We start from the raw sequence: 72,089 nt of genomic DNA, 5'->3' as shown, positions 1-72,089 counted from the left end.
TCTGGAAACTGATTTGCGATACCGGAGATCGCGTTGCGAATTATCGATCGCATTGCGATTTAGTTGGTCATTTTGGCAAATCCAAAAAAAGTTGGTTAAAATCGTATATTATAAGGCATTTTTGGTCACTGAGGTTATTTTCTCTAATAATAAATGTTAACCTAATGTAATTATTTAAATATATTAACATAAAAATATCTAATCTTAATTAATATAAATCTTAATAATAAATATTAACCTAATGTAATTTAACAACAGTATATAAGTAGATTAATTAGATATAGAGATAAAAAAGTAACGGAATACACCTTTTAGCTTTTATCCTACATATTCAAAAAACATAACTTAAATACTCTAATATGCCTATATAAACTAAACATATTAAGCTCTTCGACTCATGGAACTAATATGTATTAAATTACGATGTTAATCCCTATAGTTTTATTTTTTATTTTTTTAAAGTATATTTTTTTAAAATGATTTGAAGGATGATGTGGACTCTGGAAGGAACCCCCTTGAAAAGTGTCTTCCCATGTGATGTCATATCAACACGTGCCTTGTCTAGAATACAATAGAAATGAAATGGTCTCACTCTAAATCTACCCACTGCCTTGTCCAGGGATGAATGCGATACTTTATGTTGGGGTGAATTTATAAAATTTTAAAGAAAAACAAATTTAGGATAGAGCAAAAACATATTTTTAATAAAAAATAAAAAATTTAAAATTTAAAATTTTTAGAAAAGACAACAACTTCCACCCGTCTTGCTTAAGTGCATCCCTGACCTTCTCCCTTAAGGTTTGGACTTAGTCTTCCATTTAAACAGCAATTTTAAAATAGAAAAGGAAAAAGAAGAAGAAGAAAAAGCTGCCTTCTCCCTTAAGGTTTAGACTAAGCCTTTTGTTTAATGATAATCTTTACTAATATCTGTCGTTTTCGATGCGTTAGTTAGTTGATTGCTTTCCAAATAAAACCAATAATTTCCTATTTTACCAAAAAAATAAAATAAAAGTAAAATCTGAATATCAAATCATGGTGTCAAAGGTAATCACTACATGAGAAAGTATTATTATTATTATTATTATTATTATTATTATTATTATTATTATTATTATTATTGGATAGTTCTATTTTATAACGAAAAAATATAATGTTAATTTATTATGGATTTTAATTTAAATATTATTTTATTATTTTAAAAATATATATAATTGATAACAATTTTGATTACAATTGAAAATGTTATATGACGATTAGTTTTAACTTAAAATATTATCATATTTACTGTAAAAAATTATATAATTGGTAATAATTTTAGTTACAACCGATAATGTTACATAAGTTTTTTGACATTAACTTTTAGTTATTAGGTTGCAACCAGAATATTTATGCAATTTACTTTATTTATTAAGAAAAACATAATATTTTCGGTTTCAACCTAAAAATGTTACTCAATTACTCTAAAGAGTTGCGTGCTAAATAAATTTGTTTTATTACAACTGATTACCTCTTTTTTAACCTTATATTAACTAGTTGTATTTTACAGTCCTCCATTATTATTAGCAGAGATGGGATGAGGGGAGCGGGTGGTGACAGTCGTCCCTTGAAAATTTAAAATTAACATATTTTTAAATTTTTCTTTGTAATTTCTATTGAAAATATAGTTTTGCCTCTTGCAATTTTATAAGTTTGTCTTTTCCTAAAATTTATAAGTTCGTTCCCTAACATAAAATTTTGCGTCCGTCCCTGATTATTAGCGCGATATATAATATAATTGGATTGAGATAAGACTTGCTATAATGAAAAAAGATAAACTACATGATTGTTCATTTCCGTTTAATTTTTGTATATTTTTCCTCATTGAATTCAAAAAACATAATATTCTATCACTTTAATTTTTATTTCATTAAGCTGTGATCATGTTCGTTTTAATTTAATTAAGATGTAGTCACTTGCCTTATTGACTTTTAAATAATTAGTCACTAAAATTTTGACTGTCGTTAGTGATGAAATTAAATAAAAGGGATAACGTCTTAATTAAATAAAAACGAAAGTGACTAAATATTAGATTTTTTAGATTTATTGAGAAAAATATATAAAATTAAAATGAAATGTAGTTTACCCAATGAAAAAAGGTGTAATGATTTAGTAATGATGTGGAGTTTTGCAAAAGGTCAAAAGGAAGCATGGGTTTTACTTGAAAACCATGTGAAACACAGAATCTGAATCAAATTATTATTTGTTTGTGAAACAGTGTATGGAATTGCAAAAAAGAAAGCGACTCTAAAAGTAAACAAGCAAGCAAGAATTCTCTAGAATTTTAAGTGCTTAGAGCACAAGAAGCTTTTAATGAAAAGCAGATCATAATATTCTTGTACATTAAGCCAACTCCAATTACTATCCTATCCTAATAATATGTCTCATTTAAGCACCCTTTCCATTCTTCAAAATTAATATTCAAGTTATAATATTAATTTTACTTTTAATATTTTTATATAAAACTTTTAATAAATTAGAATGTCAACGGGCGTTACAATCTATAAAATACACATTGGTTACATCTCTAATTCATCGTTGTTAACAATCAGTTGATTTAGTAGGATGAGACACTAGATCCTTTAAGAAAGATTAGAAGTTCAAATCCTGAAATTTACGAATGGATTAAACTAGGTTTGAAGGGTCGTCCTTACCTCTGCAATATCTGATCTGGATTAGTTCGTCAATAGATCATGTACCGGTGGTTATAAAAAATAAATACACATCGGTTCCTTAATGTTAGGGTGAGAAATATGAAAAAGATAGTGGGTTTTGCAATTTGCACAATTCTAGGCATGGAAGATTTTTCTTTTTACACGTAAAGAAGTTCCCTTTTTGTTGTTATTTTTATTATATTATTTGAATCTTTTAGCTTTATATCGTACTTGTTAAATAATTGTATAATACTACAATTATTGGAAGAGTTTCATCTTTTTTCAAACAATTTGACATAAGAATGGGGCCGGTTAATATTCCGGTTTCTATATTCTGGTTAAATACATATATGACATGATCATGTTATATAATCGAAAACTCTTTTAATTTATATAAATCATACAATATATCTACAAATGCAACCGCAATATCAATTTAAATTCTTGGTTGTAACACGAGCTACATTCATCTCTGCAGCTGCTGTCAATGCACGTTTAGCCTTAGCTGTCAACCTTATGCTCCTTAGTAACATTTACACATTTAGCCACATTCACCATTGCAGTCACATCTTATTATTCTTGTAACATTTTTATTAGAGAAAATAACCTCAGTGACCAAAAATGTTTTATAATATACGATTTTAACCAACTTTTTTTGGATTTGTCAAAATGACCAACTATAATTCGCAACGCGATCTCTAGTATCACTAATCAGTTTCCAGATTCGCAACGCGAACTTCGACTATCGCAATGCGAACTTAGACTATCGCAATGCAATTTACATATTCGCATTGCGATAGTCGAAGTTCGCGTTGCGATTTTCCAAATTCGTTGCGATAGTCCAAAATCGCAATGACTGGTGGTATTGCATTTGTTTCTTAAGAATTTTCTCTAAAAATATAGTATTCGCGCGGACGTGGTCATGGTCGTGGTCGTGGTAATACGTGTCTTCGACACGTCTGCGCGAATACTATCTTTTTAGAGAAAATTCTTAAGAAACAAATGCAATACCACCAGTCGTTGCGATTTTGGACTATCGCAACGAATTTGGAATAAATCGCAACGCGAACTTCGACTATCGCAACGAATTTGGAAAATCCTATCGCAACGCGAACTTTGACTATCGTAATGCGAATATGTAAATCGCATTGCGATAGTCCAAGTTCGCATTGCGATAGTCGAAGTTCGCGTTGTGAATTTGGAAACTGATTTGCGATACCGGAGATCGCGTTGCGAATTATCGATCGCATTGCGATTTAGTTGGTCATTTTGGCAAATCCAAAAAAAGTTGGTTAAAATCGTATATTATAAGGCGTTTTTTGTCACTAAGGTTATTTTCTCTTTTTATTATGAATGAAATTTCAAAATAGTTTAATAAATACAGCTGCATGCAGAGATGGACACAAGATTTTATGTTAGGGGGTGAACTTATAAAATTTTAGAGGAGTGTGAACTTATAAAATTTCAGAGAGATAAAAATAGATTATCACTGGAAAATACATAAAAAAAAGTCTAAAATATAAGAGAATTTAAATATTTTAGGGGCAATTGATCCCACCCGCTCTCTTTCGATCCATCCCTGGTTGCAAGTGTTGGTGAATCAACTGATGATAGTGATACTAGGAAAACAAAGCCAGAATCATTACCAGCTATTTTATTCGTATATACTTTTTATAAATAGTTACTATTTCAAAGACAACTAAAGACCCAAATGAAAATATAAACTACCACAACTGACAAAACCCGATCCACATTTTTCTGCTTCGTATGGACACCAAAACTAGAGAATTGTTAGTACTTCCAATTTTCATTTCATGCTATAAATAGTAACACATAAGAGAGAGTCTCAACTTGGTCTGCCATGTCAACTCAGTACGTAATACATTTGTACAAGAACACTTGAGCACAAAAAGAACCAATAGTTATTTGTGTCTTTGAGCTAATTTGGGGAAGACTTACCATGATTGTTTTGTGTACTTTCAATCCCTATTACACATCATTATCATTATGAGTGCTACAATTAAAGAGGGTAAAATAAGAGAAAATTTACTGCTTTTTGGCAAATCCGGGCGGCGAAAGAGTTGTATGATGGACTCTTAACTCCGAATCGCTTTCTTTCAAAGCTTTGTAAATCTCTGTAATGCTAGCTATCACCATCACCCAACTCACTCGTCTCTGTATGAATTTTGAAGATGATCACATGACATCGTTTTCCATATCATCGATCAACGTGTTGCAGTCACCGTATCTCAAGCATGGTCGATTATGATGAACCCCTTCACTGATCAAACTCGACAATTCCTCCAAAGTCTCCCTTGTTCTACCATAATCGTTCCCTTTCAAAACATATACGCAAAAATCTCACAGCATAGACATCAGGGCGTTATGTTCTTCCATGTACATTGTTGTGTAATTCGAATAACTTCCTGCCACATGAACTTTGCAGATAGACATAAAAGTGAGTACATGATTAGAGAACAGGTGAGCATTCCCATAACCGCCCTAACACGTAGGGAAAATTGCGTTCAAGCGATAAAAAATACACTTATGTCAAGTATCTTTCTTTGTACTTTGCATATCTTAAGAGACTGGTGTAGTTTGGATACATGAGAAGTAAAGGTTGAAAAATAAAATATTTGAAAATAAATTTGTTGATGGTAATGAATAAGTTAGCATCGGCCGTTGACTTTTCACCCCTTTTGATTTAGATAGAGAACCACAATTGGTGTAAAGATGGCCATTCACCGATAAGTCTGTATGAGGGAAAAGAAGAGAAAGGTAACATAGGAGATGGAGTTGAAAGAGATGAGCAACGTGTATGAGTGAGTTGAGAAAGAGAGTGAAAGCTGGAATTGAGAGAGAGAGAGAGAGTTCACAAAGAAAGGCTTCGCGAGTGTTTATTCTCTTGCTTTTTATTTATTTATTTGAAATTTACTTTCTGAATATGTATGAGAACTAGAAAGCATACAGTTAGGATTTGTTTTGTAAACAAAGTATGTGGGTAGAGATAATGTTTAGGTAGAATTAGTCAAATTATGTTTGTGTAGACAACATGTGAGGGTAGGATTTATTCATATCTCTTATTGTTTTTGATTATCTTATTCATCTCATGGAGTTGATCCATGTTCGATTGTCATATAGAAGGCTTGTAATATGAAGTGAATAATTCAAATTAAAGTGGAAGACAATGCATATATTATGAGATGGTCAGAGCAAACTCAACTTGATAAGAAAGACAACGTATCACTAGGTTATGTGTCAGAATTGTACTCTTATACACAAATCAATCCCAGCCAAAATGATTTGGACGAGTTGAAAGAGATATAGAATCATTGAGAGATGATAACAAGCAATTGTTCTATCAGCCATATGGTGACAGTTTATTTGCTTGATATCAAGGTCGATAAAAATCTTCTTCGAGCATTAGTACAATTCTGGAACCCTACTTACAGTTTCTTTACCTTCGGTCGAGTGGATATGATGCTAACAATCGAAGAAGATAGTGCTTTGATTCGTTGCCCAAGGTTCTAAACTGATGAAGTGTATACTAAGCAGTTTCATAACCTTCCGTTCAAAAGGAAGCTAATCTAGTTAACCGGTATGACCGAATAGTGGATCGGTAGGTATTTGAAGAAAAATGGACATAGTGAGTGCATCACGTGGAAGGGCATCTAAAGGACAATGCACCTTTACCCAGAGAGGAGAAAGTAGATGGATATACTGGCTCTCGCTATTTATGGTTTAGTTATTTTCCCTAAAGTCTTGGGTCATATTGAAATGGCAGTAATTGACCTATTTAAATACCCCAAAAGTTGTTAACTGATCAAAATTTAAAAAAAATTAAAAGTTTGTTCTAAAGGTATAAATTTAGGAAAGGTTGGGGATTTGTTTAGTAATTTATTCAAAGAAACTCTTTTTCGGATAAATGGATCGAATAGAAAATTTAAAAAGTTATTCCAGTCTTTTAAAATAGAGAAAATATATCATTTCCTAATTTTAGGATTTGTGTTAGCCATTAAATTAAGATGATTTCTCAGGTTAAATATGGATCATTGGATCAAAAAGAATAAGATTGACATTAAAATTTATTTTTAATGACAAAATGGTCTTTTGTCATTCCAAAGAATGAATATAAACTAATAATATTTATAAGTGACATGTGGCGTATTATGGATCATAAATGTTCAAGGGTAAAATAGTTCTTTCAATTTAAAATGGTTAAAATAATAGTAGTTATAATATAGCATTTGCTAAAAGAAAAAAAAAAATTAACTTACCTTCATATTCTCCAAACTGTCATGGTTTTAAAGGCAAGGGGGTTTTTATTTAAAAAATTTTCATTCCCGTTTACTTGGATTTAAGGTTAAGACATGAACTATAAAATTGGTCTCATATGAATTCCTCTTTCATTTGACACCAATAATCTACGATTTTCTTGTATTATATAATTGAGTAGAAAGATTACATGTTTTAAGGGTTTGGTGATTCATGAGATTTAAAGTTTTAATATTGTAGACACATCATTTCGTCCCGTTACATATATTATGTGTCACACATTTATAATATTTATATATATTATATATATTTATTATTTATTTAGTTTTATTACATGTTTCAGGCCCAAATACAAATATAAATTGTGGCCCAACAGAACGCCCCAGACCAAAGAGTGGTCTAACCCGATGACAGCCTGGGACCCGAGACCCAGTCCACTGGAGCGACCCGAACTAGCTTGGAAGATTAGGGTTTCCAGAACCCTAGCTTGCCCATCTCTTCACAGCGCCACAACAGCCACGCGTGCAAGGAAAGTCCCTCTCCGGCCACACCACTCGCATCTCCAAGTCATCTAGCGCAAGGAAAGCAAAGAAAAAAAAAACAACAAGCATTTTTAGTCCAAATCGAACTCTCAAACCGAAGAATTTGAGTTCAAGTAGGATTCTAAATCCGAACTAAAAATAGTTTTTTTCTAGTCTATAAATTGATGTAAACTCACACTAAAAAAACACACACGAAAACACAAGAAATATAATAGAGAAGTACACAAGAAGATCAAAGCATTTTTGTACCATTTCGAAGAGAAATAAAGGGTAAAGTTTTTACCTTTCTTGTTTTTCTTCATTTGCATGTGTGTTTTCCTTTTTTTTTACTCGAAAGAACGGTTGGCCGATGATCGGGGAGGGCGACCGAGATCTTTTTTCTTAGATCTGGCCCTCCCCAAGGTATTTTTTAAAAAACCAGAACCATATTTTAAAAATAGAGAAGAAGAGCTTTCGAAAACAAAAACTTTATGCCGTCGATGAACGGCGACTTGCGAGGCGGTGACAGGTCAGAATCTGGGTTCATATGAACCCAGCAGTCGTGTTCTTCAGAAATGAAGAACACTTGAGAGAATAAAGGGGGTTTTGATCGAGTGAAGAAGTGAATGAAAAATGAAATGGTGTTTTTAAAATTTGACATTTATAGTGACCCGCCGACCTAACCCGTTACCCGATCCACCCAGTTTAGATCCGCGTGTTTTCGTGAAACAAAGGGGGAATTACATTTTTGATCCCCCATTTTTTTAAAACTTTTATTTTTCCCCTTTAATTCAATTTTACACCGAATTCTTCTTAAAGTAGGCATCAATTTTGATTTTTCTTTCAATTTAGCCCTTTTATTATTATTATATACATTATTTTTTATTTTTTTATTCTTTTTACTATTTTATTTTCTTTTTGGTTTCTTTTTATTATTATTATTATTCTTTTACTTATTATTCTTTTTACTATTTTTCATTTTCGTTTTTTTGTTTATTTTTTCCATGCGTTTTATTTATATGTATATATTTTATATCATTATTTTATTTTTATTTTTATTTTTATTTATTTTTTTGAGGGTTTTGTTATTATTTTTTAACATTTTTTTATATTTATACGTGTAAGTTTTTGTTATTATTTTTTTTCCTTTTTTCTTTATTTTTTTATTTATTACTACATTTTATCATAGGTATATATATATATATATATATATATATATATATATATATATATATATATATGTATATATTCCTTTTTTTGTTATTATTTTTCCTTTATAATTTTATTTTCTATTTTTCATTTTTTAGTTTTATTTGATTCCATTTTTATTTTCATCCACATCTTATTCTATTTTACTTTATTTCTTTTAGTTATTTTATTATTTTATTTTTTTTAGCTACTTTTAGGTTTTTTATTTTACTTCTTTTCTTTATTGTAGTAATAGTCTATGTTTAATCATGCAATTAGTACCTCCATGTTTATGCCTTTTTTTCTTTCTTTTTTATTTCAATTTGATTGCCCTTTCTTTGCTTTGTTTTTATTTTATTTATTTTAATTCTTCAGTATGTATTTTGTTTTTATATTTTAATTCGATTATGCACTTTATTGCACCTAACACTTTTCTTGATTTTTTAAGGGTATGTTTTCAAATCTATTGAAGGTAAGTAATTTGAATCAAAATTTTACCTTTTAATTTAACTTGCAATTTTCTTAATTAAAGACAACTGGAAATTAATTAGTACCGAAAGAGCAGTTCAAGGGTACTAGCCATTCCTTGATTGTAACCAACTCCCAAATTCAACATATCTTTGGTAAGATGCAGATCAAATAAGAAATTAAGGTGTCCGATCAACCCATTTTTATTCTTAAAATAAATTATCGGTGGCGACTCTAACCATTCCATTCAAGTCGAAGTCCAATTATGGGCCCACCCGAAAGACGGCCGCGACAGCTTGTCTACTCCGATGGGGACTAAAGGTAAGTGAGTCAGGCTAAGGTTAATTTCCAGTTTTTTTTAATGAAAAGGATAAATTTAAATTTTAAGGTAACTTTTTCGATCCATATTACTTACTTTTGATTATCTTTTCAAATAAATAGTTGTACTGACGATTTATTTCAATGGTTTCAGCTTATCAAACTTTTTCATCTAAGGCTCTATACCCGAGCTCCAAACCCATTTTTAAGTAGGGTAAAAGTGACGCCTTCGTGAGAATTTATTCTCCACACCGGCCTAGCAAGTAGCCTTCGGGATTCATATACCTTATGTCTTCGTGTAATTTATTCACCACATAGGCATAAGAGAATGTATCCTCTCGAGTTTAACCTAGTCCACACAAGCTTGTAATGGGCTTAGGACTAAGGGTCTGGCAAACCCAAGGGGGCACCATCAAGAAGAACTCGGGTACCTTTTTTAGAACCTAAACCGGGAGATGACAGGGAATTAGAGTATACCCCGAAACCCAATTTCAAAACCTAGGATGTTTTTACCCTAATCATACAGTTTGTTTTCATTTATTTTTACTTTCATCTTTTATATTTTTTTTATCTTACTAACTTTGTGCTTTCGTGTTAGTCTTTCTAGCATTTGAATCATAAAAAGAGGCTATTGATCCATAAAATGTGTTATTTACACAAATAATCTATATTAATGGATAAAGGGGTTGTAATGTAAGAGATAAAAAACACCGAGGTACGACTATGGTCCGAAAAGACTCATAAAGAGAAGGAAGATAGTCTACAAGGAAGCTATGTATCAGAACTGGTTAGCTATGCTTCTGTCAGCTTAAAGCAGAATGATGTCCAAGAGTTATGAAACATTTGGGATAGCTGGAAGAGTGACCAGAAGAAGAAGTTCAGCCAGTGATATAGTGATATCATTCTCCTTCTCTATGTCAGGATGGATAAGCCCCTAATTAGAGCCTTGGTATAATTCTGGAACCTGGGGTATAGTTGTTTCACCTTTAACCAGGAAGACATGGGGCCCATAATCGAAGAGTATACTACACTGCTACACTACGAAAGCATCAGACTGGAGCGGGCCTACATAAAACACATCAAAAGTTAGCCTTTCAAGAATGGACTGGCCAAGGTTGCAAGGGTTGATGAAAAATGGGTAACTGACCGGGCTCAACATAAAGGCAGAGGGGAAGGAATTGCTTGGCTCCATATCAAGCAACTGATGAAGAACCATCCTGATGAGTGGAAGGCAATAGATTTTTTCGCACTAGGTCTGTATGGTTTGATTATATTCCCAAGGACTTTGGGATACATTGATGCAGCTGTGGTGGAACTATTTGAACAGCTCCCGAGGTGAGTAAATCCAGCACCGGTAATTTTAGCTGAGACCTTCCGCTCTCTCAACCACTGCAAAAAGTTTGGATTCATAGTCATTTCTGGAAGACTAATGGGATTGTTTACTGCTGATTCAGCACCACTTATTCACCTTTGGGAGAATTCATCACTCTGAAGTGGCATGAAGGTGCCTTAAAAGAAAAAATGGATGAAAGTCTTCACACATCTTCAGGACTGATATATTGCCTGGAAGCTCCTTGGTTAACCCACAGTGACATTTTTTTCCAATGTGGGGATTCAGACACTATGACCCTACTTGGACTATGGGGAAGAGTTGGGTACTCTTCGCTTTTGGTACTTCGACACTATGGGGCACGTCAGTTTTTCCCAGCAACATACGGACTATAAGGATTAGAATTTTGTGTACCATGGTGACAATTACAAGAAAACGATCAATGAAGTAGCTGAGTCATGGAAGAAGGTGTTGAATGGATATTGTGGCCGCCAAGGACATGCTTACTATGGACTATTTGGAGTGGCAAAAATTAAGGGAAAATGATAATATCTCAGTACCAGATCATGAGGACACTCGGAATATGGAGGAACATCTTACGCCTGTTCCCTCCGAATTGGAGATAACAAGGGAAGAATTTGAAGTTGTGAAGAATGAACTGAAACAGAGGGTAAGGGAGCTTGAAGCCAAAAGATACCAGTGGAAGTTAGATGCTGATACTCAGAAAGATCGGGCAGACAAGTTAGAGAAAGAAAAGAAGAAAACTTGTTTTGAGCTTGAAGACTTGAGAAAAGGGTATCGAGAGACTCTGAAAGAATAGCTGAAAATGCTCAGAGGCATTTGATAGATAGTCAGCATCATAACAAGTGTTTGAGAATCCAAGTAGCTGATTTGGAGAAGTCTCTTTAGAAATAGCAAGAATGGGATAGCAAAACCATAGTTGAGTTAGAAGCCATTGTGGACGGATTCAAGAAATAAGGAAACGAACTTCAGATAGTGCCATTTGACAGAGGGTTACAGTGGCATTTTCATTGGGAACAAGCTCAACAAAGGGTAATACTAGAGATACAGTCATCCGTGATTTCCTGGAGCAAGTACAGACGACAGCTCGTTATTTGCATGGCTTAGCAAGGGAAGCCAGAGTGGTTCGACAAGGCATTCAACCAATGAAAGATGAAGGAAGAAGACATGTCAACCTATTAAAAGTTGTTCGGGGTCTAGAAGATATAGTCCGGATGTACCTTTGATATGTTTATTGTCTCTTAAAAGATAAAACACTTTTGTTTAAATAAGGATTATTTATAATAACAGACACAGTTTTGGATCAATGCCTCTAAAAATTCATACATCATGCATCCCATGCCTTACATTTTATTTTCCATGTTTATTTTTCTATTTTCCATATTTTTACATTCATATTAACTAACATAAAACGTCTCATCAGAAGAAAGAACAAACACCGAGTTTACCTCCACAAGCTCTAGACATGCATCATCCTCACAATAATCGAATGAAGAAAAGATAAATAGAGGCCAAAATCGCTCAACTCGTGGAGAATATGTTGAAATTGCAGAGAGAACTGGAAGATAAGATAGCCTAGAATAGTTAGAGTACCCTGGATACCATCACTAAGAGCCAGGAGTCCTTGGTCGATCAAATTGTGGCCAAGTTATCTGGTTTACAACAAGCAAGTGCACCAGGGGTAGGTTCGTCTGAGGGGGTAACTGTGCCACCGACTCCACAGGTGATTATCTCACCTGGAATATTACCTGGACTGCAAGGGGACTTATCTAAAGCAAAAGGGAAAACCTCATTTGCTATGAAGATACAAACTTCTACAACCAACCCTGACAATAATCCGGATGATTACCATATCCCAGATTTTGATGATGAAGATAAGGCGAAGAAAAGAGAAAACTAAATTGCTAGAAGACCAAATGAAAGTGGTCAAAGGGGACCATGATTACTATGGAGTGGATGCATTGGAGCTAAGTCTGGTCCTGGATTTGGTGCTTCCGCCAAAATTCAAAGTCCCTGAGTTCGAGAAATTTGATGTCAATAGTTTCCCCTCAGCCCACATCACTATGTTCTGTCGGAAGATGACAGATATATAGGAAATTATCAAAATCTGATTCATTACTTCCAGGAGAGCCTATACGGTTTAGCTATCCGGTAGTACAATCAGCTGAACTGATCTCATATCAAGACCTGAAAAGATTTAGCCAAGTCTTTCTTGGAACAGTACAAGCACATTAATGATATGAGACCAGACCGAGTTATGCTACAAGGCATGGAGAAGAAGCATAACGAAAGTTTCTGACAGTATGCAAAGAGATTGAGAGATTTGGTTGTGCAAGTTCATCCATTCTTGGATGAAAAAGAAACAAGGAAGCTTTTTGTACAGACCCTGAAGGCTCTTTACTTCGAGCACCTGGTTACAATCACATCAGGAAGCTTTCTAGACTTAGTTATGGCCGAAGAAATGATTGAGTTGTCCATAATACAAGGCAAAATAGAGGGAAGAGAATCAAGCAAGAAGCCTCCCGTTAAGATCAAAGATAGAGAGATCAACAACGTCAGTACCTACAATGCCAACAAGGGTGTTACGATCTCAAGCACAAAAATAATTGCAGCTGTACCATCAGATACTTCTAAACAAAATCAGAGGAAACCTAGGGAAGAAAGAGAGAATGAGCAATTCGATCATATTCCCATGTCATACAAGGAGCTATACCAACAACTCTTTGACACTCATGTGGTGTCACCTTACCCTGTGAAATCAATGAAGCCCCCTTACCCTAGATGGTATGACGAGAACGCTCACTGTGAATACCATGGCAGTGTGTCGAGGCTCACGATTGAAAATTGCCTCACATTCAAGAGGATTGTACAAAGAATGCATAACAAGAATTGGATCCACTTTAACTCCGGAGCACCAAACGTTGCACAAAATCCCTTGCCTAATCATCAGGAGATTGAGATTAACGCAGTCACTACCGACCAGGGCAGGAGAGTCAAAACTGGTGTTTCAAAAGTAAAATCCCCTTTGGCTTGAGTATGGAGCCAAATAGTGAAAGTCGGGCTTCTCACACCATAATCATATACAACAAAGAATGAAGATGGTAACCACTGTTGTTACCACAATGAAGAGGGGCATGGGGTGCAGAATTGCCCAGAATTCAAAGCTTTGGTCCAACACATGATGGATAGGAAGCATCTGGTGTTTTATGAAGAAATTCAAGATTCTCCGAAAGTACACGTTTGCACAACGAGAGAGTCATCAGAAAGGAAATACGACAGTGGTAACCCTTTGATAATTAACCCTAAAGCAAAGATAACAGACAAGACACGATCAAAGGTGGTGATCACGACACCCCAACCTTTTGCTTACAAGGACAACCGAAAAGTGCCATGGAATTATGAATGTCAGGTGAGCACTTCAAGAGAAGATGATAGCAAAGTGGGGCAACGACCACTTGAACCCTTTAAGGAGGATGTGCTGGCAATCAATGAGCCCATAAAGGAGGATGAAACTAGGGAGTTCATCAAAATTTTGAAGCACAATGAATACAATATTGTAGAACAGCTATTTAGCTTGTCGACACACACTTCAATGTTGGCACTGTTGTTGAACTCAGAGGCACACCGGGAGGCACTATTGAAGGTCCTGAATCAGATGTTTGTGCCACAAAACATACCAGTCAGCAAGATGGATCTACTTGTAAACAACATTCAAGCCGATAATCTCATCTCATTTTTAGATTATGAGATTCCATATGGAGGGAGAGGTCGAACTAAGGCATTACATATCACCACCCACTGTAAGGGGCATGATTTACCGAGTGTATTAATCGACAATGGTTCAGCCCTTAATGTGATGCCTTTAGTTACATTGAAAAGGCTGCCAATTGATAACTCTCATATGAGAACTTGCCAGATTGTGGTCTGAGTATTTGATGGGACCAAGAGGGAGGTAGTTGGCAAGATTGAGGTGCCTTTAACCATTGGACCAGTCACCTACAACATTGAATTTCTAGTGATAGACATTATGCCTTCCTACAATTATCTTTTGGGAAGGCCTTGGATTCATCAAGCTAGTTCAGTACGGTACACGCTGCACCAAAAACTTAAGTTTGTTATTGATAGAGCTGGTGATTATTAACACTGAAGAAGACATTGTGGCAAGTGTGACCACAGACGCTTCATACATCGAAGTAGACGAGGAGGCGGTAGAATGTTCATTCCACTCCTTAGAATTTGTGAATGCCACATTTGTTCCTGAAGGAAGAAAGATTTCCAAACCCCAGCTTTCCGAGTGTACCAAGATGGAGATTAAGCAGACTTTGGGACAAGGTGCCAAGACGGGAAGAGGGTTTGGAAAGTTACTACAAGGAAAGATTAATCTCATCCTTTCTATATTAAAGTTCGATCAGTTTGGGCTTGGTTTTCAGCCCATTCACCAAGAAAAGAGGAAGGAAATTCAGAAGAAACGGGAAAGAACAATAGCCAGGTTAACTGGAAATGAATTCCAATGGGAACCCATGGTATTCCTACCTCTTTACGACACATTCAAGTCAGGTGGTTATGTGTTTGAGACCACCTCATCAGATTTGGAAGTGGCTCTGAGAGATTTGAGTATCAATATTGTAATCACAGAAAATACTGAAGACGTGGATAGATCCGGAATCCGTCCACTACCACCTGGGTCTGTGCTTAGCAATTCGTCGGTGGAAGAATTGCCTGTGATTTTCAAATGTCTTTCAGAGTAATATTCAAACTATCCCTATTTGCCAATACCCAGGGTAATAAGTGATATTTTTTAAGGGTGAATGAACATTTTCATTTAAATTCAATAAAAGATGCAATTTCTTTCATGACAAACAATTTTCTTGTTTCATTTCTTTTGAATTCAGTTTTTTCTCTTTCTTCATTTCAATACTCCATTTCATTCTCTTTTGAAATTAATTTTCGGTTGTTCCATGTGGGTTATTTTCCTCTCACGCATACACATTGTCTTTTTTCCTCCAGGTCCCCAGATAACGATAATGCATGCACTGATGATCCTAATCCGGAGGTGGATTTTGAATCGGCCGTTTGTCTTAGGGAAATTGACGAATGCAACAATGAAGAGGAGTGCAACTTACCTATCGAATTATTGAGAATGGTAGAAATAAAAGACAAATAAATACTGCTACATGAGGAGTAGATCGAAATCATAAATCTGGGCACCGAAGAGGAGAGAAAGGAGGTTAAAATCCGCACAACTCTTTCGGCTGAAGCAAGAAAAAACTTGATAGTCTTACTTCAAGAATACAGAGATGTGTTCATATGGTCGTATCAAGACATGTCGGGGCTAGACACAGATATGGTAGTCCACAAACTACCAATCAAACCAGAATGCAAACCCGTATAGCAAAAGCCAAAGATATTGCGACCCGAAACACTCATTTAGATCAAAGAAGAGGTCAAGAAGAAATTCAATGTTGGTTTCCTTCAAGTGGCCAAGTATCCAGAGTGGGTGGCCAACATAGTGCCAGTTTCGAAGAAAGATGGGAAAGTACGCATGTGTGTCGATTATCGGGACCTTAACAATGCAAGGCCCAAAGGCAACTTTCGACTGCCGCACATTGACACTTTAGTGGACAATACAGCCGAGAACGCTTTCTTCTCGTTCATGGACAAATTTTCAGGATATAACCAGATTAAGATGCATACTTAAGACATGGAAAAGACCATGTTCATCATAATATGGGGAACTTTTTGCTACAAAGTAATTCCCTTCGGATTAAAGAATGTTGGGGTAACATATTAGAGAGCTATGGTGGCCCTGTTATATGACATGATGTACAAGGAAATTGAGATTTATGTCACGACGTGATTGTCAAGGCACAAACCGAGAATGAACATGTCGAGAATCTGAGAAAGCTCTTCAGAGATTAAGAAAGTTCTAGCTAAGACTGAACCATAGTAAGTACACATTTGGAGTAATATCTGGGAAACTGTTAGGGTTCATGGTTAGCAGGAAAGACATCGATCCCGATAAGGTTAAGGCTATCCAGAATCTACCTTCCCCGTACACATAGAAAGAAGTTTGAGGTTTTCTGGGAAGATTGAATTACATAGCACGGTTTATATCTCAGTTAACAGACAAGTGTGACCCAATCTTTCGCCTTCTCCGAAAGAACAACCCTGGAGCACGAGATGAGAATTACCAAATTACATTCGAGAAGATAAAGGAGTACTTATCTGACACTCCTAACTTGATGTCCCCCTATCCCAGGCAAGCCTATATTCTTGTATTTATCTATATTCGAGAATTCAATGGGGTGTGTCCTGGGTCAACATGATGAATCCGGAAAGTAGGAAAGGGACATCTACTACTTGAGCAAGAAGTTCATTGATTGCGAGGTCAGATATCCTCCCATCGAAAAGGTTTGTTGTGCTTTAGTCTGGACTACACGAAGACTCAGACAGTACATGTTGTATCACATCACTTGGCTGATTTCCATGTTAGACCCACTAAAGTACGTGATGGGTGTGCATTCTCTCTCTGGAAGGTTAGCCTGATGGCAGATGCTGTTATTCGAATTTGACATCGAGTATGTGAGCCAGAAAGCCATAAAAGTAAGTGTGCCATATCGGACTTCTTGGAAGACAGAACTGATGAAAATTACGAGTTGCTAGACTTTGACTTCCCAGACGAAGACTTGATGGCCATATCCATAGAATAAGCAAGTACTTCCATAGACAATTCCTGGAAAATGCATTTTGATGGTGCATCAAATGCATTAAGACATGATATTGGGGCCATATTGGTCTCCTCAGAAGGGAATTATTACCCATTCACTAGCATACTAAATTTCGATTGCACCAACAACATGGCAGAATATGAGGCTTGTGTTTTGGGGATTCGAGTTGTAATGAGGAAAAAATATAAATACCTTGCCGGTATATGGAGATTCAGCCTTACTAATCTATCAACTCCGTGGAGAGTGGGAAACCAAGGATGTAAAGCTGGTTAATAACGGAAGTTAATACTGGATCTGCTCGAAGAATTCGATGAAGTCACCTTCCATTATGTTCCTAGAGAAAAAAATCAAATGACTGATGCTTTAGCCACCTTGCTAGCCCCATTTAAGAATGGCGAGGAGTCTGAAATGATGCCAATTGACATGCAGTCGTATGAGTACTTGGCTCATTGTTACCAAATCGAGGAAGTGAAAGACACTAAGCCCTGGTACCACAACATTCTGCAATACATCAAGAATCGAAGTTATCCAGATGAAGCCAGTGAAGCTGATAAAAGAACCATTAGAAGAATGACAACTGGGTATGTCCTTGATGGGGAGGTCTTATACAAGAAAAGCCATGATCAAGTCATGTTAAGGTGTGTAGATGCAAAAGAGGCTAAGATGATAGTAGAAGAGTGAAAATCTACCATTAGAAAGTTAAAAAGAGAGAATTTTAATAGGAAAATCATCAATTTTGAACCTCTTCCACTTAGAAAATTTTCAAAGCAAAGAAAACTTGTTTTGTGAATTGAAACATTCATGCATGCTTTAGCAACTAGGACATGGTAAAATAAAAGAAAGAACAAAACAAATATCAAGCGAATATTGCAATAACAAACAAACTTGTAACCACTATTTTTTTGTTTTTTATTTTTATCATTATTTTATAAAAAATATTAAAAATGCAGTAGTTGGGGTTATTAATACCCCAACTAACCACCTTGTACCTCCTCCCTTTTTCTTGAAAATATGGGGAAAATAAAAGAACTTTTTTCTCTCTATTTTCTTTCTCATTTATTTTCTTCTTTTTCGGGACCATTGGTTGCCTAGGGGGTGGTCATCGTTGAGCCCTGGACAGCATGCGAGAGAGGCCATCTCATGATCAGGCAGCGCCGAGTTTTGGTGGCCGACGGTGATCTCGTGGGGGTCTTTGGGGGCTTTGGTCGAAAGCAAAGAGAGGGAGAAGAGCTTGTGGTCACTTAGATATTTGTTTAGCTTTCTTCGGCCAGTTCAGGCGTCGCTCGGAGTTCGGGTGGTCACTGTTGAGTGACAGAGGTGTTGTGGCCGGCGAGAGAGATATTTGAACCTTTGTTTTTTTTTTTGGATATTGCCGTGTGGTTAAGAGAAAGAGTGGAAGAGGAAGATAACGGGGAGGGATTTCGACTGTTCAAGTTGTTCGGTCGGTCATCCTTCGGTGATGGTAAAAGTCACCGGTTCAAGTAGGTTGGTTGCCGGTCTAGCGACCGGCTTGTGAAGGCCGGCGAGTGGTGGCCGAGGGAGTTTTGGAAACTTTTAGGCCGTTTACATGAAATGAGAGGAAATATTCTGGTTTTATGAAAAAAGGATAAATCACTCTTAGGTCCTCATATTTTAGGTGTAAATTTACATTTTAGTCACTAGTTTTAGGGTCAAATCACAGTCCAGGTACCTCTATATTTGTCATGTTTTTGCATTTTGGTCACTGAACCTTTCGTTTCTAATTTATTGTAATTTTATCATGATGTTTGGTTTTATTTTAATTTAGTCATTGTTTATTTCTTATTTAACTACTAACTTTTATTTTCTTGCATTTTAGTCAATGTTATTTTATTTTATGCAATTAGGTCCTTGTACTTATGTTTATTTTATTTTTTATTTTATGTTATTTTTAATTTTTTTTTATTATTTTATTTTATTTTAAAATTAGGTTTATTAATTGTTTTGATTATTTCATAGTTTTAATTCCTACATTTAATTTTAAATTAGATAAATACTCGAATCAAACTTAGAAATTAGGATGACACTCTACTTTAATTAGGGAGCAATTCGAGTCAAGTTTTCGCATAAGATGTTCAATTACTCGAATTGATTGCTCAACTTTTAAAATCTATTAATAATTAATATTTTCAAAAAAATAAACTTTAGGTTTAATAATTTAGATAAAAATTAGGTTTTAATTAGCCCCCTAACTTTGGAATTTATTAATTTAGGTCCTTAAACTTTTAGTTTCTTAGAGCTCGGTATTTTATTTCTTGACCTTTTAGTTCTCGAATTTCAATTAAAACCTTAATATCGACATAATTAAATAGGTTAAATAGAGCCTCCCTTTTAGTTAGATTTCAAACTAGTCTTTAAATTTAGGGAATAATTTGAGTTGGCCCTCGCCTAAATGGTCGAGGGACCATCTCTTTTATTCGATTCAATAATTGGTTTAAAAATCAAATAGGATTATTATTAGAGCCTATATTTTTAGGTTTGAGCTTCTAGGTTCCTTTAATTTCATATATTGACACCTTAAGCTAGAAAAAGCCTTTATTTACGTTAGCTTAATTAGGATTAAATAAAAATTTGTTTGATTGCATTGTTTTTTTAACCTAAGGCAATGTTCACTTATTAGGGAAATAATGGTATATCTCCTGCAAGTATGCTCAGAGGGTGACTACTGGTGATTCCCGAAATAGGTCGACATCATTTTCAAAGACCACATCATGTTTTCTAAAAACGAGGTAATATTCAATTATTAAACACAATAGTTGATCTCCCACATTTACGCTTGGGAGCGAATGCTATCGGTCTCAATAAACGAATACCCTTTTCAGCTTTGCCTCCATAATGATTCTCAAATTAAATAAAGATCGAACCAAAGTTTTTTGATTTTAAATATAGGGTAATCAACTAGGTACCAATATTTGGGCGCTTGTGGGGGTGAGAATCCTTCCCCACGCATAACTGACTCCCGAACCCGATTTCTGGATTTTCACATAACTTAAAACTCGGTATTTTGATAAAAATAAAATGTTTTATTAAAATCACCCAGTTTTTATGGTGTCCCAGTCGCACCTAAATGATTTACTCATATTTCGAAAATTATTTTCAAAGAGTAAACCCCGAGTTGGTATCGATCTTTCTTTGCCCGAGCGAAAAATGGTATCGATAGCTTGACGACTCCGATGGGGACGTTTTGTTTTCTAAAACAAATTGAAATTCGAGCCACGAGTTGATTACCTTATATTTAGGATTTCGGTAAATTATGAGTTCAGTCTTGTTTTAATTTACAGTTCATTATGTTATTTTTGCATTTGCATTTGCATTTGCATTTGCATTTGGGATTATTGCAAAGCTTTTATTTTACTCACGTTTTAATTTGTTTTCTCTCTGATTAATGCTTACACTTATGTGAAGATTTAGGATTGTTGCATATTATAGCTTTAAACCCGAGCTCAAACCTTGTTTACCTAAGTAGGGAGAAACGTCACACCTCACGAGGAGCATTCGACTTCCTTGTGTGGGTCTGACAAAGTATCTCTGGAAAACGTCCTAAGTTGTATATTTGGATATCAGATTCGAGGTACACATTTAGTGGTGTGATCCCCTGAGTTGAACCCGGTTCACAAGTCTGTAATGGGCCAGAATCGGGGTCAACCTTAACAGGTTGTAAAGTTGGCTTAGGAACCCGTTGCTAGAATCGAGCCTCATGTAGAGAATTTAGTAAACCTACCCCGCTTGACCCATGTGGATAGCCTAAGAGAATTAGAATGCATGCGGTTAGGATTATTAATTTCCTTTGTATGCTTTATTTTTCAATCTCAACTTTGAGTCATATTTAATTAATTTTTCTAAGATTACATTTCTTTGACTAATCATTTCAACTAACTTGATTCTTTTTGTCTTGTTTCTACTAACATTGATTTCATTTTCTATGTTCTTGTTGCATTTTTTTGCATGAACATGACATATCCTTCAAAGGTATTGATCCCTTAAATAACTGATCATTTAGAAGGTTCTTGAAAAACAATGCTCACAACAATACCTTTCGATGGGATCAAAAGAATTTCAGAGGTTCTCTACGTAGATCGAGTAGCTTCAAGAGAGAGTTTACCTACTAATGAGACAAGCCAGACATCTACCTACTGAGGTAACAAGTTGGATACAAGAAGATTCAACGCTGGAGCCAACAGTGAAGATCAATAACCTTCTTGAAAAATCTCTAAAAGTAGGAGATGAAGTATAAGCTTTGAAGACGATGCAGTACCCAGATGCTTGCAGGAACTAGACAACTTACAGATGGACTAGATTTTTACTTCCCCAGTGTACTGAGACATTATCGATTTTTCAAGAATTGTTCAAGGAACAGTTACTTTTGGGATCAATTCCTTGTTGCATTTGCATCTCGCATTTTGCACTCCTATTTTTGCATTTGTGCATCTTTGCATTAGCATATATACATTGTACATTATATGGTATACATTGTATATCAACATGCTTTAATCACGGACTCTAGGAGTAACTTGCGAAGAATCTCGTGATAAAAGCTTTGAGGTAAAATAAAGTCACCTCATTCGTACGTAGAAGAGAATTGAAAGCTATGGACTTGATGTTAGCACTATCTGAAGTTCGACGAATATCCTCGAGATCCGTGGGGTACTGAGAAGCAAGGCCCAAATTTTGTTTGAACTATAGGTATTAACCTTTAACTCGTAATGAGACATTCTGGGGCTAATTACCAAGAAGGTCTTCCACCCACCGTGAAGCCTTTTGGCACTGGTTGTGTCCTGTTTGAACGTGTTTTTATTCTTTCTTTGTTTTCTCAATAAATATTTTATTGATTGAACTTATGTCGTTTTCCAAGGTTATGAGCAATAAATCAAGTTTGAATCATGTAAATCTTTGAATATCGAATGAATTAAAGGATTTTTTACCACTTTATTAATTATAAATCTTTGACAAGGGGCAAGATTAGACCTTCCATACCCCATCCAAAACCGAACATCCTTACTCGTTTCCTTACACGGCGTGTGTTCATTACCAAAAGACCGAACTTTGATATCACCTTCCTTCAAAAAAATAAAGTCATTCCCTTATCTCTTGAGGCACCAAAACTTGTACTTTTACCTTCCTAGACAGAAATAATCTTTCCATAACATTACATTTTTCAGAATTATGACTTTAAAGTCACATATTTCCCTTCCTAGACATAGAACAACATTCATTTCCCAACCTCGATAAATCCTGGGGGCATAATGAGAACCTTTCCTGTAAGAAAGACAAGATGGAGTGTTGCAGATCAAGTTTTTGCAAGAGAATTCGAATAATTAGGGCATTCTATGAGCAAATGGAAGAAGAAAAATAAAGGGAATCATTGAAATAATTTTATCATGCATTAATTACATTGTTTTCATGTAAGTAAGGTTAATCCTGAATACTCGTACCCCTGGGGATACCTCTTTTACAAAGACTTCCATGTATGAGATGATGAATGACTTTGTTTCATTTATCATTTCAAATATATGTATGTATATATCCCTTGTTGTCCCCTTTTGAGCCTATAGTATTTTTCTTCTGATTCAACCCTAACCAAGGATCACCCTCCACGCTGGGGGTAAAGGTGAAGGATATCTGCTCGCATGAGTGAAGATCACCAATCCATATTTCGCTACAGAAGCAAGTCATAATGAAATAAAGTGAGAAATAACGAGATACCGCAAGGTGGACCAAATACAATCAATCAGTGATCAAATCTAAATGATAACAGAGAGAGAAAAATGAAAAGACATAGAAAAAAAAGAGAAAAAACATAAAAAAAGATAGGAAAGAAAGAAATAAATAAATGAAAAAAATGTAAAACCGAAAAAAAGAAAAAAAAAGAAAAGAAGAAGAAAATAAACAGATCCAACACTTCAAAATGAGTGACTCAAATCAATTCACCCGAAGATCACGAAACACCAAAGTAAAATAAAAACAGAATAAAAGACACACGAGCAGATTCAAGTCAAGCAAGACAAGATTGAAGACATCAAAATGAATATATCCTTGGTTCAATAACCCTTAAACACTTGTTTGGGCCTATTTATCCCTTTATTTCATAACAGTGAGCCCCGACCTACATTACGTGCCTGAAAAGTCTCTTCTAATCATACATGGATTTCTAAGTGGAGAGATTATCTTAAAATTTCATTCCGCCCCTCAGGGTTAATTTTATTTGCAAAAAAATAGTTTTCTAAAATCTTTAATGCATGATAGGGAAAATAATAAAAGTAGGGTTCAAGACGTAAAATTTTAGATGACGTCTTGAAACCAAAGGAGAATTCAATTCGAAAACCTAAAAAGATAGCTCGAATACGAAGATTGTCAACCACTGCACATAAGACGGCCTTATACATTTCTTGATAAAATACTACACAACCCAAATACGCTTACAAGGGATGAAAACCAGTAAACATTTCCAGAAGAGAAGCATGATGGCTGCTTCATCAGGTCGATGAACACCAGGATCGAAGACGCAAGAAGCCAACCTGAAACACATTACCTCCCCAAATTAACCTGAAACACATTACCTTCCCAAGTCAACCTAAGCCTTATATCAACAATAATCTTTACACTATTCAAATGTATATAATTTTTGAAGGATTAAAAGAAATTTTGACTTATTTGATATTCAATGAACTCTTGTTTTACAATTTGTTTTGATTGTGGGCCAAAAGAAAATGACGACACTTTTGAATTTTATTCAACATTTTTTTCACATTTCTAACATAAAAGAAAAGAAAAAAAATTCAAACATGAAAATCTCAAGTGAAAAAGGTCCTTGAAGCTGGTGAGGCTCATTATGCCTTTATCGGAGAAAAAGAACAAATGATGCCAGAACAATGAAGCATTTCTTGAAAGAAAATAGTCCGAGAGGTCATAAGGACTAGAGGACAGAACTTCTAACACTTCCTTGTTACGTTGTCATTAATCCATCAAGAAGAAGATGATCGTCGTAGTTGAAAGTGACATATATCTCAGCTCAGGGCAAAGATTCAAGACATTTCTGTTAGAAGAACTGGTCACTTCTTAAGTGTTCATCTGATTGTGGTATCATGAAGAGAAGCCCTCAGGTTATTCGATAACATTGCTGATTAACGATACAAGAGTGAGGTCATTCGAGATTAAGGTCTTGGCACGAATAGAGTCATAAGTACCTTGGGGCATTACCAAAACCAGACCTCGTGAAGATCACAAGATTCATATCAAACAAACATGGTGAATGACCCCGCCACTTGGAGTGTCAGGGTCAAAAGATGAAAACAAAAGGATCTCACCATGAGAAACAAACCATTCATGCTTCAGTTGGAAAACCTTTTCAGAGAAACAAATTTGATTGAGCAATCAAGTCAGGGACAGAAATGACGTCAAGTCATACACCTGCTCATAACAAGAATTTGAGAGAGAAAACATTTCCTCCAAAATGAAGACAGAAAATGAAGACCACAAGATGATCATGTTAATCCTCAAAAGATTGCAAACATGAGCGAGCAAGTTGCTACATCGATATTGAGGAGGTTTCATGCAAAGATGATAAAGTGAAGGAAGATTGAGGTCTCCACTTTAATCCAGAAGAAAAACGGATGATCAACATTTCTGCATTCAGGAATCTCATATATTACATAGATATATAACTATTGCATTCACATTTCATGCATCAAGGCAGTTTTACAGATTGTGCAAATAAAAGAAGAGAACGGAGAAAGAGCATAATTCAAGCCTCGAATGGAGGGATTTTTGTTCAAAATGACTAAGCCTCAAGGATCGAGGAGTCCAATAAAGAAGAATCATTACTTTGAAGTGGGGGCACATTACCTAAATAATATGATGTTTTTCGAGGAATTTTTAAATAAGTTAAGCCTAATTTTTAGGAGTTTCTTGATGATAACTATGAATACATTTTTTGAAGAATCCAAGTTTGATTTTCAAAGGTTTCTCGATGATAAATCCTTTGGGCCTCGTAACATACAATTGCATTATTCTGATGATTTGTTGTGCATAAATGTCAAAGCCACAGGAAATGATGAATGCTTTTCGTATCAGTAGTTATGATGTTGAGCCAATATTGAGTTCGTAAGGGGTTTCTATAAATTCTAAACTCACCCAATTTGAAGGTTTTGTTCTGTCTGTACTAAGATTAAAATTTGAAAACCGGGAAGTTCTTTTTCCGCCAAATGGGCGATAGAACCTTGAAAAATCAATGCAAAGCTTGGAGGACTGAATTCGATGTTAGTAATTGAGCAAACACATTCAATTCCATTTGTCCCTAAGGATTAGTTCTAGGCAGTGGCTATTGATTTTCCATCAAAAGGTAGCAACAAGTACACAATCTCCAAAGCTTGAAATGATAGACTCTCTTTTCAAAACTTTCTGGAAAATATGAAAGTTCTATTGGATTCTACACAAGTTAAGGCAGGATAATCCAAATTTATCAAAGGAAAAAATTTACTGGGGCAAGATGTGCCCGTTCACAAGTCAAGATTCACAAGAATGAGCTCAGATGTGACAGATAAGGAAGACAGCCAAACCAAGAAGAGAGTAAAAATTGCTTTAGTAATGAATATTGATCTTGCAACCATTCTCAACAAATCAAGAAAACATGCATTCATACATATTCCACGAATTTGCATCTTCGCATCATACATTTCATCATTTCATACACATGACAAATTTTGATTTCCTTTTCATGAGGATGCCTGTAAAGTCCATTTTGAAAAGAAAAGGAAAAATATTTTCTCCTTCTTAGGATCATTTTTTACAAAATTGTTGAGTCATTCTTAGGATTGTTTTTATGCGATGTCATTGGAGTCCTTAGCAAGGTTTCCCTATAAGTCTTTCCAACAATGCTTTTCTTCAACTTGACTTTTTCAGATCCCTTCAATGCGAGTGAGCAGTGTCGTTCCTGGGATGGACCCAACAAATACAAAAACACAGCACAGATAAAGGAGCAAAGACTCACTAGATGATATAATTTGTAACATTAAGGAATTCAAAGAGTCAAAAAAGATTTCATTTCAAGACTGCATGAAGAAGAAGAAGATTTCAACAAAGAATCAATCCATATTTTTCATCATTGAAAGAATTGGATCTCAGAAAAATTAAGGAACATAGGGTCATTATCTTCGCGTATTTTAAAAACAAATCACTAACACATGATAATCTTTTGCAGGTTTAGAAATCTACAAAGAGAAGATAAACCGATCAACATTTCTGATGGAGAGTTCATAATGAGAAGAACTCATCCGAAGAGGGAAAAGAAGTTCATAATGGGAAGAACTTGTTCAACCTTGGATTAACACTTCTATTGGGGAGTTCATAATGATAAGAACTCATTCGATAGAGGGATAAGAAGTTCATAATGAGAAGATCTTGTTTGACTTATCACTCGATTCACGACATTTCGAATCAGTGACGTCTCGCTTGAGGGATTAACCTTTCAAATGGAGAGTTCATAATGAGATGAACTCATCCGACAGAGTGAGGAAAAGTTCATAATGAGAAGAGCTTGTTCGACCTATCACTCGATTCATGGCATTTTGAATCAGTGATGCCTCACTTGAGGGATTAACATTTCAAATGGAGAGTTCATGATGAAAAGAACTCATCCGATAGAGGGAGAAGAAGTTCATAATGAGAAGAGCTTGTTTGACCTATCACTCAATTCACGGCAATTCGAATCAGTGACGTCTCTATTGAGGGATCAACATTTTCAGTGGAGAGTTCATAATGAGAAGAACTCATCAGACAAAGGAGAAGAAGTTCATAATGAGAGGAATTTGTTCAACCTTGGTTCGATTCCATCACAGACTGAAGTGGATCAACATTTCTAATGGAGAGTTCATAATGAGAAGAACTTGTTCAACCTTAGTTCGATTCCATCACAGAAGGAGGTGGATCAACATTTCTAGTGGAGAGTTCATAATGAGAAGAACTCATCTGATGATGAAGAATAAGTTCATAATGAGAAGAACTTGTTCAACCTTGGCTCAACATTTCTAGTAGAGAGTTCATAATAAGAACTCGTCTGATGAGGGAGGAAAAGTTCATAATAAGAATAATTTATTCAATCTCATCTCGTTTCCATCACATAAGGAGTTAGAACAACACCAATACTTGGTTTATCCATCGCATATGGAGTTGGATCAACATCATCACTTTGTTCGATTTCATCACAAAAGGAAGTGGATCAACACTTCCAATGGGAGAGTTCATAATGAGAAGAAATTTTTCAACGTTGGTGATTCTATCACAGAAGAAAGTGGATTGATATCCTCAGCGAAGAGTTCATAATGAGAAGTACTCGCAGCTAGAAGAACAGTTATTGAGCCGAAAAAATAGTGCTTTATTCTTTGCTTCATTCCCGTTCCACAGTAATGAGTAAAGAGGGGTAGTTGTAACCACCATTTTTTGTTTTTCATTTTTTGTTTTTATCATTATTTTATTATTTTATAAAAAAATATTAAAAAAATATAGTAGTTGGGGATATTAATACCCCAACCAACCACCTTGTGTCTTCTCCCTTTTTCCCGAAAATATGGGGAAAAAATAAAAGAATTTTTTTCTCTCTATTTTCTTTCTTATTTTTTTCTTCTTTTTTTGGGCCCATTGGTTGCCTAGGGGGTGGCTATCGTTGAGCGGTGGCCGGCATGCGAGAGAGGCCATCTCATGGCCAGGTAGCGCCAATTTTTGGTGGTTGGCGGTGATCTCGTGGGGGTTTTTGGGGGCTTTGGTCGAAAGCAAAGAGAGCGAAAAGACCTTGTGGTCACTTAAACATATGTTTGGCTTTCCTCGGTCGGTTCGGGAGTCGGTTAGAGTTCGGGTGGTCGCCATTGAGCGGTAGAAGAGTTGTGGCCGGCGAGAGAGTCATTTGAACCTTTATTTTTTTCTTTTGGATGACACGTGTGGTGAAGAGAAAGAGTGAGAGAGGAATATAACGGGGAGGGTCTTTGACCGTTCAAGTTGTTCGGTTGGTCCTTTTTCGATGATGGTAAAGGTCGCCGGTTCGAGTAGGTTGGTCGCCGGCCCAATGGCTGGCGTGTGAGGGCCGACGAGCGGCGACCGAGGGAGTTTTGGAAACTTCTCGGTCGTTTACGTGAAATGGGGGAAAATATTATGGTTTTATGAAAAAAAGGATAAATCACTCTTAGGTCCTCATACTTTAGGCGCAAATTTTCGTTTTAGTCACTAGTTTTAGGGTCAAATCGCAGTCCAGGTACCCCTATTTTTGCCGTGTTTTTGCATTTTGGTCACTGGACCTTTCATTTCTAATTTATTGCAATTTTATCATGCTGCTTTGTTTTATTTTAATTTAGTCACTGTTTATTTTTTATTTAACTACTAACTTTTATTTTCTTGCATTTTAGTTAGTGTTATTTTATTTTATGCAATTAGGTCCTTATACTTATGTTTATTTTATTTTTTATTTTATGTTTTTTTTAAAGTTTTTTTTTTATTTTTTTTGTTATTGTTATTTTATTTTATTTTAAAATTAGGTTTATTAATTGTTTTGATTTATTTCATAGTTTTAATTCTTAGATTTAATTTTAAATTAGATTAATACTTGAATCGAACTTAGAAATTAGTATGACACTCTAGTTTAATTAGGGAGCAATTCGAGTCGCATTTTCGCATAAGATGCCCAATTACTCGAATCGATTGCTCGACTTTTAAAATCTATTAATAATTAATATTTTCAAAAAATAAACTTTAGGTTTAATAATTTGAAAGATTGAGAGTCTTATATCTACAAAAAAAATAGCTGAATACGCCTAATTAAATAAATAGTATATGAATTAAAATATTACCTAATAAATTTTTATAATTTTTCACAATGATTTAAATAATATAATTTTATAATGTTACCATATCAGCAAAAATGTCTATTTGTATGATCTCACTTTCCAATTTTAAAACTACAAAAATAATAAAACATAATTAGTACAATAATTTTTTTTTTTCAAATAATCATATATAAAATAAATATAATATATTTAAAAAAAATTACCTTACAAAAAAAAATCGAAGGAATTGGTGAAGAAAATATAGAAGGAATTGATGTGGTGATGTTTAGGGTTGAAGGGGTGTTATTTATAGGCAAAGGGAGAGTTTAAATGCCGAGATGACTATCCAGCTCAGTTGGTAGAGCACAAGGTTCTTAACCTTGAGGTCGTCTGAATAATTAGATAACATTTGTTTGTTAAATTTTCCTTATTTGACATCTTATGAATCTGTTGTGTTACAGTCATGAACTAAGAACTCCTATGGCTGCTGTTATTGGATTGTTGGACATTCTTATCTGCGATGATTGTCTTACAAACGAACAGTATGCAATGGTAACCCAGATCCGTAAATGCTCGACAGCTTTACTCCGGCTTCTCAACAACATATTGGATCTAAGCAAGGTAAGATCAAGGAAATATCAACATAATTAAATAGGTTAAATAGAGCCTCCCTTTTAGTTAGATTTCAAACTAGTCTTTAAAATTAGGGAATAATTCGAGTTGTCCCTCGCCTAAATGGTCGAGGGACCATCTCGATTATTCGATTCAATAATTGGTTTTAAAATCAAATACGATTAATATTAGAGCCTACATTTTTAGGTTTGAGCTTCTAGGTACCTTTAATTTCATAATTTGACTCCTTAAGCTAGAAAAAGCCTTTAATTTACCTCAGCTTAATTAGGATTAAATAAAAATTTGTTTAATTGCGTTGTTTTTTTAAACCTAAGGCAATGTTCACTTATTAGGGAATTAATGGTATATCTCATGCAAGTATGCTCAGGGGTGACTACTGGTGATTCCTGAAATATGTCTACATCCTTTTCAAAGACCGCATCATATTTTCTAAAAACGAGGCAATATTCGGTTATTATGCACAATAATTGATCTCCCACATTTACGCTTGGGAGCGAATGCTATCGGTCTCAATAAACGAATACCCTTTTCAACTTTGCATCTGTAATAATTTTCAAATTAAATAAAGATCGAACTCAAAATTTTCGATTTTAAATATAGGCTAATCAACTAGGTATCAATTTTTGGACCCTTGTGGGGGTGCTAATCATTCCCCGCGCGTAACTGACTCTCGAACCCGATTTCTGGATTTTTGCAGACGTTAAAACATGATATTTTGATAAAAATAAAATGTTTTATTAAAGTCACCCCATTTTTATGGTGTCCCAATCGTACCTTAAATGATTGGTGGCGACTCCTCACATTTCGAAAATTATTTTCAAAGAGTAAACACCCGAGTAGGTATCGATCTTTCCCCGCCCGAACGAAAAATGGTGTTGACAAAACCAAAAAAAAAAAAACTTTACATGGAATTTATGTGATCAAAGCGCCAAAAACACCATAAGACCGCCCATTACTGCAACAAAGATTCTTTAGTGTTTGCTTTAACGTTGAACCCATGCCTTCTTCACCTTTTAACTTTTAGCTTTTATCCCACATTATCAAGAAACATAACCTAAACACTCCAATATGCCTATATAAGCTAACCTCATTAAGCTTTTCAACCCATAAAACTAATATGTATTAAATTATGATGTTAGTCCCTATAGTTTTATTTTTTTAATTTTTTAAAGCATCTTTTTTTAAAATGCTAAGGCGAAGATGGTGATCCGCGCCTGTCCCTATGTGGCGGTAGCTCGGATAAGGCGCGGATCACCATCCGCGCCATTCATAACGTGGTGGCAGCTTGGACGAAACCCTACAAAGGCGTAGACGATGGTCCGCGCTTTGTCAGAAAAGGTGCTAGATCAGTAAAATTTGACGAAACGGTGGCTAACAGATAATTATTTCTTGTCAGGGTGATTTTTGGGTAAAATGCCTGTTTTTGGGCACAAGGCTAAGCTTATCTCTAGATTTATCGAACCATTTTAAAAATCCCGTTGAAAACTAGAGTGAAAAAATTGACCTAAAAGTTACACATGAAGAAGGTTAAAGCACCCACGACACACTTAAAATTGATATATTTTTAAACCTTATGCATTGTCTCGATTTTTTTTAAAAAAAATCGAATTCAAATACAAATTTGAATTTAATTTATAATTTCTCAAATTGATACAAATCTAATTGATGAGTTGAACCCTTTGGAAGTAAAACATTTTTTTATTGTTTTAAAAAAATTAAAACGATGTTCACATGGTTTTGTGAAGGATGTTTTCTTATTGTGAATAATTGACAAGATATTACTCGAGTAAGTTAGTAGATCACCATGTTAATTATTGCAATAAAACAACTTTTTCTTAATTATATTAAAAAAATGAATCAAAATTTTTTGTGAAGGGCTCTCCTATCACGAATAATCAACAAGATGTCAACAAGTATTGGTACAAGTGATTGTGATTCAGAAATTTGAGTTTGTAAGGTTAAGTTCGAATCTTACTACCATCACTCTTGATGGAAAATCTGTAAATTTGTATATAAATTTCAATTGAGTCTTACGTATGTGCTGATCCTGAACTTGAAAAATCACCTGTTGTATGAATTTTAGCAAGGTAGGAGACCTCTTTGTTAGTTACGGTAATACAACATTGTCTTCTTTTGCATGAATTTGATGTTCGCTTGGTGCTGATTTTTCCCTTTTTCTTGGCTTGTATGGGTGATGCGGTGCCACTGTCATGGGCAATGGACCACCATGGAGCTGTCGTGGCTGATGAGGCTACTATGGGGACCATTTGGCCTCCTTGTTGTTGCCGATGTGGCGCGTGCTATTTGGGACAAGAGGGGTCGGCAGCGGCCGCTTAGGGGGAACCCTAAGGTTTTTGGCAAATTAGTTTAGGCTATGGGCTTGTAAATGTTTGGGTCTTTTTGGGCTATGGGTTTACATGGATTTAAATGTAATGGGTTGATTCTGATGTTGGGAGGAACACTTGGTTTCGCTAAATGGACATTTTTCCCATGGACTTTTGTTTTAGGGTATCTAATTTTGGAGTCTAGGTTTTAATAATAGAGGTTACAAAATTTGGGCTTGTAACCAATCACATGCTCAAAATTCTTCCAAGCTCCCATTAATCAAATGTAAAAAATCCACGAACTAATTTCCATTTTTAATGTCAGCGCCACTTGAATTAATCCGGTATCAATAAACGAACATCTTCCAATTGATCCTCGATCTCCTTCAATTCGATTCGAAATGTTCGAACAAAATTATGTATTACACTGAGCTTCGGTCTACTTCAACCAGGAGCCTATTTTGCCGCTAACAGAATCTGTTTTTCTTTTTACCAATTCCTACAAGGAAAGCTCATTATAATTCATTATGAAACTCAGATCAGAGAAAAGGTGTTTTGGTATGAAATTATAAATGCATGCGGCTGCATCTGCAAGCTGTGTAATCTATATATTCACTTCATAAATTGGCCTGTACAAACATTTACAACATCCTAGTTTCTTGTTACGAGGAGACAGAGGGGTAGCAACTCAGACATATGTGAAATTGGTTCTATCAGTTTTCCTAGCATACCACATTACCTTCCTCGGAAAAAGTATTCAGACAAAATCAAATGCAACATATTCAAATGCAAACCTTCAACTGAACTTGAATCCATTGGATGGAGGAGGAAGTTGATTGCCTCCAAACTGGAAACCAGATTGTGGAGCATCACCAGGGGGTAACGGCTGATCATCATCGTCCGCCCAATATGTTTCAAGAAGCTTCACTGCCATCTCATAGATTACATTGTTTTTATGATTCTGGAGGATTTCAATCTTTTCCAATCCCCCAGCATCATCAATTAATTGGGCATAGAGATTAACTTCCATTGAGTCACCCATGTTTTTCCTAGCTTCACCAATCTTCAGAATGTTTTCAAGAGCTTCTAAACAAATAACAACAGTTCCTGGGTCGAGACAGAGAAGAAGATCACACAATATAATGCAGCCTTCGCCTAACAGGAACCTGGCAAATAAACCAGAAATTATCTATGGAGAATTGTATCCGGAAGAACCAAGAGATTGATTATGGAAAAGAAAATATACTTTATTTGTTCAAGGTTACCACCACATGTGGCATTTGAAATTGCCCAAGCAGCTTCTTTCCTGATCTCAAACTCAGAGTTTTCAAGTAAATGGACTAGAGGAGCAATAATGCCAACATCAATTACAGCCTACAAAAGATTTTCAAAAGACATGCACCAACTGGAATTATTAAAACTGGATGAAAGGCCACAATGGAAAACAATACCATCAATTATAGAATTTTCACGCTAAATTTGTTGCCTGTATCTGATTCACATTTCCAGCAGTGATGTTTGAAATGGCCCAACAAGCTTCCCTCTTAATAATCTTTTCGTAGTTATTTTTCAGCAGGTTCAAAAGGCAAGGAAGAGCTTGATGGTCTATAATACACTGAAAAAGGACATAACATGCAGCATGACTACTAGAGCAAGAGGCAACTAAACAATGGCATGAATGCAAACGTTGTTCTACAAAACACGAAGAAGATTCATTAATCATATTTCTTGGAACAAAACACGCTGAATCGTGTCTGATGTACAATTATTCCACCGTCTACAATCTTTACATTAATCGGAATCTTCTCATTATCTGGATCTTTCAAGGTGGAACACATTTAAAGTTTAATATTTTCCAACAAAATTTTCTATAAGCAAGTCTAATGAAACCATGGAAAACTATCTAGTTTTCCGAATAAACCCCAATAGTCGAACTTCATTCAAAAAGATGCCCAGCGTTCAAATCTTCTAACATACATTCATTGATGTAATCAAATGGGAAGCACATTTTTGAAGAAACAACATTCAAGTCAGAGTAGCGATGAATACTAGCACATTAATGTAAAGCACCATTCATTGTCTGATTAGAACACATATCAGAAATATCAAGCTAGCCAAACATAGTATAGCACCAATGACTTCTACAATGTCATATCAGATGTAGTCTGTCCAAATAATTGTCAATAGAAATAACAGCACTGTCCCAACATGGTTTAAGCAACAAAGAACTAATACACAAGTCAGAAAGAATATATTATATTAACTTGTGTAACGTGTAGATATAAATGCAATTAACCAGCCAAACCCAGTACAAGGATAAGTTGGTTAACAACATTTCAAGGGGAAAAAATCAGAATAACTGCAGCAAAAGCAATAAATATGTCATTAAATATTCCATACCTGAGTCTGCATATCATCCCCAGTAGCAATATTTCCAATAGTGCGAAGAACGGGAAAGAGGACTGCTGGGGATGGATGACTAACAAACACGGGAAAATAAGTGAGAAAATATTCAAAAGAAAACAGAGAAACAATAGCAAAACATATACATCAAATCAAAAATCAATTTGAAATGTGAGAGGATAGTACTTACAGCAAAAGCTCAACAAGCCGGGGGCAGACACCAGCTTCAATAACAGCTTGGATTTTGTCATTAGTACCATCCGAGAGATTTGAAAGGGCCCAACATGCATCGGAAAGGACTTCATCATCACTTGAATGGATAAGACGCTCAAGGGCTGGCAAAGCTGGCTTTGTCTGCTTATTCAATTTCGAAAGCATCATGCATTAGCTAAAGAAAGCATCAAAAAGAGTCGCAACTCCAACAACAATTCATATTACAAGAGTCGAGGAAGTCCAACCTGCTCAAATGATGCCAGTGGCTTGCCCTTGCAAAAGTTTAACAAGGCCCATGTAGAATTTCGCAACATAGTGAGGTTCGCATGCTCGTTGAGTTGAGCCAACAGTGGCATCAAGGCACCATGGCCAAGGACCACAGCACGACATTCAGGTGAGTATGCGGCAGTATTTCCTAATGCCAAAACAGCCTATAATTCCGAAGAGAAAAAAGATGACCTAATGAGAATGCAACTAAACTCTATTAATAAAAATAAGGTCACTTGCAGACTACAATATTAACCTGTTCCCGTATATCATTGCTTGGGGATCCAAGAAGTTTAACAAGTATAGGGACAACTCCATGATCAATTACAGCTCTGGTATTTTCGGATGATGGCTCTGAAGCGATATTCGTAAGAACCCAAGCTGCCTGAAACTACAACCCACAAGATTGCAAAAAAAAAAAAAAAACAGTTAAATGATGCCATGCAACAACTAAAACATTACACACAAAAAAAAGAGCAAAATCCTAATAACTTCAGCATAAAATATCAAAAACCTGAAGCTGCAGGAAATCATCCCTAGCAAGAAACTCAGCAAAGCGAGGAACAACACCCGATTGTACAACTTCGTGGATTGGAGGATTGCCTTCAACAGACAAATTAAGAGTTTGTAAAATCAAATATGAGCTGGGACAAAGAAAAAAGAAAACATCAACGACAACAACAGAACAAATTGTCAACCTATTGATAGCAAATACACGAACTGAGTTGTTGCCTCAAGCTGGGCGTTCCTGTCATCTGACCAAACGCCAGCAACCATAGCCGGAAGACTTTCTAACTGCAATTTGATTATCAAGATCATGTTTTATTCAATAGTAAATACTCATATCCATTCTTTATTGAGGCTTACTAAATCCAATAAGCTAAACATGCATTTCACTTTTAAAACACCAGTAACACTAAAAAAAGATTATCCAATCGAAATAAAGGAACAGCCAATCAGCCCAATACAGAAATTGGAGCAAGACAACGAGTTAACCCTACTTATCAATCATGATCCGACGTTTCAGATTGATTAAATCAGTTGAACATACCCATTTCTTGGAATCGGCAGTGGAAGAAAGCAACTGCTGGCACGGCAGTTGTTTTTGAGCGAGAAGTTCTTCGCGGCGTTTTTTACTAAGGTTTTCTTCTCTCTTGTTCTTTCGAATCTTAACCATGGAGTCTTCTCTCCTCCGCCGTGATTCCTCCACAACAACCGCCACCTTGTAGCTGTTCTTTCGAACCTCCTTCGCGCTCGGTCTTAGAGACATCTCCGCTTCCAATCTTTATTTTCTTTTTTTTCCCTTTAAAATGCGGTCGAATCGCCGATTAATTTGCAGTTAGAAAACTGAGTACGATTTTCAGAAGAATCTAAGAGTGGTTGAGGAAATGACAAACGGTAAGAAAGTGGCGCCGTTTTTGGAAGCGAGTCAGAGAGAGGGAAAGACAAAGACAACTGTAATTCAAATGGAACGAGCGAAGAGTGCAATATTGGGATACATTTTTAAGATAATACCCTTTTTAATTTTTTTAATTAAAATTGTACCCAAATAACTTTAATTCTTTAAAACATAATAATAAAATTACCCATAACAAAGGCTAACTTCTTTTTTTTTTGAACATTTTATCTAATAATATTTTAATTTTTAGTTAATACAAATCTAGTTGAATGGAAATTATTAGTTGATTAATAATCAATCCATGTTATTGACGTGGCATTTTTACATATGTACAATTACTGACATGATATATGATATATTATCATTTTTATAATGTTACATATATCATGTCATCATTTTTTTGTGACATAACACATGTTATATGTTATATTATTATTTTGGATGACGTTGTAAATATTAAAACATTAATTAAACAAATATAAAAATATCACGTCAATAATATACGTTAACTTTTTATCAAATAACAACTTCTATTCAACATGATTTGTTTTGATAAAAAACTAAAACGTTAAGTAATAAAATACTTAAAAAAGATAGATGACAAAATAACCATTTACTCTGCAGAGCTTCCATAAATATCTGGGGACTTTTCAACCGCTTCATGCAGAGCTTTGGGTTATTCTTGTTGGTCTTTAGGTCATTCGAAATTATGGATTTGAACGTATTCAATGCCAAACAGATTGCTCTGAAGCTTATTACCTCCATTGACGTCGGTGATAATTCGATGGCTCTTGTTTGTGAAATCTCAAGAATGGCGTGCAAAGCTTGGATGGTGGACTACACTCTTATTCGTCGTGAAGCAAACAATGTCGCGGATTCCATAGCCAAACTCGACCCTAGACTGAATGGTTCATTACAAATACTCCTATCTCCTCGGCCGCACCTAGATGACTGCCTCCAAAGGGACTGTCATGGTCCTCCCATTATAAAACTCTAGTTTCTTGATTCTAGCTTTTGCCTCTCTACTGTTAAGAAAAAAACCCATTACAAGCAAATTTGACTAAGAGTTCGATTCGAAGGCGCTTTCTTATAATATTTTTTTACTTTTTTTTAAAAAGAAAGTATACTCCTTGTATCCCATTAAAACGGTCTATTGCTGATTTTATTTAGCCAAATTTTTTTAACTTTAATTCATTATTATTTAAAATTTACTATTGATAAAAATATAAAAAAAATATTTTAAAAATTTTAAATCATGTAGTTTTTAAATATATATTTTATAAAAAATTAATTATTTAAAATATTTAAATTAATAATAGTCAAAGTTTAAATTTTTTTTACTTTTAAAAAGTCAATAAGAGACACATTTAGTGGGACAGAAATAATATATTTTTTATTTCAAATAATTGTTTTTGAGTACGCATTTTATTTGCCGTTTTAAATGGATCGTGTTGCATTAGAAACAAAAAAAATTATAATTAATTTTTATCTTTGGGTTAACTACACGATTGATCACTTATGTTTGTGTTTAACACTTTTTCTCAAAATTTCAAAAAACATAATATATAGTCACTTTCGTTTTTATTTAATTAATATATAATCACTTTCATTTTTATTTAATTAAGATGTGGTTACCACAGGTTAACTTTCATTAAGGATTAACAGATTAGGTGATGTGATATTTTAGTATAATCACACATTTGGTCATTGTTATTTATATATTATCTTAATTTAGTCTTACTTTTAATAAATTAAAATAAATTCAATCCTCCAATCAAATGATGTCATATGCCACTGGTGTCACGTGTCAGCATTCAACTGGAGGACTAACTTTATTTTAATTAAATATATTTATTTTATACCAATAAGAGGGTGACACATGTCACCCTCATGTTGAGAGAAAACAAAGCAAAGCAAAATTGGGGCTAAATGGATGTAAACCTAGGTCCGTTTGAAAACCAAGCATGTATTGTAACACCCTCAAACCGATACGGGTGACCCGATCTGACCCGAGATGTCATATTAGGGCCACCCAAGTGACCCACACTGAAAATCTGAGAAAATTAATTTTTTTTAATAATCATTTAAAATCATTAAACTTACGAATCAACCCTTAAAGTTCAAAACTATGCAATTTGGTCCTCATATTAATATTTAATTAACTAATTATATTTTAATTTAAAAATTAGGGTGTGACATGTACACAACTATTGAGCCAAGACCAATGCTTGGTCTAAAATAGACAACATTATATATATATTTTATATCTTAGTGTATAAATACTTAACTTAAATTCATAATATCTTATATATATTAACTTTAAGAAATATTTTTTATATTAACTTATTGAATATATTTTATTATTAACTTAATTTTAAAATAGTTTAATTTCATTTCAATTTAAAAGTATATATTTTATTCTTATATGAAATTTTAAAAATATATTTTATTATTATTTTAACTTTTCAAAGTATATATTTTAGGGTAAACTATATGAATAGTCCCTTTTGTTTAGGGTCTATCCGACTTTGGTCTATCCGACTTTGGTCACTAATTTAAAAATTAGGGGTAAATGGTTCCTAACATTATCGGTCCGTCTGGTTTAATTCCTTTTGTTGTTAACCCTTAACGAATATGTGACATAGCTGAGGGACTAAAATCGAACGAGAGTTAACGATTGAGAGACTAAAATTGAACGGATCGATAACGTTAGGGACTAAAATTGAACGGATCGATAACTTGTACCTTTAATTTTTAAATTGATGACTAAAGTCGGTCAGATAAAAAATAAAGGGGATTATTCGCATAATTTACCCTATATTTTATCTTAATTTACTAAATATATTATAGCATTGCTTTAAATTATTAAATATACTTTATTCTTATCTTAACTTCAAAATATTTTAACATAAAATATAGTTTTAAATAAAAATAAAAATATAATATTTTAAATTAAATTAATAATAAAATATATTTAATAAGTTATCATAAAAAATAGTTTTTTTAAAGTTAATACATATAAAATATTATGAATTTAAGTTAAGTATTTATATACTAAAATTCAAACATTTGTTTTGGCTCAATGATTGAGCATTTGCATGGTTTCTCAATGTAGACACCTAATTTCGTTCGGCTCGATTCGATTTATATTATTATGATCATACTGTTATATAATATGTTTATATTACATATTGATTTATGTCATTATAATTATATTATATAATATGGTACATACATTTACACTACATATTTTATTTTTGTACAAGGTCCAATATTATAAATAAGTCAGGCCCAAAAGCCTAGATACAAGCCATCCACAACAACTACAAATCCGAACCCAGTAGTGGTCCACAACAGTAAAGATCCAGAATCAATTTGGAGCCCGACCCGAAACCCGATTCAGACCCGAATCGACCCAAGTTGTGACTCGAATTGATTAGGGTCCAAAACCCTAAGGCCCCCTATTCCAACGCCGCACCAGCCGACCAATCCAAGAGTCCTCACACTTGTTCCAGCTGCTTCCAACAACCCGAAGTTCTCGGCACCAAATTTAAACAGAAAATAACCAAGTCAGACTCTCAACAAACCAGTAATTTCAGTCCTAATGGGAGTCTAAAACCGAATTGAAAATAGGACTCTAGCACTATAAATACATACCCAATGGCAGCAAGCAAGGGGACGAACGACAACCATTCAAAGAAAATAAAAGAAAAGAGAAAAAGAGAGAACTCTTACCATCGTTTGGAGCATTAGGAAGCCCAGGTCGTTGTTTTTCTAAAAATCTCTGAGAGGTAAAACTCAGATCTACGATTTTAAGGGGGTTTGTAGGCTAAAATAAGTTGAGATTAGGCTTAAGGAAGGGAAGGCAAATCTTTTGAAAAGGGTTGGGTCACTTCGGCCACCGTGAACTACCGTGCGCCGCCGTAGGTCGACGCCGGTGAACGGCGGCTTTTCCCCAACGAAGAGAGAGTTGAGAGAATTATTATATTCTCTCTCTTCTCTGATTAAAAACCAAATGAAACGAGAAATGTGAAGAAAGAAAACCCGATTTTTAGGTTTAAATACCAAATTTGAAACAACACCGTTTTGGCTAGGACTTCTGCGTTTTTTTTTGGAGCATGTGATAATTACATTATTAGCCCCTCTGTCTTTGTAGTTTCATGGTTTAACTATTAAATGAAGTCTTATTTTATTTAATTTCGGGTACTTTATTTTCAATTTTTATGATTTAATCATATTATTACACATTATGTTATTATTATTATTATTTAACTTTGGCCATAATATTTGTAATTATTGCATGTTAGTCATTGATTTTTGGTGTTATGATATTTTCATTAATGTTCAATTTGGCCACAAAATTTATGTATATTCTATTTTAGTCACTGTTTGGCAGTTGGTTTAATTACTGTTTCTTTATGTTACAGGTTTATTTTATTTTAGTCTTGTATATGATTTATGGGTTATTTGCATTTAGGGTGCCTGTATTATTTAACATTTTTTATTTTTATTTTTAATGTTTTTATTATTTTATTTTATTTTATGTTTTCTTCCTTGATTTATTTAATATTGTTTTATTTTTTTATTTTTACTTTTATTTTTTATTTTTTATTTTATTACTATTTTTCCCTTTCATTTATTTAATATTTATTTATTATTTCTTATCTAATATTTTCGACTTTTTAGGGATACTTTCAACCAATCAAATGTAAGTAATTTGAATCGGGTTCTTAAATTTTAAATTTAATTTTTAATTCTCGCGATTAAGACAACCGACAAATTAATTGGTACCGAAAGGGCAGTACAAGGGTGTTAATCCTTCCTTGACTGTAACTGACTCTCGAATCTGACACATTTCTGGTAAAACGCAGATCATGTAAGATGGTGTCTGATCAGCCTAAGTTTTTTTAAAATGATCGGTGGCGGCTCTAACCCATTTTTCAAGTCGAAACCCAATTCCGGGCCCACCCGAAAAAGGCCGCGACACTCAAGTAACCTAGTTTCAAATCCATTTGGCCTCAATTTGCTTTACTTTGTTTTCTTTCAGTCAGTGTATGACACGTGTCACCCTTTAATTGGTGGGAAATAAATATATTACATTAAAATAAAGGGTAAACTATGAAAAAATCCCCTATATTTTCGTTATGACCGACTTTGTTCACCAATTTAAAAATTAAAGGGAAAATGTCTTTATCTGATCTATTTAGTATAATAATGATCCTTAAAATTAGTATAATAATGATCCTTAACATTATCGATTTAATATAATAATTGTCTCTAACATTACCAATTTAGTATAATAATGGTCCCTAACATTATCGATTTAGTATAAATGGTCCCTCAGACGTTATCAATCTGTTAACCCATTAACGGATGTGTGACATGACAATTAAAAATTAAAAAAAAAATCACGTCAGTCAATCAGCTATACCACACGTGGTATATCCATAATTTTAAATGTCATTAACCTTTCTCATCGTCACTTAATGTACCCGATTAAGTGAATTAAAATCATTTTAATTAAATGAATTTAATTAACAGAATTAAAAAACGAGGGATTTTTCTTCCTTGGATTCATTTAATCAAACCCAAAAGATATCAAAAAGCTGATTTTCTCTTTGAAAAAACAAAGGGTTTTTCTTCCTTTAATTTTTTGGATTTTTCTGGAATCCGGGTTTCGAAGTAAAAAACTCTTCTTTGTGTGGGTTCTTGAGTGAAAATCAGATGGGGTAGGAAGGATTAAGGTTCATCTCAGTCTGCTAAAATAGTTTCTCCCAACATAATCGTTGACTCACAATATCGATATTATCCAGGTCAGAGATTAAAGGTTGTGCCTTCGAAAGTTTCTCGATCAACTAGATGGTTACGTGGTACCTGGAGTGGAGATCAGGATGAAGGAACCGTTTCAGGTGTGGATGCAGGTTTCGTCTATGTTGATTGGATTTCCTCTGCTCACGCTGATCATGATTTAAGTGCCTCTCCTCCCTCGCGATTGCAAAAGGCAAAAGACTTGATTTTGTTGCCATGTTTTTCCCATGCAAATTGGCAACTTGGTGACTGGTGTATGCTTTCTTTGGCTGACCACAATGGGACTACTGAAGAATTTCTCCATCAACTTATGGTATAACTAGATATTACTGGAAACTAGATAAAGGATTTGAAAGAGGAAACCCGCATTCAAGATTGGAAGAGATCTTTGCAATCATTAAGACAAGGACCAAGGTTGATGTTGTGTGGCAAGATGGTACCTTGGGTTTAGAATTAGATTCACAACCTTTAGTTCCTGTTGGTGTCGTGAATGCCCATGAATTTTGGCCTCGTCAATTTGTCCTGGAAAAAGTAACCATCAACAATAGTCAAAAATGGGGTGTGGATGCTAAAGAACGAACTGTTAAAGTGCAGTGGAGAAACATGCATGTGAATCAAATAAATGGTTTTAATGCTGATCAGAATTCAGATAGAGGAATCTGTTACTTCTTATGAACTTGTTGTTGAAAATCAATGCACCGAAAGTGCATTGTTTGAAAAAAAAAATTTGTCAACAATTGTAGGCACCGAAAATTAGGTGTAGAAATTGTTGATTTTTTATATGGGCAAATTACAAACTCTAGTCACTAAAATTTAGGGTATTTACAAATTAGTCCTTAAGCTTCAACTATAAATACCCTAGCTCATTTAGCTTCAAAACCATCCCAAAGCATTCTAGCTTTCTTACAATACTAGAAAGAATTTAGAGAGTTTCTTGAGAGTTGTTTTCTCCTTTTTATCTAGAGAGAATTATCATTGTTTTCTCATTGGTAGATCGAGAGAGGTTGTAATTCCTATTTTCTCATAGTGAAATTCTTCTACCGTTGCCCGTGGTTTTTATCCTAAATTTTTAGGGGTTTTCCACGTAATTTTTGTGTCTCTTTTATCTTCATTTTTATTTTCTCAAATTATCACTTGCGATTTTGCTCTATCCGATAGCCGTCTTCCGTAACAATTGGTATCAGAGCTAGATTAGAGTGTGTAATATCTGCTTATTATCTTTGTGGTTGCCACCAAAAGGTGGATCCTCCAACATAAGAAAATAAGAGGTTATTACCCATTCTTTGAAGGTTCCAGAGAACTATTCACGATAGGGAAATAGTGGGAGCTATCCGTAGAAGAAGCTATGGCAACAAAATTTGATATTGAAAAATTCAATGGGAGAAATTTCTCATTGTGGAAATTGAAGATGAAGGTCATCCTAAGGAAAGACGGGTGTCTAGCGGCTATCAGCGAAAGGCCAGTAGATTTCACAGACGACAACAAATGGATCGAAATGGACGGAAATGCTATGGCAAACTTTCATCTAGTATTAGCAGATGAAGTATTGTCAAGTATTGAGGAGAAGAAGACAGCTAAGGAGATATGAGATCATCTCACCAAACTGTACGAGGCCACATCGTTGCACAATAAAATTTTCCTTAAGAGAAAATTGTACACTCTCCGTATGCCAGAATCTACTTCAGTGACGGAGCACTTAAATACACTGAACACTTTATTTTCTCAGCTTACATCCTTAAGCTGTAAAATAAGAGAACAAGAACGTGCTGAACTTCTACTTCAAAGTCTACCGGATTCATATGATCAACTCATTATCAACTTGACAAATAGTAATGTCACCAGTCTAGTCTTCGATGACGTTGCAGCTGCTGTTCTACAAGAAGAAAATTGGCGCAAGAACAAGGAAGACAGACAAGTAAATCTGCAACAAGCAGAAACGTTGACAACGATGACAACGATGAGAGGGAGATCAACAGAACGTGGCCAAAGCAGCAGTCACAAACATGGTAGATCGAAGTCGAGAAGAAAGAAGAATTTAAAGTGTTACAACTGTGGAAAGAAGGGTCACTTGAAGAAGGATTGTTGGAGTCTAAATAAAAACTCCAATCCATAAGGCAATACCGCAAACACTTCAGATGATGGAGATGCTCTATGCTGTGAAGCGTCAACCACCGTGGAAGGAAGAAAACGATTTGCAGATATATGGCTCATTGATTCGGGAGCAACATATCACATGACCTCAAGAAGAGAATGGTTCCATCATTATGAACCTGTCTCAGGAGGATCTGTGTATAGTTGCAATGATCATGCCTTAGAGATCGTTGGCGTGGGAACCATCAAATTGAAGATGTATGATGGAACAATTAAAGTTGTTCGAGATGTGCGGCACGTGAAATGTCTGAAGAAAAATTTATTATCCTACGGATTGTTGGATAATAATGCTAGCAAGATTGAAACACGGAAAGGAATCATGAAGGTGTACCGTGGAGCGCTTGTGGTGCTGAAAGGTGAAAAGATAGCTGCAAACTTGTACATGCTGAAGGGAGAGACATTGTTAGAAGCAGAAGCCTCTGTTGCCTCATGTAGTTCAAACTCTGCAATGCTATGGCATAAGAAACTTGGACACATGTCAGAACAAGGAATGAAAGTCCTTGTGGAGCAAAAGCTACTTACAGGCTTAACAAAGGTATCACTTACTTTATGCAGCACCGGTTGAAATTCAACACATCAAATTTTAGAGGCAAAAGTGTTCTAGAACTGGTTCACTCTGACGTATGGAAAGCACCAGTTACATCCCTAGGCAGAGCAAAATGCTTTGTCTCATTTATTGATGACTACTCCAGGAGATGTTGGGTGCACCCTATTAAGAAGAAGTCAGACGTGTTTTCAACTTTCAAAAACTTCAAAGCGCGGGTGGAACTTGATTCTGGAAATAAGATCAAGTGTTTCAGAACAGATAATTGAGGAGAATACACAAGCGAACAATTTGATGACTTTTACAAGAAAGAAGGCATCAAAAGACAGTTCACAGTGGCGAACACTCCTCAACAAAATGGAGTGGCAGAGCGGATGAACAGAACCTTGTTAGAAAGAACAAGAGCAATGTTGAGGGACGCAGGCCTAGAAAAATCATTCTGGGCAGAAGCAGTCAATACCGCCTGTTATTTGGTGAATCGAGCTCCATCAACTGCAATAGAGCTGAAGACACCAATGAAGATGTGGACTGGTAAACCAGCTGATTATTCAAACCTCCATATATTTGGAAGTATTGTGTACGTGATGTACAACTCCCAAGAAATCTCAAAGCTGGATCCAAAATCCAGGAAATGCAAATTCTTGGGGTATGCTGATGGAGTCAAGGGGTATCGCTTGTGGGATCCCACTGCCCGCAAAGTGATCATCAGCAGGGATGTTATCTTTGTAGAGGATAAACTACAAAGAAAAAAAGACAATGATAGCATTGAAAAGTCAGAGACTACACAGATACATGTGGAAAAAGAGTTTGAACAAGGAGAATCTTCTGAAGCAGAACCAGCACATGATGAACAAGAACCAGAGAGTTCTGAAGCTCCAACAACTCGTCAATCAGATCGTGTGTGAAGACGTCCCAATTGGCACTCAGATTATGTTATAGAAGGTAATATTGCATACTGCCTTTTAACAGAGGACGGTGAGCCATCAACATACCAGGAGGCAATAAACAACTCAGATGCTTCACTGTGGATGATGACGATGCAAGAAGAAATTGAAGCCCTTCATAAAAATAATACATGGGACCTTGTGCCACTACCACAAGGAATGAAGCCAATTGGTAACAAATGGGTCTTCAAAATCAAGCGAAATGGTGACGATCAAGTTGAGAGGTATCGTGCAAGACTGGTGGTCAAAGGATATGCTCAAAAAGAAGGTATTGATTTCAATGAAATATTTTCTCCTGTAGTTCGACTAACAACAGTTCGTGTAGTTTTGGCAATGTGTGCTATATTGAACTTACATCTAGAGCAGCTAGATGTTAAAACAACTTTTCTTCATGGAAATCTTGAAGAAGAGATTTATATGCTCCAGCCTGAAGGTTTTGAAGAATAAGAAAAGAAGAACTTGGTTTGCAGGTTGAACAAATCTCTGTACGGTCTAAAGAAGGCGTCGAGGTGTTGGTATAAGAGATTTGATTCCTTCATTATGTGCCTTGGATACAACAGACTTAATGCAGACCCTTGTGCTTATTTCAAGAGGTCTGGTGATAACGATTTTGTTATATTACTGTTGTATGTAGATGACATGTTGGTTGCAGGACCCAACAAAGATCATATTGAAGAATTGAAGGCACAATTGGCTAGGGAATTTGAAATGAAGGACTTGAGATCAGCAAACAAGATTCTAGGGATGCAAATTCACCGAGACAGAAGTAATAGGAAGATTTGGCTTTCACAAAAGAATTACTTAAAGAAAATCTTGTCACGATTCAGCATGCAAGATTGTAAGCCAATTTCTACCCCTCTTCCTATTAACTTCAAATTATCCTCCAGTATGAGTCCTAGCAGTGAAGAAGAGAGGATGGAGATGTCTCGAGTACCGTATGCATCAGCAGTGGGAAGTTTGATGTTCGCTATGATATGCACAAGACCAGACATTGAACAAGCAGTGGGAGTGGTTAGTCGGTACATGGCGAATCCAGGCAAAGAGTATTGGAATACAATAAAGAGGATCCTGAGATACATCAAAGGGACCTCAAATGTTGCATTATGTTACGGTGGATCAAACTTACTAATCAATGGGTATGTAGATTCTGACTATGCATGGGATTTGGATAAAAGCAAATCTACTACAGGGTATGTGTTCAAAGTTGCTGGTGGAGCTGTAAGCTGGGTTTCAAAATTGCAGTCAGTTGTGGCTACGTCAACAACAGAAGCAGAATATGTAGCAGCTACACAAGCCAGTAAAGAAGCAATTTGGTTGAAGATGCTATTGGAGGAGCTTTGGCACAATCAAGAGTATGTCTCTCTATTTTGTGACAGTCAAAGCGCCTTGCATCTAGCAAGGAATCCAGCATTTCATTCAAGGACAAAACACATACGAGTTCAGTATCATTTCATTTGTGAAAAGGTGGAAGAAGGGACAATAGATATGTAGAAGATCCATACCAAAGACAACATAGCAGATTTCATGACGAAGGCGATCAACGCTGATAAATTTACCTGGTGTCGATCCTCCTGTGGCCTGTCAAAGACGTAAGCAACATGATGGTACATGGTAGAAAGAATGGTATGAAGATATGATTGTTCCAATCAAATCTTCAAGTTGGAGATTGTTGAAAATCAATGCACCGAAAGTGCATGGTTTGAAAAAAAAATATTGTCAACAATTGTAGGCACCGAAAATTAGGTGTAGAAATTGTTGATTTTTTATATGGGCAAATTACAAACTCTAGTCACTAAAATTTAGGGTATTTACAAATTAGTCCTTAAGCTTCAACTATAAATACCCTAGCTCATTTAGCTTCAAAACCATCCCAAAGCATTCTAGCTTTCTTCCAATACTAGAGAGAATTTAGAGAGTTTCTTGAGAGTTGTTTTCTCCTTTTTTATCTAGAGAGAATTATCATTATTTTCTCCTTGGTAGATCGAGAGAGGTTGTAATTCCTATTTTCTCATAGTGAAATTCTTCTACCGTTGCTCGTGGTTTTTACCCTAAATTTTTAGGGGTTTTCCACGTAAATTTTGTGTATCTTTTATCTTCATTTTTATTTTCTCAAATTATCAGTTGCAATTTTACTCTATCCGATAGCCGTCTTCCGCAACACTTGTTGAGCACCCAGATTACTCTTATTGCTTTGGGGATATTGTGGTCCATAATCAGTTTGGTGATCGAGCTGATAAAGGTCACGAAATCTCTCAAAATTCTTCAGAAGGAAAAAACTTGATTTCGTATCAGAATGAGAATTCCAGTGCATATTGTCTATCCTGTATCGACATTGTCATTGGGTTTAAAGATGGTGATGTGGAGGTGAAGTGGACTTCTGGTCTTACAACAAAGGTTTGAATCTTTTTCATCCTAATTCCATGATTCAATACATATGCATACATATTTAATTATTCCTTGATTCAAATCATATGCATACATATTTGAACCTCATTTTTGTTGACTACATTCTGTTTTTTAGCTCACAATTAAAGATCCGTCACCCTTTGAATTTATATTTAGAGTTTGTCACAAGTTGCACCATATGAAATTTACCGTATTGATAAATACGAAGATTCAGCAACAATTCCTGTTCTCTTTGAAGAAAATACTGAGGTTTTTAATCAAGATGTTTTTGTGCATGAGATACAGATAGCCAGAAAGGAAAGGTAAATACAACTCTCTCTCTCATTTCCATTTGCATTTTTTTTTTTGCATAACTTATCTGTCAATCTGTGTATCCTTATTTGGTTGTTTGCAGATGCACACACAAATACATGAAAAAACTTGTATCATGCCCTTCACTGAACTAAATATCGATAACTCTGATGAAAGTGGCGGGAAATTCTCATGGGTACCTACACCCTTCTTCCGTCCTCAAGCTGCTATTGGATTTCACAGGCATTGCTTCTAGCATCCTTGGATCTCTTGGTACCAATTCACTGATAAACCAAGATTCATCTGGTCGTATTTCTCACAATGCAAAAGAGTATGATATTATTCTTGAGGAAGAAGTATTGGAAACTTGCCATCAGTGCGCTGAACAAGATACGAGTGAGTTGCAGATATTTGAAACAACAAACATAAAACAGGAAGCCGAAGAATTTGAGGAAAATAAAGGTAGTTTGTTGCCTAAAGCCGGGGAGACTTCCAACATATTTAGGCAGTTTGATATGGTCAGTGATTGCTCAGATCACCACTTTCTTGGTGAAAGTAAGGCGTTGGCTGTGCCCTCCATTCTTCTTTTTCTTCTTCTGTCTCTTCTTCTTCGGCCTCTTTTCTCTCGTTTCTTCATGTTTATGAAAATGGGTGCTAGGGTTTTTAGTTTCTAATTCTTAATCGCTTCTTGTAATATATATATGCAAAACTTTTCTTTTCACGTCACTTACAGCCGGGTGGCTTATGGATTTGTTTATTATTTTTAAATTGCCATGTCAGTATCCGTTAAGGGCTAACAAAAAGTTAACGACATAGGGAGTAAAATCAGATAAATTGATAACATTAGGGACCATTTTTTCTTAATTTTTAAATTTGTGACCAAAGTCGGTCATGTCGAAAATATAGGGGCCTTTTCGCATAGTTTACCCTAAAATAAATTTAGTTCTCCATCTGAATAGTGACATGTGGCACAACACGTAACATAATTTGATTGAAGAATTAAATTTATTTTAATTTATTAAAAGTAAGAATAAATTGAGAGAATATATAAATACATAGATCAAATGTGTGATTATACAAAAATATTTAACTACCACGTCACATAATCTGTCAACTATTAACGACAGTTAACTCGAAGTGATCACATCTTAATTAAATAAAAATAAAAATGATTATATATTATACTTTTTGAAATCAGTCCAATATAATGGAGTTTGACTCCTATAACTATACAATACCTTATATGATGTCATCTGAATATTGGTTTTATCGTTGTTGTAATAGGCAAATTCGACTAACGATAAGTGATCATCCGAACTGTCTAAAAAGTCTACAATGCATCCTATCAACATATCTTCTAGAATCTGAATAACCCACCCAGACTGACCATCAGACTACGAATGATAAGTTATACTAAAGTTTAATCGAGTATCGAGAGCCTCATGAAGAGCCTTCACGAATCGTGACATAAACCTCAGGTCCTAATAAAAAATAATAGGTAGAGGAACCCCATGAAGACGAACATTATCAAAATACACAATCTCGCTAATTTACGTAGAGTATAATTAATTTGAGCTAGAATAAAGTGAGAAGACTTGATGAGACGATCAACGATAACCCAGACTAAAGTTTTCCTCGACAGAGTCAATGGTAACCCACGGACAAAGTCCACAGTTACTCACTTCCATATCCTCTCTGAAATATGTATGGGTTGAAGTAAACTAGACATAAATTGATGTTCGACTTCCTTACCTTTAGGGGGCGTTTGATTCACGGAATGTAAGATTACATTTGGGAATAACATTACTGGAATGTAACATTACTATGGGAATATTGTATTACCTTGTTTGGTTTGTTTAGTAGGAATGTAAGATTACATTTGGGAATAACATTTATGGAATGTAAAATTACTATGGGAATATTGTATTACCTTGTTTGGTTTGTTTAGTAGGAATGTAAGATTAGAGTGTTTGATTGGAGAAATATAAGATTACTTGGATGCATATTTTACCAAATTATCCTTGAGATATATTTTTTAAATTTAAACTTTAATATTAATTTATAAATATTTTAATGAAAATTCATAAAAATATTTTAATCGTTATACTATCTAACTTTTGAGGAAAAATTATATTTAATATATAATTAGTATAATTAGTATATTAAATTTATATTTTTAAATAATATTCATAAGTATCGTATTTATTTATATAAAATATATTAATATATAAAAAATAATATTATGTTAGTAAAATATTATTTTAAATAATTACATTTTTACAATAATACTATTTTTTCATCACATAAAATTATAAATAGTAAAATATTGAATATTAAAAATATAAAATATTTTAAATTCTCAAAATTATTAATATTTTAGTAAATCAAACTCTTTGTATATTATTATTATTATTTTTATAATTTTGAGCAAAGTATAAAAAAATAAGAATTTAGAAGGATCATTATAAAAAGAATTCATTAGTCCAAAGGTATTATTGTCCAAAGTGGTGGGAATTTAAGATTACCTAAAAATTTGGAGGTAATGACATTCCCACCATTTTAACCAAAAAATACTACTATTTGGAAAAGAGTATTCCCGGTAATGTAAGATTCCGTGAACCAAACGTGGGAATACAATTCCGGAAGAAAAAAATTCCCCTTGGTAATGTAAGATTCCGCGAACCAAACACACCCTTAGAATAATACTTGATGATCATATTGGTTTAGGTTCGTATAACACTCCCAACCCGTATCCGACCCGGATACGAATCCTAGGTGTTTCACTAACTTTTCAAAACTTTGTCTCTTTAAAAATCCGTTAAATATTTAAAACTCTTATTTTGATTTCTGTGGTGAAACCCTCATACGAAAGGTAAATATTAAAAAGTCATAATTTAAAATAATATATATATATATATATATATATAAATATATATATATATATATGTTCATAAACTTCAAGCAGTGTATTTACAAAACGGATCAGAACATTACAATTTAAAACTTTATAATTCATGCCAACAAAATCACAAAATAAGAGACCTACATTCAAATTGTTCTGATCAGAGCACTTACAGTATTGCAGTAAACTGAGAACAAGGTTAACAGACACAAAGAGCCCATACCTGTCGATAAAAGAATTATCAACACAACCACAAACCCTATTCAATATATATGTAAACAGAGGAACAATTTTACCACCACATGATCCATAAGGAATTAGTTTCTACAGTTACAAAATTAAAAATAGATCATGTCTGCAATCATTATGCGAAAAATGAAACATTTAAATTTCCAAAATCAAATTTAGCAAAAATAAACCTGAAGAAAACATGCACTCAAAAATTGCATGCTTTCAGATGGATTATGTCTTCCCTTAATGTTATAAAATAAACATGGAGAAGATTATAGAGAAGAAAATAAACATTTAGAACTAGCAAATTTAGAAAGAATGACTCTACATTCATGAAGACAATCCAAAGTTGTTCAAGGATTTTATGTTTTCATTTAAAAATCAAAACTGAAATTAGTCACCAAAACAATATTTAACATTTTATAATTAATTTAAAATTGTCATAAGTATATAATAACAACAAAAGTTTTAGCTCTCAAAAAGTAATATCCCTATTTAAATGACTAACCATTTGGTAAGAAACATGTAATTCACATATAGAAAATACACTAAAACCTAGAAAATGAAAAATAAATAATAATAATAATAATAAAATAGAATGTGAAACAACAGAGCATGTCAAACCTAATATTTGGACAACTCAGAAAATTACACTATTCAGGGTGACATGTCAAAAAAAAAAAAAAGAACAATACATGAACTAAGTTTCACAATTTAAGGCAACTATGACCATCCGGATAATAGAATTGGAACAGAAAAACCATTGAAATCATATAGAACTTCATACCTGAAACTGAACCGTGGGGACTAAATTTATCAAACACATCCACTTGATGATTTCGAGATGTTGAATTATTAAGATTGGGAGCAGCTGCTTGGTTAGGATTATTACTACTTGTAGGAGGAGAAGCCTTAGGAGCAGCTACAACAGAAGTTTGGCAAACACTATCATAATTTTTTAGTATGCACCATCAAGCAAAACACAATTGCAAGTAACATGTCTCCTAAAAGAAACACCTTCCGTTATAGGTAAGAATCTGAATCCCGCTTTGTCAGAATGCTTCCGCTTATATTACACTTCAGGAAGCAGAAAATTAGCCAGAAGAACCTAATTAAGAGAAAAAAATATGGATGAATGGATAATGAACATATGCTTCCTGTAATACACCAGAAAAGAATATATCATATTACATCTTATGCAGATTAGACGATCGTGGCTCAAATACCACCACCAACTTACATACTAAATTAATTTGAGAATAAATTAATATAATTTAATTTAGTTTAACTTAATTTAAGAATAATTTAACACAATTTAATTTAACTTAATTTAATCTATAAATAAATTAATTTAAGATAAGATTAAAAGGAAACAGAAATACCATTTGCCACATCTTTGAACTGGATCATACCTGCTTCCATAGAAATATCTTCACTTTGTTTCACCTGAGAATGTTCCTTTTTAAGCTTTTCTTCCAAGCTCAGAATATATTTATATGATGAAACTTAATATATTCTTATAATTTATAATTTAAATATAAATATTATTATATTTATAAATTATATAAATAAAAAATTAAATTAAATTTAACATATTTATGTTAATCAACATCTCATGATTGATAATCATGCATGCGGGATAATAGATTATAAATTCAAGCTACTAGAAGAGAGGAAGTTCACAACCAATGGTTAGAAATCACTGACTAATAAATACTACCTGCAAAGTAGCCAAACAATTACCTGAAATTCAAAATCTCCAAGAGCAACGTGCATGAGACCAAATTTTAGAAATGGATCCTTAAGTACATAGTTCTACCCCACATTTTGTTATAGTATGATGTTTGACGGAATAGAACCCTAGTAAGCAAGATCTTTGTTAATCTAAGTGCCTAATGACTAAATACTTGGTTAGTCCTAAAGTCAGTAGTATTTCCACTTTTTTGACCTTTTAGCAAAAAGAAAGTAAATCAAATTAAATATAAAGCAAATGGGAAGGGGTTACCAGTCCATGCACAAGCAGTTTACACTTTACAGTACACAGGATTAATGAAGTATGACAATCAATCACATGATCCACTAATAAGTGAAAAGAAATACGCAGATCCATATTCAAACAACAAAGAATTTTGCAACGGGATAAATATGAGTGTTCCTTACCTCGCAGGTTAGAACTAAAACCACACTTGGTCACCTGCCTAGCTAACGCCTCTCATACTTCTTTTTGCCAAATTGGTAAAAGCTTGGCTTCAGAAACCGACCACACTATAGCTGTCTCGTTGCAAGATTGACATTTACAGAGGATACTCGGAGTTGCACGACAATGCAATAACACAACGAAAACTGCAACTAATGAATTGACAGAAGAACTAACATAGAAACGACTTACTTGATTTTCTAGAATTAATTCTCTTCAAACTTGCAGCACACCCGCCGCAAGTCATTCCCTAAGATCATAAAAATTAAGGCCAAGAATTAGTAACTTGAGTCAATTTATTTTCTTTATAATATTAAGAATCAAATATGGGGAGAGATAGGGAAGGAAAAAGGGTAACCCAACCACAACATCAAAAATAATAAATCAGGAGATAAAGCAGATACCTCATCAGTCGCTCCCAATTTAACCTTCGAATATCCGTCGCCATTTCCTCCCCTCGAAGATGTCACCTCCGCCACTACCGCTTCTATCACAGCCATAAAAAAACTCCCCCCACCAAACCCCCTCAATTCCCTATCTCTTGATACAAATCACATTCTTTCAAATCCTATTCCGTTCCCATAAAACATGGCGCCGAAAGCCAAAAAGAAGCCCGCTGAGAAAAAGCCAGTAGCAGAGAAATCCCTGACGTCAACATAGAAGAGAACAAAACCTGAGAATATCTCAAAAGACAACGGAGAGAAGAAGAAGAATAATAGCACCGAGACTTACAAGGTTTACATCCTCATTGGCCACCTTGAATGTAAAGGATCTCGGACATTTTGTTTAGGGAAAAAGAAAAACGACAAACTGGAATGATAGAGAAAAGAGAACAAGAATATTTGGAGAAAAATAGAGAGATGAACGGCGCTCCTACGGATGTTTTTATTTATATTTCAGAGGGTGGTGAATTGCCAATGGCGCGCCTCCCTTAGGATTTTATGATATCAACTCCACCAGCAAATATTTGAAGATCTTTGACTGCTGAAAATGTGGCATCCTTGACACAGTTAAGTAATGCATCCCCAAAACTTGTTCCATTATCATTTTGGTCCACTGAGGAAGCTTCTTCGACTTTTAAGGTGTTGCGGAAGACGGCTATCGGATAGAGCAAAATCGCAACTGATAATTTGAGAAAATAAAAATGAAGATAAAAGAGACACAAAATTTACGTGGAAAACCCCTAAAAAATTTAGGGTAAAAACCACGGGCAACGGTAGAAGAATTTCACAATGAGAAAATAGGAATTACAACTTCTCTCGATCGACCAAGGAGAAAACAATGATAATTCTCTCTTGATAAAAAGGAGAAAACAACTCTCAAGAAACTATCTAAATTCTCTCTAGTATTGGAAGAAAGCTAGAATGCTTTGGGATGGTTTTGAAGCTAAATGAGCTAGGGTATTTATAGTTAAAACTTAAGGACTAATTTGTAAATACCCTAAAATATAATGACTAAATGTGTAGTTGTACCTTGCTAATTTTCAACCATTTTAGCAGCCCAATTTGGAAAAGATAGTCGCCGGCTGCTAATAGCCAAAGAATTTGACTTTTCAACAATCTCTCACTTGAAGATTTGATTAGAACAATCATATCTTCACGCCATTCTTTCTACCTTGTACCTTCATGTTGCTTACGTCTCTGACAGGCCACAAGAGGATCGACACCATGTAAATTTATCAGCGTTAATCGCCTTCGTCATGAAATCTGCTATGTTGTCTTTGGTATAGATCTTCTGCATATCTATCGTTCATTCTTCCACATTTTCACGAATGAAATGGTATTGAACTCGTATGTGCTTTGTTCTTGAATGAAATGTTGGATTCCTTGCTAGATGCAAGGCGCTTTGACTGTCACAAAATAGAGAAACATGCTCTTGATTGTGCCTAAACTCCTTCAATAGCATCTTCAACCAAATTGCTTATTTACTAGCTTGTGTAGCTGCTACATATTTTGCCTCTGTTGTGGATGTAGCCACAATTGACTGTAATTTTGAAACCCAGCTTACAGCTCCATCAGCAACTTTGAACACATATCCTGTAGTAGATTTGCTTTTATCCAAATCCCCTGCATAGTCAGAATCTACATACCCATTGATTAGTAAGTTTGATCCTCCATAACATAATGCAACATTTAAGGTCCCTTTGATGTATCTCATGATCCTCTTTACTGTATTCTAATGCTCTTTGCCTGGATTCGCCATGTACAGACTAACCACTCCCACTGCTTGTGCAATGTCTGGTCTTGTGCATATCATAGCGAACATTAAACTTCCCACTGCTGATGCATACGGTACTCGAGACATCTCCATCCTCTCTTCTTCACTGCTAGGACTCATACTGGAGGATAATTTGAAGTTAATAGGAAGAGGGGTAGAAATTGGCTTACAATCTTGCATGTTGAATCGTGACAAGATCTTCTTCAAGTAATTCTTTTGTGAAAGCCAAATCTTCCTATTACTTATGTCTCGGTGAATTTACATCCCTAGAATCTTGTTTGCTGATCCCAAGTCCTTCATTTCAAATTCACTAGCCAGTTGTGCCTTCAACTCTTCAATATGATCTTTGTTGGGTCCTGCAACCAACATGTCATCCACATACAACAGCAATATAACAAAATTGTTATCACCAGACCTCTTGAAATAAGCGCAAGGGTCTGCATTAAGTCTGTTGTATCCAAGGCACATAATGAAGGAATCAAATCTCTTATACCAATACCTCGACGCCTGCTTTAGACAGTACAAAGACTTGTTTAACCTACAAACCAAGTTCTTCTTTTCTTCTTCTTCAAAACCTTCAGGCTGGAGCATATAAATTTCTTCTTCAAGATTTCCATGAAGGAAAGCTGTTTTAACATCTAGCTGCTCTATATGTAAATTTAATGTAGCACACATTGCCAAAACTACTCGAACTGTCTGTTGTTAGTCGAACCACGGGAGAAAATATTTCATTGAAATCAATACCTTCTTTTTGAGCATATCCTTTGACTACCAGTCTTGCACGATACCTCTCAACTTGATCGTCACCATTTCGCTTGATTTTGAAGACCCATTTGTTACCAATTGACTTCCTTCCTTGTGGTAGTGGCACAAGGTCCCATGTATTATTTTTATGAAGGGCTTCGATTTCTTCTTGCATCGCCATCATCCACAGTGAAGCATCTGAGCTGTTTATTGCCTCCTGGTATGTTGATGGCTCACCGTCCTCTGTTAAAAGGCAGTATGCAATATTACCTTCTATAACATAATCTGAGTGCCAATTGGGACATCTTCTAAAACGATATGATTGACGAGTTGTTGGAGCTTCAGAACTCTCTGGTTCTTGTTCATCATGTGCTGGTTCTGCTTCAGAAGAATCTCCTTGTTCAACCTCCTTTTCCACATGTATTTGTGTAGTCTCTGACTTTTCAGCGCTATCATCGTCTTCTTTTCTTTGTAGTTTATCTTCTACAAAGATAACAACCCTGTTGATGATCACTTTGCGGGAAGTGGGATCCCACAAGCGATACCCATTTACTCCATCAGCATACCCCAAGAATTTGCATTTCCTGGATTTTGGATCTAGCTTTGAAATTTCTTGGGAGTTGTACATCACGTACACAATACTTCCAAATACATGGAGGTTTGAATAATCAACTGGTTTACTAGTCCACATCTCCCATTGGTTTCTTTAGCTCTAATGTAGTTGATGGAGCTCGATTCACCAAATAACAGGCGATATTAACTGCTTCTGCCCAGAATGATTTTTCTAGGCATGCATCCCTCAACATTGCTTTTGTTCTTTCTAACAAGGTTCTGTTCATTCGCTCTGCCACTCTATTTTGTTGAGGAGTGTTCGCCACTGTGAACTTTCTTTTGATGCCTTCTTTCCTGCAAAAGTCATCAAATTCTTTGCTTGTGTATTCTCCTCCATTATCTGTTCTGAAACACTTGATCTTATTTCCAGAATCAAGTTCCACTCGCGCCTTGAAGTTTTTGAAAGTTGAAAACATATCTGACTTCTTCTTAATAGGGTACACCCAACATCTCCTGGAGTAGTCATCAATAAATGAGACAAAGTATTTTGCTCCGCCTAGGGATGTAACTGGTGCTTGCCATACGTCAGAGTGAACCAATTCTAGAACACTTTTGCCTCTAGAATTTGATGTGTTGAATTTCAACCGGTGCTGCTTACTTGTTATGCAATGATCACACAAAGTAAGTGATACATTCGTTAAGCCTGGAAGTAGCTTTTGCTCTACAAGTACTTTCATTCCTTGTTCTGACATGTGTCCAAGTTTATGATGTCATAGCATTGCAGAATCTGAACTACATGAGGCAACAGAGGCTTCTGCTTCTAACAAAGTCTCCCCCTTCAGCATGTATAAGTTTGCTGCTATCTTTCGCCTTTCAGTACCACAAGCGCTCTACGGAACACCTTCATGATTCATTTCCGTGTTTCAATCTTTCTTGCATTATTATCTAACAATCCGTAGGATAGTAAATTTTTCTTCAGGCCTTTCACGTGTCGCACATCTCGAACAACTTTAATTGTTCCATCATACATCTTCAATTTGATGGTTCCCACGCCAATGATCTCTAAGGCATGATCATTGCAACTATACACAGATCCTCCTGAGACAGGTTCATAATGATGGAACCATTCTCTTCTTGAGGTCATGTGGTATGTCGCTCCCGAATCAATGAGCCATATATCTGCAAATCTTTTTCTGCCTTCCACGGTGGTTGACGCTTCACAGCATAGAGCATCTCCATCATCTGAAGTGTTTGCGGTATTGCCTTGTGGATTGGAGTTTTTATTTAGACTCCAACAATCCTTCTTCAAGTGACCCTTCTTTCCATAGTTGTAGCATTTTAAATTCTTCTTGCTCCTCGACTTCGATCTACCATGTTTGTGACTGCTGCTTTGGCCATGTTCTGTTGATCTCCCTCTCATCGTTGTCAATGCTTCTGCTTGTTGCATATTTACTTGTCTATCTTCCTTGTTCTTGCGTCGATTTTCTTCTTGTAGAACAGCAGCAGTAACGTCATCGAAGACTAGACTGGTGACATTACTGTTTGTCAAGTTGATGATGAGTTGATCATACGAATCCGGTAGACTTTGAAGTAGAAGTTCAGCACGTTCTTGTTCTACTATTTTACAACTTAAGGATGTAAGCTGAGAAAATAAAGTGTTCAGTGTGTTTAAGTGCTCCGTTACTGAACTAGATTCTGACATCCAAAGAGTGTACAATTTTCTCTTCAGGAAAATTTTTATTGTGCAGCGATGTGGCCTCGTATAATTTGGTGAGATGATCCCATATCTCCTTAGCTGTCTTTTTCTCCTCGATGCTTGACAATACTTCATCTGCTAATGCTAGATGAAAGTTTGCCATAGCATTTCCGTCCATTTCGATCCATTTGCTGTCATCTGCAAAATCCACCGGCCTTTCACTGATAGCCGCTAGACACCCGTCTTTCCTCAGGATGACCTTCATCTTTAATTTCCACAATGAGAAATTTCTCCCATTGAATTTTTCAATATCAAATTTCGTTGCCATATCTTCAATTACGGATAGCTCCCACTATTTCACTATCGTGAATAGTTCTCTGGAACCTTCAAAGAATGGGTAATACCTTCTTACTTTCTTATGTTGGAGGATCCACCTTTTGGTGGCAACCACAAAGACAATAAGCAGATATTACACACTCTAATCTGGCTCGGATACCAATTGTTGCGGAAGACGGCTATCGGATAGAGAAAAATCGCAACTGATAATTTGAGAAAATAAAAATGAAGATAAAAGAGACACAAAATTTACGTGGAAAACCCCTAAAAATTTAGGGTAAAAACCACGGGCAACGGTAGAAGAATTTCACTATGAGAAAATAGGAATTACAACTTCTCTCGATCGACCAAAGAGAAAACAATGATAATTCTCTCTTGATAAAAAGGAGAAAACAACTCTCAAGAAACTCTCTAAATTCTCTCTAGTATTAGAAGAAAGCTAGAATGCTTTTGGGATGGTTTTGAAGCTAAATGAGCTAGGGTATTTATAGTTGAAACTTAAGGACTAATTTGTAAATACCCTAAAATACAATGACTAAATGTATAGTTGTACCTTGCTAATTTTCAACCATTTTAGCAGCCCAATTTGGAAAAGATAGCCGTCAGCTGCTAATAGCCAAAGAATTTGACTTTTCAACATAAAGTGGAATTGTTGGAAGAAGCAGCAAAGGTTCCCCATGGACTGCAATATCAGTTAGAAAATTACAACAAAGCTGAATTTAATTTCAAATATTCAATAAAAATAATTAACAAATTGTAATAAATTAAATTGGGCCCTTATATATTTTTCTGCGTGAGTTGTCTTCGATAAAATAAACATATTTTGAGTTCTTGATGTTCGATTGAGACGTTTCCAAAATGTGTTGGAAAGCTAACTAAAAGTCATTTCAGTTCCAATATGATATCAAACCTTAAAAATGTCTAGATCTTGTCCGAAAAATAGTTTCAAGTTGGCTGATGTATTGAGCTTCAAAATCAGCTTTAATTAAAATGTATTGCTTTGGAAAAAATAGTCCGGAACAAAAATCGGTTATTATGCCCACCACCCATCTCGTACCCACATGTACTCAACGATACATGTTTGGCAACAACCTCACATATTACAAAATGTTTATACCCTAACATTTAGTTAAATTACAAGTCATATCCTAATGTCCTAAACCCATCACATACCCACTACTCACGGCGGGTATGTTTTTTTACGTCTACACTCACCCACTATCCGCTGAACTTTATACCTATTCTCGCTCCAATTGGGATGGGTACAGTACGAAATCCATGAAATTATATCCATCTACCCTCCCTATTTTTATTAATTAAATGATTTGAAATATTTATCACAGGAGTTCACGGGTGTGTTATAGTAAGTTACCTTATCAAGAGCCTTTAGAGATAAAGAACCCTCAAATTTAGGAACTCTAGGTTAGTTCTTGAAAGAGACAAACCTCCTCAACCCTCAAATAGATTACAAGTTTACAACAAGACAATTTCATATAACAGTCAATAAACGAGATAACTAGATCCTGGACAATTTACCTCTAAACTTCTTGGATTCTATTGTAGTAAGGAGTATTACAGTAAACTAAGAACAAGGTTAACGTAAACAAGAGCTCATACCTGTCAGTAGAATAATTATCAACACAACCACAAACCATATTCAATATATCTGTAAACAGAATAACAATTTTACCACCACATGATCCATAGGGAATTAGTTTTTACACTTACAGAATTAAAAATAGTTCATGTCTTCAATCATTATGCAAGAAATGAAAAATTTAAATTTTCAAAATCAAATTGAACAAAAATAAACATGAAGAAAACATGCATTAAGAAACAGCAGGCTTTCAGATGGATTATGTCTTCCCTTAGTATTATAAAATAAACATGGAGAAGATTACAAAGAAGAAAATAAACATTCAAAAATAGTAAATCGAGAAAGAAAGGCTCTAGATTCATGAAGACAATCCAAAGCATTCAAGGATTTTATGTTTTAACTTAAAAAACCAAAACTGAAATTAGTCACCAAACGGTCTTTTACGTTTTAATTTAAAACTGTCATAAGTATGTAATAACAACAAAAGTTTTAGCTCCCAAAAAGTAATATCCCTATTTAAATGACCATTTGGAAAGAAACATGTAATTCACAGACAGAAAATAAACTAAAACCTTATTCATGAAAATAAAAAATAATAATAATAAAATAGAATGTGAAACAATAGAGCATGTCAAGCCTAATATTTAGACAACTCAGAAAATTACACTATCCAGGGTGACATGTCAAGACAAAAGAACAACACATGAACTAAGTTTCAGAATTGAAGGCAACTATAACCATCCGAATAATATAATTGGAACAAAAAAAAAACCATTGAAATCATAGAACTTTATACCTGAAACTGAACTGTGGGGATTAAATTTATCAAACACCTCCACTTGATGATTTCGAGAAGTTGAATTACTAAGATTAAGGGCTGCTTGGTAAGGAATATTACTGCTAGCAGGAGGAGAAGCCCCGTGAGTAGCTGCAATAGAAGTTTGGCCAACCCTATCATAATTTTTTTAGTATGCACCATCAAGCAAAACACAATTGCAAGTAACATGTCTCTGAAAAGAAATACTTTCCATTATAGGTATGAATCTGAATCCCACTTTGTCAGAATGCTTCCGCTTATATTACACATCAGGAAGATAAAAATTACCCAAAAGAAGAATATATTAAGAGAAAAAATAATATGGATGAATGGATAATAAACATATGTGTCATGTAATACACCAGAAAGGAATATATCATATTACATCCTATGCACGCTAGACGACCGTGGCTCGAATGCCACCATCAACTTGCACAGATTTAACTTACATATTAATTTAATTTAAGAATAAATTAATATAATTTAATTTAACTTAGTTTAAGAATAAATTAATATAATCTCATTTAAGAATAAGTTAATTTAAGATAAGATTAAAAGGAAACAAAAATACCATTTGACACATCTTTGAACTGGATCATACCTGCTTCCATAGCAAAATTTTCACTTTGTTTCACCTTATAATGTTCCTTTCTAAACTTTTCTTCCAAGCTAAGAATATATTGATATGATTAAACTTAATATATTCTTATAATATTTTATAACTTATAATTTAAATATAAATATTTTTATATTTATAAAGTATATAAATAAATAAATAAATAAAATTAAATTTAACATATTTATGTTAATCAACATCTCATAATTGATAATCATGCATGAGTGATAATAGATTATAAATTCAAGCTACTACAAGAGCAACATGCATGAGACCAAATTTTAGAAAGGGATCCTTAGGTACATAGCTCTTCCCCATATTTTGTTATAGTATGATGCTTGATGGAATAGAACCCAGTAAGCAAGATCTTTGTTAATCTAAGTGCATAATGGCCAAATACTCGGTTAGGCCTAAAGTCAGTAGTAGTACATGACTCCATGATAAAATGTTAAAAGACTATCACTCTAGCAGCGTATTTTACACTTTACAGTATAAAGTATTTTACACTTTACACTACAAAGTATTTTACACTTTACAGTACAAAGTATTTTACACTTTACAGTACCAAGGAATAATGAAGTATGACAATCAAGCACGTGATCAAGTAATAAGTGAAAAGAAGTACGCAAATCCATATTCAAACAACAAAGAGTTTTGCAGTAGAATGAATATGAGGAGATAAAGCAGGAATAATTAAATCAGGAGATAAAGCAGATAGCTTATCAGCCGCTCCCAATTAAGCCTTCGAATCTTCGTCGCCATTTCCTCCCCCCGCAGATGCCGCCTCCTCCGCTACATCTTCCGTCACCGCCATAAAAAACTCCCCCTACCGAACCCCCTCAATTCCCTATTTCCTGATTCAACTCACCTTCTTTCAAATCCTTGATTCCGTTCCCATAAAACATGGCGCCGAAAGCCGAAAAGAAGCCCACCGAGAAAAAGGCAGTAGTAGATAAATCCCTGGCGTCGGCATAGAAGAGGCCAAAAGTTGAGAAGAATTTCTCAAAAGGCAACAGAGAGAAGAAGAAGAAGAAGAATAGCACCGAGACTTACAAGGTTTACTTCTTCATTGGCTACCTTGAATGTCAAGGATATCATGCATTTTGTTTAAGGAAAAAGAAAAACGAGAAACTGGAATGAAGAGAAAAGAGAATATGAAGATTTGGAGAAAAATAAAGAGATGAACGACGCTCCTACGGATGTTTTTATTTATATTTCAGAGGGCGGTGAACGGCCGATGGAACACCTCCCTTAGGGTTTTCTGATATCAGCACCACCAACAAATATTTGATCTTCGACAGATAAAAATGTGGCATCCTTGACACAGTTAAGTAGTGCATCCCCTAAACTTGTTCCGTTATCATTTTGGTCCCGAGGAAGCTTCTTCTGCTTTTAAGGTGGAATTATCGGAAGAAGCAGCAAAGGTTCCATGGAGTGCAATTTCAGTTAGAAAATTATAACAGGAGTTTATTGTATAAAGTTGAATTTAATTATAAATATTGAATAAAATAATCAAAAAATTTTAAATAAATTAAAATAACCGTATTGGGCCTTTATCTAATTTTCTGCAGCATTGTCTTTGTTAAAATAATTATATTTTGAGTTCTTGATATCCAATTGAGACGTTTCAAAATTTGTTAGAAAGCTAACTAAAAGACGGTTTAGTTTCAAGAGATATCATGCTTTAAAAATGTCTGGATGTTTTTTGAAAAATTGTTGCAAGTTGGCTGATGTATTGGGCTTCAAAATCAGGTTTAATAAAGTTGTTTCGACTTTGGAGAAAAAAAATAGACCGGACAAAAATAGAGTATTACACCCATCACCCATCCCGTACCTATTTGTACTCATCCATACCTTTCTGGAAACAACCTCACATATTAAAAATGTTTACACCCTAAATTTTGGTTAAATTACAAGTCATATCCTATAAAATTTTAAGATTTACAGAATAGTCTATGAAATTTTACCTAAATTCATAATGGTCATAGATTTATATGGTGGGTAGTTAGTGGAAGGGCAAATATGGGGCGGGTATATGTGGGGAAGGTAATGTCCTAAACCTATCACCTACTCACTACTCACGGTGGATATGACTTTTTACATCAACACCTACCTATTATCCACTGAATTTATACCCATTCTCGCTCCAATTAAGGTGGGTGCGGTGCGAAATCCACGAAATTATATCCGTCTACAATCTCAGTTTTTAATTAATTAAATGATTTGAAATATTTATAACCCACACAAGTTCACAAGTGCGTTATAATAAAAGTTAAGTTATCAAGAGCCTTTAGATAAAAATAACCCTAAAATTTAGAAACTCTAGGTTAGTTCTTGAAAGAGACAAGCCTGCTCAACCCTTATCGAGTAAGAATTATTCAACACAATGTTGTGGCATTAACCCCTGATTAAGCCTGATTCATAGTAGTCCTTTTTCATCCTCTCAATCATCATTCACTTCTTGTTATCTTGGTATTTTTCCTTTAGCAGTGCCATAACATTTAGATTGCTTTTGTTACTTTAAATTGTGTAGTTCTTAATATACTATATACTTCTATTTTTGCTACCACCGTGTTCTAACTTAGTAGGTGATAATTTAATTGAACTGACATCAAGCCAATTTATGTGGAGACGACTTTAGTCATTATTATATTTCTTGATCGATGTACACTTCTACAATTGCACAACATATTTATATGCAACAATTTTTTGCGTCTGTTACCAGTGATTTACAATAGGTGAAAATTTAGTTGGTTATTGCTCTTATTTTTGTTTGTTTTTACTAACTTTGGTTACTTAATTTTGCATGTAATTAAGGATGTTCGGAAGCTTGTGTGAGGTGGGGGAAGTTGCATGGCCCAAAAAGTGATTTATCCATTTTTCAATAAAAATTAGCTTCCAATTACACACCTGATTTTTTTAGTTTGTCAACAAAGCTTGGATTAAAGGTGGTAACAACAATCAATGGTGGCAGCATCAATATGATAGCAAATTGATGATGGAGGTAACACTTGACAATGGCAAAATTGAGGCAGCTAAGAAGCATCTTGAATATCTTAAGAATTAAGAAAGTAAGAAACACGTGTTTAGCAAATGTCTTGGTAACATATAAATGCATAATAATTAAGCAGCTTAACCACGACAATATGTGGTAACTAGGAGATGAAATTGCAGCATGATTTGGCAAAAGCTTAAGGTGGCAAAGATGTCGGCAACAACAAAAGTTTGAAGCATGTTGAAGATCAAAGTTTTTACAAATCACGCTAGAAGAAATTGGCAATGTATAATTATGTAGATATCGAACATGAACAAGTTCCAGGTTGTGTATCAAGTTAAGATTCGATCGGGAAGAGAGGAAATCATAAAGTGGATTGAAACTTAGTGAGGCCAAGGTGAGTGCACATTATTTAGTATATGATGTTAAATGGAAAATAAGACTTATGATAAGTCTATTTCCAATAGTAAAAGGCATGAATTCATAGAGGTATGTGTTTGTTATGATTTATATGTGTGCATGAATATATCTGTTATTGATATGATTCTATGATCATAGGATGTAAACTATGTGATAAGTGATAAGTGACTATATGGAATTATATGAGAACAAGAGATGACAATGATTTACATGTCATATGAAAACCAGAGAAGTGTTATAAGCAAAGTGACATATATGTGATAAATGAATGATATGAAAAGTGAGATAAACAAAGTATGGTTGATATAGGGTAATATAAGAATAGCTCATAGGTTATATGATAAAGATGGAACAATATAGGAACATTAATTGAGTACTTGATAATAAGTCATAGGTTATATGAGAATATATATGTTATGAGAAATGACCCATGTGACTAAGTGTGAATTGATATAAGTATGTGATATGAAGTTATGGGTATATGTGTTATATGTTACATGATATGATATGCGAGTTACATGAACAAATGAGAAATGATATAAGTCATATGAAACGATCTACGTGAATACATGCACTTGTGATACATGTGATATGATATGAGACATATGGTTACACATACATGTGGTATGTGACAGAAGAGAAATAACAAGTGATGTGAAATGTTATAAATGATAATGCCCATGTTATGTGATATGAGAGCTAGGGGTATAGTTGGCATGCCAAGAGTCGAGGGTTTACCTATGTCTTTCGAGACATATAGACAGTTTACATAGGTTCTTCGGGACCTATGGACAGTTTACCTAGGTTTCGTCGGGACCTATGGACAGTTGCCGAGGTTCTTTATGACCTCTGGATAGTTACCGGGGTCTTTGTGACCTCTGGATAGGTCTTTCGGGACATTTATACGAGTTGTGGTGACATCATAGTGGTTCACAACCTCAATAGACTCACGTATCTACAGTTCTCACATGTATACCATGGGCTAATAAAGAGATAATATTAATAAACTGGATATGATGATATGTTTGTTTCCTTATGAAAGGTTATGTGTGATATATGATGGTACAAATGGTAATTATAAGATTATACGATAAAAGGAATCAATGATAGTGATAAGAATGATGATGATATAGTTGCTTGTGTGTTGATTTACGATAGATATAGTTTTACATGACATGATATATATATATATATGTTATATGGTATATGTGAGTACCTGTTAAGGTATATGAATGAGTATAATTGATTGACATGATGATAATAACACGTCTATCAGATATATAATATGGACATAAAAGATCATAGGAACGGAGATAAGAGATATGAATGATAATAACAGTATGAGTTGTAAGAAATGATTACTAGTAAATGTTTACATTATATGTTTATTGCCTCACTAAGTCATAGACTTAGCGTGTGATTGTTTAACACGTAGGTTACAGAAGTGAGAAGAGTAAAGAGCAATGTGGAGCAAGACAGGTCAGTTCTCCTTACCGAAGGTCAGATCAGAAGAAAGATGAATAATATGTATGTTAACAACTAAAGTTTAGTTGGCATGTATTCAAATAATGTATTGTATAAGCTCTGAATAGTTTTATAAACGTTTTGAATAAGTTATATATTATAAAAAGTTTTAAATTATTCACTAATTTTGTACAAGCAAAAGTTTTGAAAAGTCAATGTGATACCTCGGACTCAGATCCGGGTCGGATACGGGTTGGGGGTGTTACACCATCGATAAATTATTCTTCAGGTATTTACTCCTAACTCAGAGATTTACGGATTATTAGGAATTTTCTGTATAAACGTATAACTTAATGATGAAACTAGTAATTCATCGATTTATACGTGACTTCTTGAGTACTTTTCCATTCAGGGTCAATTCGGGCTACTTTTCCCTCTTAAGGGTAATTTTGTAATTTGTTAACCATATAATTTCGGTATTAAAACTCTTAACAAGAATAAATATAATTTAGAGATTATAGGGTTTATCTCTTTTCCAGATAATCTTTAAACTTTAAATTATTCCTTATCAAACTTCTAGTATCTTGTACAAGCCATCTTGGGTTTAGAAATCGGTTATCCAGATTTTCTAAGTAAAGCTAGTATTTTCTATACACATCAGTAGTTTTATCAGATCAATATGTCTTTACAACTTCTTATCCAACTTCTAGGGTTAATTCTTCTCTTTTACAACATAAGGGTATTTTCATAATTTTACCTAGTCGAAGTATTCTCATAATTTATCGCTTAAACCGTATTTGGTTCGAGTCCATCCATAATTAAACATACATAATAGTCCAATCATATACATCCATACATATTTCCATTTTCAACATGTTCTACAAAGCATAAAGAGGTAGTAATGCATTACCTCGATTTTTATGCCATACTGATCGACCATTTAAACTCCATTCGAACGCCCTCGATCTTGAAATCAACTTCCAATAATTTCTCGGATACATATCAACAAAAAGTTCATTAAAAAGGGAGCTTAATTGCGAAAAATGGATCGAATCGGGTGATATAAATAAGTGAAAAATAGCTTACCGGGTTCGAATTTGGCGAAACGAACTTTGGAATCAGACTCAGGAAGTCGAAAAACATAAAATATGACTTTTCGAAAATTTTGGCTTTTTGGTCAAAGTCAACGAGTTGACTCAGCGCGACCTGACTCAGTCGGGCCAGCGGGTCGGGTAGGTGGGTCGGGTCGGCGGGTCATCTCATTTCAAGCTGTCAAGACTTTCCCTACTTTTAAGGGTGGCGCGTGGGGGAGCGTGCGGCCTCGTACGGTGTTCGAAAATTTCCAGAAAAATTTTTAAAATTATTTTAAGGGATTTTAAGACACTTACTAGGCTTGGAAACTTTAACTTTCTTACCCACTCACGCGCCGACGACGACAGAGACAAGGACACCGGCGGACTCGGAACAATGTAAGGAACACGCTGGTGCAGAAGGTGTCAAAAACGAAGCAACGATCGACGACGAATCGACAATTTTCATGACGGTGGTGTTAAAAAAACTTTGAAACTTTGAATCAAAATTCACGGCATTAGACGACGATTCACGACGAGAGGTTTGATGGGTTTTGTTCACTGATCGAAAACGAACACGGTGGTGGTTTCGGATCAATGAACTGTGACCGGATGGTGGCCGGACGGTGGGGAAATCGAAGTTCAAAGAAGGGTCAATGACAAAGGGAAATGGGGGAAAAGCAATCTGGAAAACCGATTGCACGGGGGAGAGAGTTTATGATTCAGCACATAAGAAAAATGAGTAAATTCAAGACTGGATCCCTGAATTTCCTACGCTTCCTTAAAAAAATAGATCAAATAACTAAAAATAATAAAATTTTAATTATTAAAATAATAACATTTCCTCACTTGTTACCCTCGTCGCTCGGTCTCCTCTACTGCCACCCAAATCCGTCACCCGACGCTAAATTAATTTGAATGCAACCAAACGACGTCAGTCACGTACTCATCGTCGATGGAGCTCCCGATCAGTCATTGTCAATTGTTTCAGTCAACGATTCTGTTGATAGGGTTGTGGCTGTTAAAGAGAAGAGGGGACAAAGGCAACATAATCAGAAACCTGGACATACCAGTGATTTCCAAGTTAACGTTCCGACGCCGAAAAGACGTTAGATGAGTTATGGACCAACCAAGCCCTTTGGGTTGAGAACATTGATGTTGCTACAATACTAACTGGTCCGCATGGGTGAAGTTGTCGTGCTCTTACCGAACACAGCCTGAGATAAGGTTCGCTTCAAGTACGAGCTCGTTCACTTGGTTTGAACCCAATTGGGTGTGTATGATGTACATTAAATTGCGTTTACCAAAGACAAGATGAAAAATGAACTGTTGGGGTTTCGTTGGCTCGTGAACTAGTGGATGTGGCTGAAGAAGCTTTGAAAAGTGAAAACCAATATCACCACTAGGGGTCCCTTTGTTTAGTTCAAGTTTTTGTTTAGAAGAAGATTTACAAGACCAAGGTTAAGCCCTGTATGCCTAATTTCAAGCTTGCTTTCGAGCATTTTTGCATCCATGCGGGTGGAAGGGCGGTTTTGGTTAAAATAAAAAAAGAAACTGAAGCTAACAGATTGGCATATGATTTGGCTCATTCAGAGGCTAAGGGTGGGATCTCGAGTGGTTACTGGGTATTGCATATTGCATTAGGGTCGAGTTTTAAGTGTAACAACGTTCTTTTAAATGTAACAGTGCGATTTTGATTCGTTGACGTCTTTCTAACACCGAAAAACTAACCTTCAAATCACTGATATGTCCGGTTTTCGGGCGGAATTGGGTGGCGACGAGGAAGAGGTGATGCAACAGGTGATGGAGAGCGAGAAGTAAGAGGTGAGGGAAAGGTTTTATATTATATTTAATGATTAAAATATTATTTATTTAATTTATTTTTATTTATTCAATTAAAAAAGAAAATTAAAATGAAGTGACGACATTACGTGTTCTGATTGGTCACCGACTTTTTTTAACGGATTTAACGATATAGGACAAACAAAGTAATGATTTAAACTTTAGTTGTCCCGAAAAATACTTTAGGGGTAACTCGTACAAATGGTATAATTTAAGGGGTAATTATGCATTTAAGCCCCAAAATAATAACAATAATAATAAATAAACTCTAAGAGGAATTTTACCAAAACAAATCCCCGATTTAACACCCTTTCTCCAATATTGCTCGAATTAACACCCTTTCTCACAAAATGGGGAGGAGGCGCGTTTCACACAGCGCGCCTTGCTGAGGTGGAGGAAAGGTGTGTTTCAGGGGGCGTACTTTCCAATCGAGATGGTGTCAAGTAGGAAGGTGTGTTGCAAGGAGCGAAACCTTCATGAGATTTTTGCGCCACGTGAGAAGGCACGTTGCAGGAAGCATGCCTTTCATTCCGCCCAAGACTCCCGCCTAAACCCCTCCCCCTCTCTTTATATAAACCCCTCCCAATCTTTAAATGGAAGACAGGATGCTGCGATTGGATGCAAATCATATATTGAGTCATTTTGTAATATGGTAAAAAAAATTAAATTAAATTAAATTATGTTATTTTATTTTATTTTTTGAATATTTTATTAATTGCAAATTTTTTAATATTATTTCAAATTTTAATTCATAGAATGTTTATTAATTAGAGAAATATTAAATTATGTTATTTTAATTTTTTTTTAAATATTTTATTAATTTAATTATTTTAATATTATTTCAAATTTTAATTCGTTGAATGTTTATTAATTAGGGAAATTGTCATATATTAGAAGTTTTTATTCATAACATTAAGATGAACAGACATCGCGTCGTATATGGAGGTATTTATCTGAGGTTGGATTTTATTACATAGCCAAAATTGTTGGAGGCTATAAACTTGAACCCACCCTTATTTCTGCACTAATCGAGAGTTGGAGACCAAAGACACACACATTTTATCTTTCATGCAAAGAGTACACTATTACCCTGGAGGATGTTTTAATGCATTTGGGGCTTTCGATAGATGGAAACTTTTATTTGCGGTATGACGGATGGTGATTGGCTTTCTTTGTGCATGGAGTACCTTAGAGCTTCCCTAATGGTCTTCAACGGTGGCCGAATACAGTTATCATGGCTGAAATCCACTTTTCAAGAGTTGAACGAAAATTCTTCCGAGGATGAGGCAAAAGCATTTACCCGGGCATACATATTACGAATCATAAGAGGGATAGTGATGCCCGACGAATCTCGCAACCAAGTTCATTGTATGTGGTTGCTTCACTTGACTGATTTTGAAGTAGCTGACACATTGAGTTAAGGCTCCACAGTTTTGACATTTCTGTTTAGAGAAGTGTGTCAGGAAACAAATTATAATAAAACTGCTATTGGAAGCCGTCTCTTTCTTCTTCAATCATGGGTGTGGTATTGTATGTCTTTTTTTATGTTCGATTGTGAATGAGTTATTTTTCTTCCCATTATTATTAAGGTAATTTCAATACTGAATTCATTTATAAATATTTTTTGACTAAATATTAAAATATTT

General features: G+C 34.8%; 1 protein-coding gene and 1 pseudogene across 1 annotated transcript; one reads left to right on the top strand and one right to left on the bottom strand.

Moving 5' to 3' along the window:
• Window positions 1-33,117: 33,117 nt before the first annotated feature.
• Window positions 33,118-36,474, bottom strand: LOC120165242 (importin subunit alpha-like). The gene is made up of 10 exons (XM_039174800.1): window positions 36,256-36,474; window positions 35,903-35,999; window positions 35,719-35,807; window positions 35,461-35,595; window positions 35,183-35,368; window positions 34,915-35,078; window positions 34,722-34,800; window positions 33,808-33,936; window positions 33,568-33,695; window positions 33,118-33,487 (listed from the first exon to the last, which is right to left on the bottom strand). The coding sequence occupies exons 1-10, from the start codon at window positions 36,472-36,474 to the stop codon at window positions 33,118-33,120; spliced, it is 1,596 nt and encodes a 531-aa protein (XP_039030731.1).
• Window positions 36,475-37,312: 838 nt separating this feature from the next.
• Window positions 37,313-49,421, top strand: LOC120165397 (annotated as a pseudogene).
• The last annotated feature ends 22,668 nt before the right edge of the window (window positions 49,422-72,089 follow it).

Source organism: Hibiscus syriacus, unplaced genomic scaffold (assembly GCF_006381635.1).
Source record: "Hibiscus syriacus cultivar Baekdansim isolate YM2019G1 unplaced genomic scaffold, ASM638163v2 tig00111582_pilon, whole genome shotgun sequence".
NCBI classification, from domain to species: domain Eukaryota; kingdom Viridiplantae; phylum Streptophyta; class Magnoliopsida; order Malvales; family Malvaceae; genus Hibiscus; species Hibiscus syriacus.
This window is presented reverse-complemented; position numbering and strand designations above follow the sequence as displayed.

What these genes read in the sequence shown, in the direction of transcription:
- LOC120165242 (XM_039174800.1), bottom strand. Translation starts at nt 36,474, where the DNA reads ATGTCTCTAAGACCGAGCGCGAAGGAGGTTCGAAAGAACAGCTACAAG. An exon ending in ATGATTTCCTGCAGCTTCAG is followed by an intron (nt 35,596 to 35,718) that starts GTTTTTGATATT and finishes TGTGGGTTGTAG; the next exon opens with TTTCAGGCAGCTTGGGTTCT. An exon ending in CACTGGCATCATTTGAGCAG is followed by an intron (nt 35,079 to 35,182) that starts GTTGGACTTCCT and finishes TTGAATAAGCAG; the next exon opens with ACAAAGCCAGCTTTGCCAGC.